This window comes from Acomys russatus, chromosome 26 (assembly GCF_903995435.1).
Source record: "Acomys russatus chromosome 26, mAcoRus1.1, whole genome shotgun sequence".
Classification (NCBI taxonomy): Eukaryota; Metazoa; Chordata; class Mammalia; order Rodentia; family Muridae; genus Acomys; species Acomys russatus.
In genome coordinates this window covers 19,663,090-19,735,178 of record NC_067162.1, presented here as the reverse complement: position 1 = coordinate 19,735,178, position 72,089 = coordinate 19,663,090, and the positions used below count along the sequence as shown (strand labels likewise).

At 44.3% G+C, this 72,089-nt stretch overlaps 1 pseudogene; it reads left to right on the top strand.

Moving 5' to 3' along the window:
* The first annotated feature begins 53,828 nt into the window (after positions 1-53,828).
* On the top strand, positions 53,829-54,509 carry LOC127209477 (40S ribosomal protein S2-like; annotated as a pseudogene).
* Positions 54,510-72,089: the final 17,580 nt, after the last annotated feature.

Here is a 72,089-nt window from a genome sequence, read left to right as displayed (position 1 = left end):
TGCTGTCGCTGTGCCGTGTGCTGACTCCACTGATGCTGTGCCGTGTGCTGACGCCACTGATGCTATGCTGTGTGCTGATGCTATGCAGTGTGCTGTTGCTACGTAATGTGCTGATGCTATGCTGTGTGCTGACACTGCGTCGTGTGCTGTCGCTGTGCCGTGTGCTGACGCTGCGCCGTGTGCTGACGCTGCGTCGTGTGCTTAATGCTATGTGGTAGGCTGATGTTATGATATGGTTGTCTTTATATTTAACCTCCTTAATGTTGACTGAACTGGGATCTGTGAACCTGTAGCATTTGAGTTTGTAATCATTTCAGCCATTATCTCTTTAAAAGTATGTCTTCCTCCCTACCTCCTTCTGAGACTATTACTTCATGTTAGACTGACATTCTCTGAGTTCCTTTAGCTTTAGACAATTAATTAGTTATTATTAACCAGCCCCACACTTTTTAAGGCTTGAGTTTTCTAGGGTCTTTGTTTTGGTTAATTTGTGAGCCCAATATTGAGTGTGCCTATGAGGATATTTCCAGATATTCTGAAATAATGAATGGATTAATTTCATGATATTTTCATAACATGTTGCCATTATTCGAGGTGGTGAAGGGGAGTATAGAATTACTAGTATTTAAGATCAATTAATATGATTATGAATACATATGCACATTAAATTAATTCTATTATTATTAATCATTGCTGGTTAATAATTTAACCGCAGTTGTTCCTTAACCCACTATTATATAAATTATAGGCACAGAAACCTGATTTTTAAGAAGCCTTAAACTCTAGGGCTGGGCAGATATTAACCCAGAAGCTTTCTTGTCTACTTCCCAGGCAGAACCCCCATCATGCCGATCCTTAGAGCAAGCTGCTCCTTTCTTCTCCTTCTTCTCTCCCTCCTGGTCCTTATTGCATATGTATATCACACTCTATCTGCATGTATAGAAGAGGGCACCAGGTCTCATTATAGATGGTTATGAACCACCATGTGTTTGCTGGGAATTGAACTTAGCACCTCTGAGGAGCAGCAGCCAGTGCTCTTAACCTCAAGCCGTCTCGCCAGCCCTCTCCTTCCTGGTCCTTTTGTGACTCCAAAGCCCAAGAACTTTGGCTCTGCCTACTCCCTCTTCTGCCCAGTCCAGGCTGTAGACTTTATTAGCCAATCAGGGAGAATTCGGGAGGCAAAGTTTACACAATGTCATTTTGGATAAGTGAGAGCTTGCTTGTACAACAGTAAGGCTCTGTTGGGGGTGAGGGGACTGCAGTTACCATATGAATACATAGTAGTTCCAGATCGACCCCCACAGAGGTGGGGACTATTTGGAGGAAGTAGGTCACTGGGGGAGTGCTTGCAGTCCATTTTGTCTCACCCTGCTTCCTGTCAAGATCAGCCTCCTGCAACATGTCTCCATGTCCCAATAGTCTGCGGAAGTGTATGGGGCTAGTCAACCATGCACGGAACATGATGAAATGGCCGGCCAAAATTGATCTTTCCTCCTTGTAGATTGCTTAGGTTAGATGTTCTGCCAGAATTTGAGAAAGTAAATTAAGACTGTTTTTAGTGGATTCCCTGAGTGTTTCGCAAGTGTTCTTTCCCTCTAGTTGACACATGTGGGATCTGCTGGCTCTTCAGCTCTTGGGCCTCTGGTAGATGTCCTTTGGTAGTTTCTCTCTAGGTAGTCATGGTGTACAAGTATAAAAAGATACAGAGTCACCCTGTCATGCTAACAGATGCTCTCTCTCTCCTTGACGCTCTTTATTTGGCATTCTTGTCCCTCAAATTCCAGCCACCTTCCTTGCCCTCCTTTAAATTTGATCCACATTTCTTCATCTCAGGAGGCTCGATCTGTTGGTATTCCTTATTCCTGTTTGTGGTGGGGGAGGGTCTGGTACAAGGTTAGAAATAGAAACTCAGGAACTTGTTTTAATTATTTTCTAGTATCTGAAAACAATTATTTTATAAAAAATTTCAAGACTCTGCATATAAAACTTTTAGTGACAAGGGTAGTTGGTTCCCTTAATTCCGTCACACTGAGAGCCTGTTTCAGGAACCATTTTAAAGAAAATTTTAATAGTTGTCATAGAGTTAACAAGGCCTGGACCAAAGCAAGATAAAAAAGCCCCAAGAGGCTGCTCACCTGTGATGCTTATAGATGTTCTAGGATAGACTATGGTATCGGGGCAGGAGGTTTTGGTTTGTTTTTTGTTTTTGTTTTGCACAAAAGTCCTAGAGATGCTGGATCACTCATATGGAAGGAGACTATTACAGCTATCAAGTTTTGGAAATTATCTCTCCTCTTCACTGTGAAGTCCAAGGCCACAGACACAGTCACCCTGTGTAATGATTACCATAACAGATTCACAAAAAGTGAAGTGTGGGGATCTAGTCATGGCAACATGCTGTTAGTCCTTGCAAGTGAGTGGTGATTGTATGAAGTCGAAAGGTATTCCATTTTTACATCATAAATGACTCAGAATCCTAAGGGAAAGGTTGGCCAAAGGAGACTCATAGAGTTCCTGAGCCAATAGTATAACAGGAGCAAAGGAGTTTGAACTAAGAAAAGATAAGAGCAAAAGAAAAAGCTGGTGACTTACACACCCAGGAAGCCTTCATAGATGAAAAGTCAAAGCAATAGGCTGGGTTGACAGTGCCATCATGATGTCTCTTAGGTGTGGGAACAACCACTTAGGTTTAGAAGGCCTGAGAGAGAGGGAGAAAAGGAGAATTGATTCATCTGTTAAATGTTTTCTATGCCTGGAGCTTACTAGGCACTGACATGGGCAATTTCCAGTATTCTCGGTGAAAGAGAGTGTTGATACATGTATACTCCCCTGTAACTAGGGAAGGGACCAAATGGCATATGCTCCCAGGTGGTTTCCATGGCTGCATCCTATTCTCTGTCTGTATCCTGATGAGCTTTATTTTCTCATCCTCAGTCTGACTTTCCTAATGGCCTCAGTGTCAGAGGCAGGGGGACCCCCTTTACCACTCCAGAAATAGAATGTGTTCATAGTTGGGGTGGGGAGACGTTGGGTTATACCAGAGAGAAGGCTCTAGAAGCCAAGTCAGATTATTTCAATTCACCTTGTAGAGACAATTTACAATCTTCAAATACCAGTAACATTGTGTGACATCACTGGGGAGGATTTTCAGACTCTGGCAGAACTGGGTGCAGTGTCCTAGAAAGTCTGTGGACTTGGGAATCACAGACATTTCCTGACTTCAGGTCCTCAGTGTGTTTACTCATTAGCTACACAAATAAGTTAGCCATCTTCCCAGAACTCAGATTGTAAAGAACTCACCTGTAAAATGGAGTTACTCTCAGAATTAAGCAGAAAGTTGAAAGAGAAATAGGAAAGGGGCTGATTGCTAGATGTGGAACAGGTAAACATCTGCTAACCTTTTCTTCTGTGGTGCTTTGCCCCTCACTAAATCACCCAGGACTGAAGATTCTTGGTGGAGATGGCTATCAATTGAAGAGACTGGCTGTGAAAACCCATTCTCTTCCTTTAGATTCTCCATCTCTCTATGTCTCTGTCTGTCTCTGTCTCTGTCTGTCTCTCTCTGTCTTTGCAGTGATATCAGTGAATGTGACATTTACTTGCAACTCAGAGTTGTCTACTAAAAGGTTTTTGAGGTAATGAAACCCAAGGACCAAGAATGCTCTGGTAGACATCTTTTTCTGTGCCTATAAATCTCTATCCTAAAGCATCATATTTTCCACTCTCTTGGGCTCTCTAGATAATTTCATCCTTTGGAACAAAGGAGAAAAAAGAACTCTGAGATAAGTTGTTCTTAAGAGCCAAATCCTTTTCCAAGTGCTGTCCCTTCATGTGATGTCACCAATGACCAATCATCTGTTAATCCTGCTTCAAGGAAGTGGCATTTTCACAGGCCTAGACTCGGAGAATCGGTTGACCTAAAAGCTGCGTGCGCTCTCTCTCTTTCTCATTCATTTTGGGGCCCTGGGTTCAAATGTGTGGTAGCCCTTTTGATGACTGACATGTAGTATCTACTGTTTGTGAACCTGAATATTGCCTGCTATGTGGTGATCATGAAGCCAAATTTACTAGCCAAAAGCATGGCTTAGGGAACGTCTAATTGATGACTGGAGGTACCAGATATTTACCCACCAATTATTAATCCTCAGTGGTTTAAAGCAGCTCTTTACTGAACTTTAATTCTTACCCATGAATTGTCTGGCCTGCTCTTGTCACTAGAGAATTGCTTTGAGCAACAACACAGTGGTGTTTGAAGTAAGATACCATCATTACACAGGAACTTGCTGAAGGTGTCCAGGGTTGCCGATCGTCTTTGTAGTAACCTCCTACATGATTATTCAGTTAACATGTAGTTGGGATGTTTGTTGAGCATGTACTATGTTCTTGGTATCATTCTTAAAGTTCTGGGGATCTTGTAGTCAACAAAATGAACCAGCTGAAGTTCTCAGAGATTTTTTTTCATACAGCCACCATGACAAACGCCAGGGCATTTCTCCCTAGGCCCAAAACAGTCTAGCCATTTGGTTTCTCACTCAGAGGTTTCAAACAGATCCACACTCATCCAGCCCTTACTCTTCACCCAGCTTCACTTCTGCTTGTCAGCCTTGCACGTCCTCTTGAGTGTTCTCAAACAGGGAATGTTCTCTGTACTTTGTTGTCACAGGAAAAGGCTTCAAATGCACCTGTTTGCTCTGAAATTCAAGTTTCATCCTTCTTTGTGCAATTCCTTTACCACACAGTGACCAACAAAGTAACCGCAAATATCAACACAGGTCCTAAGTACTTGGCATACACATCCCGACCATCCTATTTTACTAATGAGAAAACTGAGGCCAGGGGAGGGTGAGTCACAGTTACTAGCCAGTAAACGGTAGAGCCAAGACTGAATGTATTCACAAGTAGCGTGTGTCCACAGCAGGATCTCTCCCACAGTGCCTCTGATGTAGTGGGAGATAAAGGCACTGAACCAAGAATTCTACCAATAACCATCTAATTACCATGGTGACAAGGGCTTTAAAGGAGAAGTGCAAGAAGCCTTGCTTGCCTCAGTCAGTAAAGGAACTGTTTTCTTGACAATGAGGCCTGATACAGCCTACAGGACTTCTCTTGTGACATCAGCAGCAGGAAGCCTATGATGGGAATGGCAAGCATCCATCACAGACCAGAGGAGATCACCCATAGATGGCCAGCCTCCTCTTCCCATAATGCACAATGAGACCTGGTTCCTTTAAAATTAATTTTGTTCTATACTGTTAGCCAATAGGCAATTGCTCTGGTTTCTTTTCTGTGCCCCGGACCAAAGATTGACATACTTTTTCTATATGGGGCCAAATAGAAAATATTTTAGGTTATGTGGGCCAAATAGTCTCTGCTGCAATGGTTCAGTTCTGAAGTAATGTACAATCAGCCATAGAAATTAATGTAAGTCAGTCCAGCTGCGGTGGAGATCGGTATTGAGGCTCCTCAGAGAGTTACCCTGGGATTTAGCTAGACGACTGCTAGATATATAACCATAAAGCTTACAGCACACCTGCATTTATCACTACAGGACTGACAAAAGTCATAGATAAGTCAAAATGCCCATTGGTGGATGAGTGGATAAAGAATATGTGGCATATATACACATACACCTACATATGCATATGCACATGCATTCACATATACATACATACATATAATTTGGGTATTTCATATAGCCACAAATAAAACCATCGTGTCATTTTTAGGAAAACAGATAAAACCAAAACTTGCCATACTAAGTGAAATAAGCCAGGCTCAGAAAGACAAAGCAAAAGGAAAGAAGTAAAGAAAGAATAAAACAAATTAACACAACAAAAAGAAGTCATGAAAATACATAGCAGAGGGAAATAGGAGAGCCTATGATCAAAGTACATTACATATGAAAAGGAAAGCTATTATTTGTACAATTAATATAAAATCTTAAGAAAATCCCATGGATGGTATGTAAATGAGTTTTATTGATTATGTTTCAATAAAACTTTACTGATCGACACTGAAGTTTAAACTTTTTATACTTATTACACTATTCTTCTTTGGGTTTTTATTCACCTTTTTAGAAAATGTAAGATCTATTATCTCACAGGCTAGCTGTAGGAAATCAGAAGGCTGGATTTGACCTGTGGCTGTAGTTTGCCAACCTTGCCCCAGATCTGTATTTCCAGTCCTTGTATAAACATGTTTCTCTGTTTTGTTCCAAAGTTCTCTGTAAATCTTCTTTACTCAAGATAGGACTAGCGTCTTCGCCAGCGTGGTGGCGCATGCCTTTAATCCCAGCACTCGGGAGGCAGAGGCGGGCGGATCGCTGTGAGTTTGAGATCTACAAAGAGAGTACAGGACAGCCAAGGCTACACAGAGAAAACCTATCTCGAAAAACAAAACAACAAAAAATAGACTAGCATCTTTCTGATTGTTGTCTCCCACCAAGGGGTGCTGGAGAAGGAACAAAGAACAAAGAGACCAGTAAAGCTGCTGTGTCTTCTCCATGACCCACATTCCAGCTTTGCAGCTCTGGCGTCAGGCCCTTCCTTTTCTTTTCCTCTGAACTTTCCTTCACTTGTGTTCACTCTATGTCATGGTGCTGTTGCCTTACGCTGATCACCACCTCCACTCCGCCTTCCACCCCAACACTCCATAAGCAGCTCTCAAAGGTCATGGGTGACCTCAGATCTCATCTTATTTGCAGAGGACGTGACTGACTCTCTCTGTTTGAAATACTCTCATGACTCTGGAAGCTTATTTTTAACTGTCTTTGTGTATTTCTTTCCTCTTCCTGGTTTGGCCAGGTTGGTTTCTTGAGGATCAAAACTTGGGGTCTGTTCTCCTTCTAGTTTCTCTTCTTGATTCTGTACTTTCTCTTTGAATTTTGTCCAAGACATAGTCAGTATATCTGACTTTTATCTCTCCAGTGTCTTAAAGGTCTTCAAATGTTACATGTTCCAAACCACAGTCTTTCATTTACCTCACTGCCTGTTTAGTGCACATAGAGTTACTAAGGCCTTGCATCAGTGAACTAAAGGTCAAGGACACAATTTTGAGTAAAATGAGAGTCCCTGCCCCTGAGAGCATATAGTCAAATGGAAAAGACCAACTTTTAGCAGCCCCGACTCCCAACACCTCATCTCTCTCTCTCTCATATTGACCCTTTCCCATGATTCCCGTCTAGGTTTTTAGATATCCAACCAGTTTTGAAAGCCAGAAGTACCTTTAACCTTCCCATTATCAACTTCCCACAATTTTCTAGTCTGGCTGTTTTACCCCATATATTTCTTGACTTGACCTCTTAACCAGGCAGCTACATTTTCAGGCCTCTTCCTCTCTGTCTCCTGCTGGATCCCTGACCTCTTACAACCTTCATATTTCTGAAGTGTGAATCATATTCTGAAGCGCGCTCTCTCTCTCACTGTCACCCTGAGTCTTGTTTCCACTCAAGGATACCAACTGAACCACTTCCAGAACTTACCAGTCTCCTTAGAATTAGGCACGGGAGCTTTCACCTTTGCCTTCATGAACTTGCCTGCTTTGCTGCTCCTGCTGGCTTGTCAACCACACTCTTCTCCACATGGAATTTCCTTTCCTGTCTTGTGCAGCCCCTTATTCCCACCACCTTCTTTCTGACTTTGAACTTGTCTCCTCTCTCTGTCAGGCACGCTAAAGTCAACTTTTATGTTTGGACGGTTCAAACTCACCCTTGTAATTCAGCCCTATCATTATTTCCTGGGCAAAGCCTTTTTTGGTGTCTACAGGACAGGCCTTGGAACACTCCTCATGGCCTTGGCATGAAGGTTGAATATGTCAGTAGATGTTTGTCTCCTCAGTGGTTCTCCAAGATGGGGATTCTTGCTTTGTACTCAAATTCTTCTATAAACGTCGAACACAGAGACAGACAGAAAGTAAGTGTTCAATAAGTATTTGTTAGCCAGGACATAGAAGGATGTTTGATAACTACTGTGAACCAATGGATAGATAGAAGGAGGAATAGATGAAAAACAACATCGTTTCTCTGCCCAAGAATCACTTTTCTTATTTCTTTTCCTGCCCTTCCCAGGCCACTTAGGTGTTGCCTTCTCTGATCCTCATGGTGAGAATTTACTGCCTCCCGCCCCCCCCCCCCCTGTTTTTTGCATCATGACTGCCTCAGCTGCAGTCATCTTGTTCTTTTCTCTACTGTGTGCACAGCAGCTGTGTCCCTGAGCTCCAGATATTTCCTGACTTCAGGAGTGATCTTGTTCATCTTTGCGTCTTCCAAGTTCAACAGATATTTGAGAATCAATTTTTTCTTATGGTCCAGGTCTTTGTGAGCCTTCCTTCAAACACGATGTCACACTTTTGCCACTTCTACTGCTGTCATTTTACTCCTCAGCCACCAAAACCCATCCCCTTCCAGGCTTCCCTATAAACCTTAACACAACTATTCTGAGTTGGTGGTGGTTCAGTGAGTTTATTAACATATTTCTTCACTGCCTGGGGATCCATTTCATTCTACCTGCTGCCTTGCTACATTTACCTTTCTAAGAATTTCCTTGCCTGTCCTTTAAAATCAATACTCATGTTTACAAGAGCCTAGTTACTTCCAAACTGTGTAAGTCCACTCTTCTTCTTCCATTTGTCTTACTAAAGTTTGATGGCCAAGACAGGAAAATAACTCAGTCATCTCCCTTTCTTCTGTATCACCAAGAAGAGGCTGGGCATATGGCTTAGCACTAGCATATTCACCTAACATGTGCAAGGACATGGGATTGACATCAGAGAAGAGAGGAAGGGACGGGGAGGAGAGGATAGATAGATAAATAGATGATAGATAGATAGATAGATAGACAGACAGACAGATAGACACGTTGATAGATTACTTTATCCATTTTGGGTGTGATTTCATTTTAGCAAGGCTGGTGCTTTGTGATCCCAATGGCATCAGCTTATTACACACTCCGATGTCATGTTTGCTTGCTTCAGCATATTTATTCATACTGTGTGCACTGGTATCTTTGGCCTCTTAGGAAAGTAGGGAGTTCTGTTAAACTGAATATTCTGGTTAGCTGGGTTATAATTGGTAAACATTTGATTTTCATAGAATTAACTACACGGTACAGTTTCCTCCATTGTATTGCTATTATGGGTCATTTTGACTATTGACATGGTTGGGCTGAGAGACCTCTAGAAGATTCTGAGAGTGCCTGTGCAGGAACTTCTAGAGAGGGTTAACTACATGGAGAAAGTCTCCCTTTCATGTTAGCCGCACCATACTATAAGCTTAGGCCCCAGCGGGAACACAAAAAGAGAAAGGGGAGGCATCATCACTACAGAAATGGCTCCTCTTGGATTCCTAGCCATGGGCTGTGCTGCTTTCTTCTGCCATCTCCTGCTGCCTTGATAGTCTGCTTTGCTACAGGTTTGCAGTAATGGAGCCAGGTGACCTTGGACTCAACCCATTTACAGAACCCTTCCCTTCTAATATGTTATCCTGTGTAGTTGGTTACAGTGATAGCTAACACCCACAGCTACTAATTACTCAAAAACACCAGGCATGCCTTCCAAGTGCCTGGTCCCATCACAAGGATTGTCATGTGATTTCTTATTTCCTGTCAGAGACCCTGCAAGATGGTCTGGATGAAGAAATCACCACACAGCAATGTCACCTTCCTAAGACCTCAGGATTAAAAAAGGCAGGGTCAGGAGTCTTGACTCCAAAGCCTTTAACTATCACAATGCATGTCTCTTCACAGTGTTGGGGATTGAAACTCAGTGTCCCTGCATCTGGCCACACGCTCTGCCCCCACAGACTGCTTCTATCCTCACCATGTGTCAAGTCTCAATTTGTTTTCTTTTTATGATCTAGAGGGCTCTGAAGGTTTTCTCATCTCTTCTAGGTGACCATGACAAACTGTCACTGTGCCATATTTGGTGGTTGAGGGGCTTTGTCTAGATTATCATTATTTTAGTTCCTAGTCTTTGGGATCATAGAACCTTCTAAACAAAGCATTACAGATGGATTCTAAGAATCTAGGCCCACTAGACCGTAGGGATAGAGAAGTTTCAGGGCGTAAAGAGTTGGTTTTAAATCTTAGCTACAGTCCCTTGACAAAAAACTTAAGAACAGAGTCTGCATCTGATACAGAAGACCTGGATCAACACATCCATCAGCAAATCTTCATTAACTGCCACTCAATGAAGGGCACCACGCTCAGTGCTGTGGGCAGCTGTCCGAGTGGCTCTGCTTGATACAGTCGTGCAGTGATTTGCAGCTTCTGATGAAAAAGACTATTTATGGCATGCCATAGCTTATGAGGCTGATGGCTGCTAAGTCTGCTTAAGCCTTCAACTGAGATTGCAGCTTTTTTTTTTTCTTCAGGAAAGAGGAAAACAAAACCGAGCAGCCATCCCTCTGTTTGGAAGTGTGTAAGTTGAGCTCTCGTGTTATGAAACAGTGGGAACAGAACCGAAATTGGCTTCCCTGGGAAAAAACGAGAAGCAAGAGGCCACATGAGCTCACTATTTCTGCAGGGAGGGTAAGGATGGCATTACAGAAGAAAGAAGCGCGCGGAGGGGGTGCGGGAGGGTTGAAGCCAACATTTTCATGGTATGTGTCAAGTATACGTATTTTTCTTTTAAACGACACTGAACTTCTCTTGCCATTTGGAAATGTTAACTTTGGAAAGGGCAATTAGCATAGGGACATGTGGAATGGTTGAGAGCGTGAGAATTGTGGGGTGGAGAGAGAGAGAGGTAATGGATTGTCAAAACTCTTGTGGCTGCCTGGTGTCAACTATGCCAACCCAGTTTTAAAGAGCAATAGGTGGGAGTGAGGCTGTAGGGGCCACTGCACACGTGGAGACTCCTCGGGTAGCTCAGGGAAACATTTTGTTAGCTAAGTTTCTCAGCATGTGCAGAGGGCGTGGCATGGTAACATCAGAGGGCCATCAGGGAGAAGAAGAAGTCAGTGTCACCCCTGATACTCTATCCAGAGATTCTATGTTGTAGATTGGATGTGAGTGACCTCCCAAAATTCCTATGTTACATCCTAATGCCTTTCATGATGGCATTTAGAGGCAGAACCTTTGGAAGGCAGTTAAGTCACAAAAGGAAAGCTCTCATGGGTCAAATGCATGCGAGCCCAAGAGAGCTTCCTCAGCCCTTCTGCCATGTGGGATGCAATGGGAAGACACCATCAATAAAGTTGATCTTGGGCTTCCCAACCTCCAGAGTGGCGAGCAACACATTTCTCACCACTCTTAGTTAGCTACCAGTCCCTACCTTTTCTAGCAAGCAGAATGGACTAAGGCAGTCTATATCGCCAAGGAGCTATCTGTAGATAGACTTAGAAGAGCTGTGCATGAATCCTCCTGGACCTTAGCCGAATGGTGCATCTCTTGTCAAGGTCTCATAGTTGTCATAGCATGCTGGGACCACATGCTTTGGGCCTGGAATGCATAGGGTCTAAGTTCTTGCAGTATGACCTGGGCCAAGTGATTATAGCTCATGGGATTCAGTGTAAGGTAGGGATGTTAATGGTACCTGTACTTCAGATGGGGTTCAGGGAGATTAAATAAAATCATATTTGGAAGCTTCTTAGAATGGCATAGTATATGCTCAAAGAAGTTAACTTGTTATTATTATGACAAAGGTCAGATGGAGTCCAGGGCATTTAGCTGTCCAACAGAGGTAAACTGACTCTAAGTAAGACCAATTAGAATGGAGCAAAGCCTCATTTGTCATTATCATTATCATCATCACCACCACCACCATCACCATCATCATCATCATCATTGTCATCATCATCATCCTTATAATCACTTGTTTTTCAGGGGAGTATCACCATTATCTTTAATCAAGAAAGACAACTATATATAACACTATTTATACATAGAGAAATCAGGAAGAAAAACAAAGAGATTTTAGCTTCCAACAGAGCAGTCTAAATGGATATTTAGGTAATTTTGACTGCTCATTTTAAACTGCTTTTATCTCCAAAAAAATCAAAAGTGGGGGCAAGAACTCTTCACCCTACAAGTTGCATTGCTGGAGACTGATTACATCTGAGGAGAACAGGGGCTGGGTTTGGAGAAGGCTCTTTGAAGTGTGCCAAGGCACGGGTGGGATGTGCTGTACATGCAAATGTTTATTTTTCTGGTCACATCTGCATGAACCATGCTGGGTTTGTGAGAACTCTGTGTTCACAGAGCCCCTTAGTGCCCCACAGAAAGGACTGGGGAGTCTCGTGGTTGTGTGTTATCAGGTGCGGAAGGAGTGTGCTCCTGCAAAGATGGACTTCCTTTGGTTTTCCTGACAAGGTTTGTCCAAATGCTAGCTGCAGAAAGTTAGTCTGAGTCCCCATATGGAGCCAGGAATGGTGCCTGCCCTTACATACTGGAACATATCGGGGCAAAGTCAGAGATCTCAGGATCTTCTGCTTGGGTCTTTGGAGATTGGTGTGGCCTGATGGACTCATAGAAATTGCAGCACAGAGTCAGCCATGTGGGGGAAGTCAACATGACCTTGCACTTGTGGGAGAAAGCCACTTGTATGAGACAAGTTGGTGAGACCCTGCACCATCTGTAGTTCCTGCCTCCTGTTTCTGACCATGGAGTAATGGTTACTCAGAGGTCCAGAGGGCACACAGAAGTTAGCCACATCATTTGCTGTGGCCTGTTTGTTGGTTGTAGATGTTTTAGAGAGTGCTCTAAGACCAAAGCATTTGGAAATAGGCAAAACTGGGCTCCTTTTGTATCTATATCCTACAGTATGAAGGTATCTTAAAGTTAGTTTTTCATTGCACAACCTGCATATCCTTAGATAGCATCCCTGGTCCTGGGAGAGAGTCTGTTTGGTGTAGAAATTTAATAAATGAAACCTAAATATACAAAAGAAAAACATGATGCTCATCATTTTTCTACCATTTTCTGTCTTCTATCCACACTAGTGAGCAGCTACTTGTATAGTTTGAATTTGAAGTGAGTGTTGGTCATTTAGCCTAACCCTGATATTACAGACAAGAGGTTTTTCTCCCGTAAGAGATTTTAACTGTCTACTTCCCGGTCCCCAGCTCTCGCTGACCTCCAATGTGTTGGCAGAATTGTGGATTTTCTCCACTTGGACCTCTCTGTTGGAGGGTCAGGAAGTCTTAGAAGGGTCCCGAGGCAGCTGTGCTGTGTGGCTTTTTCTGCAGCAGATGTGAACAAATATTTATTCATTCCAGATAAGATGAACAATGACTAAAGAGGCGATTCTACTCCGGTCTAGTTTGGTGACCCAATGACTTTACTAGGTCACTTATGAGAACATGGGGACTCGAAAGATAGCTGTGGTACCCCCCAAGGGCCACTGCAGCATGGAGTGAAAGCTGCCGGCGTCTTCACTTCGGAGTCTTTTCCCAGCAATTGTTCAGTGCTTCTATGACCATGGGGGTGGGGCCTTGTTGACCCTACCTACCATTCTGAGTTTCTTCTAAATTCTGAGTTCCTCTGGTTTCCTGAGCCTAGTAAACCTCTGCCCTCTGGACAGGAGGAAATGCTTCATTTCAGAAGAGATAGATGGCTACATGACAGGCCACTGAGTTTCCTGAGGTGGCGTGGCCAGTTGTACAGGTTTTGCTGTCTGTGTAGAAGCAAGCCCATGGCTCAGGTTAGAGGCGGCGGCCTCTCACCGTGTCTTCAGTGGAGTGGGATGCTGTGGTCAGGGCATTTTCTTTCTCAATTTTAGATGCTAGGCCATTGTGATAGTATTTGTAAAATAGCCTCCCAATAGAATACAGTGCTATTTATAAAAAGTGCCTTCCCTCCCAGACGCAGTCCCTCCACCTATAGAAAACCTATAAGCCAGTGTCATGGTGCAGGCTGGTCTTCCTGGTTATTACAGAGGCTCAGCCCAGAGGATCACAGGGTCAAGGGCTGCCTTGGCCAGTGAGTGATCAGGGCAGCTTGGGAATGCAGCAAGACCCTGTCGAAAAATAAAATAAAAGCAAAGTAAAAATAAGGCTAGGGATCTATAGCTAAGAAGTAGGGTGTCTGTATAGGACATATAAGGGCCTAAGTCAAAGTCAGTACCAGAAAACATTTGCTTATAATAGGAACACTGTCTGGGCCCAGTGTTGTGTCTCACGTCTCTCTGCTTGGCCTATCTTTCTTTCTTAAGCCCAGTATCAGGTGGATACTGAGCAGGGCCCCAGGAGCAGATTTGGGGACCAGGAATTGGAAGCTGTTTAACAATCCAGCAGTGAGACCTGTCCATCACAGGGTTTTAGAAGGAATCCTCCATCCCTTCCTAGCTGCAGCCTTTGAAGTGTACTTAACTCTCTCCATCTGGAGCTAGATGGCTTCATGTTTTTAAATATCAGTTTGTCTGCCCTGGGCCTGCTGCTTGGGGCAAGAATGCATGTGTCTTGTGCCTTTGCTTTCTTTGTGGAAAAACATTAAAAAGGTGTCATCCTTTGGAAGAAAAGTGCTATGGAAACACAAGTTTTTCTTTCTCACTTTCAGGAAACCTATACATTACCCAAGCCTCATATTTTTTTAAAGTTATTTGCATTCTTTTTTAACAAGGGAAGCTGACAGGTTTTTCTTCTGTCTTTCTCAACCTAATTTGATGTCTTCATCAAAACCCATTTTTGTGCCTTTGGATTTTCCATCGCGCTATAGAGATGATGATGAAGCGGAGCTCACTGCAGGAGTCTGCTTGAGCACAGACAACTGGGGCAGCACCTCGGATGTGGTAGCACTCCATTGCCATCCAATAAACACCACTAACCCAATGTGCACAAAGAAGGAAGCAAGCCTTCGTGTCATGGCAAAGTGCAGGACGATGGCTTCTGGAGCAACCAGGAGCTTATGGAAGTGAATGTCTGGGAGTGTGTGTGGCTCACATCTCTTCCCACATCCCTGGCAGTCTGCTGTGGAGGTGGCAGGCATTTCTAACCTCCTCTGTGGAGCAAGCATTGACTTTGCCCTTTATCACATTGCATGTGGCTCATTTTCTATCAGATAATGTAAAATTAATGCCATATTGGATATAATGGCCCCAAAAAGCTTCACTATGTTATTTTTATTTTTATTTGGGCTAAAGTCAGAAACCTCTACTAAAACAGGACATGTGGGAAAATGTCACCAGCTGTATATGCCCTTTAATCTCTCCCTTTGACAAATACCACTAAATGACGGCAAAGAAAAGGTATAAATCCACAGGGACAAAGAAAGGGAGAGAAAATTACTTAGACAAGAGAGACAAGAATCTTTGGGACATGAGAATGGAAAGTCGAATGCCGTCCCAAGCTAAGGAGGCATGTGTCAACTGCATCCAAAACTGTGGGAAGTCCCAGGAAGTCTGCAGCTCTCAGAGTTGGGGGCTGATGGTGATTATGTCCAACAATGCTTGGCCCAACCCAAGACCTGCCCTAGGGGAGAGAGCCAACCCTTGACACTATTAACAACACTCTGCTATACTTGCAGACAAGGGCCTGGCCGAGTTGTCCTTTGAGAGGCTCCACCCAGCAGTGCTTTGAAACAGATGCTGAGACTCACAGCTAAACACTGGGCAAAGCATAGGGAGCCTTTTGGAAAAGTGGGGGAAGGAGAAAAAGACCTGGAGATGACTGGAGCTTCACAAGAAGACCAACAGAGCCAACTAACCAGGGCCCAGAGGGGCTTGCTAAGACTGAAACACCAACCAAGGACCTTGCATGGATTGGACCTAGGTCCCCTACAAAGATGTAGCCAATGGGGGGCTCAGGCTTCATGTAGATCCTCTAGTAAGGGGAGCAGGGCCTGTCCCTGATATGGATTCTGTTGCCAACCTTTTGATCACTTCTCCCCAGCAGGACTTCCTTGCCAGGCCATAGGGGAAGAGGACACGCTAAGTCTTGATGCAAGTTGATGAGCTGTGGTGGATGGGAAGGGGGTGCTCCCCTTTTCTGAGGAATAGAGGAGGGGGGAAAGGGAAGAGTGGGACTGGAAGGTGAGGAGGGATGGGGTCACAACGAGGATGTAAAGCAAGCAAGCAAGCAAGCAAACAAACAAATAGATTTTTTGAATGTGATGGATTTTTCCTAGGCCCTGTTGTGCTTGATCCAAAGACCTAGGGTGACAGACACTCATGGCTATCGAAAATGAAGCCAAGACTGTAGCTCCTGTGCTCGTTGTTTCTCATCAACGAGTGAAGATGTGGAACTCATGGGAGTAAAGCAAAGTAGAAGCATGCATCATTAAGAAACAGTAACAAAAGTGAGAAGTTAAGGGTACATGGAAACTCCCAAGAGTGGGAGGGGTTCTCCAGAGAGGAAAAAGCCATTCATCTTCCTTGTCAGAGGTTTTTATAGGGCTATGGCAGACACTGGACAAAGGCTGAAGTAACTACTAAGAGATTGGTCTCTTCTCCAAATTATAGCTCACTGAGCCATTGGGCAGGCTGGCATACTCTTGGAGTGCCCCACCCCCAAAGCTTGCCTGGAGAAGACAATGAGCTGTTTGTGCACAAATCTGCACCAGTCGAACAGAGCACCTGTGAATGGTGGAAGATCTCTTCTCAGGAGAGCTCTGCTCCAAGCCTATGCAACCCACAGCTGTTCTGCTTCTGTCCCTTTGCAACACGCATTCCATTCCTGCATAACTGGACCAGAGAGAACCCAGAATTGAGGGAATAGTGGGAACCAAGGAGAGCAGAGCTAAGCTGGGTAGTTCAGGTCTAAGAATCTCCTGCTGGGTGTTTCCTAGGACCTGATCCCCAGATCCCCACTCCCTGTTAGTCAGTCTTCCATCACTGTGACAAATAACTGAAAAAAAAAATTAAAGGTGGAAAGCTTCCCGTTGCTCTTGCCTTCAGAGCTGTTAGTCAGAGAGAGAGAGAGACTGGCCTGTTGGTTTGGGCCTGTGTTAGCCTGTGTTAGGTAGATCCTCGTGACATGGGGCCGCCTGTAGAGCGCAGCAGGTCAGCTTATGGTAGACAACATGCTACACTGTAGGCTTCCTTCTTTTGCTTTGTTCCATCCTCATCTTCCCCTAGTCTACTGAGTGGTGTGAGTCACACTGAGTTGCTGTCCCACATGCCAGTTGTCCCTTACAGGCACACCTACCAGTGTTCCTTGTCAATCTCCTAGGTGTGCTTCAATTTTGTCATCTTGACTCTTGTATTGAGCATCACAGCCTACAAGCAGGAGACTAGTAATTCCTTCCTGGAGACAAGGACATCCGAAGAGGAAAGACCCACAGAGTTCAGCATGAAATGGCTAGTCCCTGCTCAATAACCTCAGGTCACCCACCAGAAATCTCTACACCTGGACTCAGGGCCTACAGTAGCACGGGAACGCTTCTCCCTGTGAGAAAAGAGATGGCCCAAGACCAGCAGGCATAACAACTCCCTACACCTGCTAGCCTGAGAGAGATGAAAAGATAGAACAGCAATGGAAGAGACCATAGCAGAAATAAAACTGTCATCAGATGGGTCAGAAGATCAGTCCTAGGCAGTCATGCAGGAAGCTGAACAAAACAAGAATTCAAGGCAGATGTGGTGGGGCTGCAAAGTGAGACTATGTATGTATGTATGTATGTATGCATGTATGTATGTATGTATCTATAAAGTCTCTCTATATATGCATATATATATATATAGAAAGTTGAGAAAATGACTAGAAAATGAAAGGAACAGCATATGACATTCAGCTAAAATGAAGTTTTGCATCTTTTTAAGGGGTGTTTCAGACCCTTCTGATAATCTGGTAAAGCCTTTGGATCCCTCCTCAAATAATATTTTTCTGTTTACCTTTTAAAAAAGCTCTTTTCAACACCAATAGGTTTTCTTTTTAGAACAGTTTTAAGTTTATTACAAATTAGAAGGGTGCATATGAGGGTGTTAAAAACAGAGTAATGTTTTAACATAATACATTAAATGTATGGAAGCCAGCATCATTGAAATACTGGACAACATAGTGAGACGGTCATGTGAGGTCAGATTTGGCAGCAATCTTTTGTAACTGTGGAGCAGAAATGGGTACCAATAGTGTGTAAGATGCTCGCATTAGTATGTAGCCAAATGAAATAGCTCACGTCTTCTTGGTGACTAGGAGACAAGGTTTAATCACATATTTTTTTGTTCAACTATGTGGCTTTGAAAACTACATATGCATATCAGCTTTAGAAAACGCAACAATGAGTTTTGGCAAATAATCAGAAAGTTCAACTTTACTTTTAACCAGACAGAAGAGGCCAATGCAAACAAATTTAGTGAGCTCCTCAAAAGGAAGCGAGGTGAGTAACTTCAAAGAAGCAAATTCAGTTTGCCTGGCACTTTACAGTTTGCACTGTGCTACTTCACACGTTCTTATCTGTGGTTCTCACAGTGACCGCTAAGAGGGGGACAGTGGTTATTACCACAGCAGTTTATAAATTAGACACTGAGGTAAGAATCAACATCAGGTCCTCAGACTCAATCATGTGAGGCTTCATAGGCCAGGGAACGGAGAACTTCCATGCACCACAAGGAAGCTCAGGGTCCCAAGGGCCTACAGCCAGCATTCACAGGAAGTGAGGCTGCTATTTGAGGCTTGGCTCTCAGGCTGAAGCAAAGATTCAGAGGAGCTGTGGACACTAGTCATCTGAGACAGGCCAGCCCTAGGAGCCAGAAGCCCAAAGAGTCTCAGAGGGCTTCTCTTTGCTACTGTCCCCTGCTGATGTAATGCCTGTAGTTATTTTCAAGCTCCCCCCAGCAAGACCTTTCCTCATGGCCCTTGTCTTCACTGGCGTGGCAAGCTGCCAAAGGGCTCGTTTCCATCTGCATTGCCTTCACAGACTTGTCAGCAATGACGGCTGGCTTCCTTCTTCACCCAGTTGAGCCAACAGTTGTGTGACGTGCCTGGGCACAGTGATTCTCCAAAGGGAGGTGCACAGAATCCAGGCTTCATTGGGTGCTTCTTGTGGAGTATCTCAGTTGGGGGCTATAAAGCTAGTTTGTCTTAGTTCTAAAACATTAAGCATTTGTCTGGAGTTGCTAGGAGCTATTTTCTCTGATATATGGAGAAAAAGCTTCTCTGATGTAAAATAGAATGATATTAAAATAGATACAGTGAAAATGAAGTGAAAGGGGGAGAAAGAGAGAGAGAGAGAGAGAGAGAGAGAGAGAGAGAGAGAGAGAGAGAGAAGGAGAGAGAGGGAGAGAATGGACTTATCTGTGGGGAACTGGGGAGAGAAAGGAAGGGAAGGGGGATTCCTGAGTCCTTGCTGTGTTTCATTTCCCATTCTTGGGTTTGGTCTCTGGAATTTCTTTCTTTATTATGTGAGTCAACTTAGTGTCCTTTGCACCCAATAAAGCTAACCATTTCTTCTTTCTTAAACCAAGTTCTCTCTTGCTTGTGAGGGAATGCCCGAGGGCTACTAATTAGAAGCCCCCAGGCATTGCTAGATGTCAGGAGGTGCTTACAGCACCCTGGCTTATCAAGGCCTCTACTACTAAGAAGATGCTGCATCCTGAGGACCCTTCAAGCTCCCCGGAGCCTCCCCATACACTCTTTCCACACCGCTGTGCTGGGACCTTGTTCTTTGATCCAAGGTGACATTTGTTCATTGGTCCATTGTATCAATCACTTTTCTCGTTGTTGTGACCGAAGACCTGACAAAATGTGTGAATTAGGAGTAAGGGTTTATTTTGTCTCGTAGTTTGAAGGTGCAGGCCATCCTGGTTTGGGGAGGGAATGGTAGGAGGAGTGTGGAGCAGCCATATGTGTCCTCGAAGAGAGGCGAACTCTGATGCTCAGCTGGATTTCTCCTTTCCCCCTTTTAATGCGGTCTAGGACCTCAGCTCACAGGGTGGTAGCACTCACATTCACCTCTCAACGCTCACCTCCCTCTACTGTTAAAATGCTCTGGAGATTCTTTCAATGGCAGTGAGATTTCAAATCTGGTCAGTCTGACAACAAACATCAACTATCACATCCAGCAAGTGTTTGCAGAGCATAGATTTGATGTAGACAGAAGCCAGCATAGTGGACGAAGACATGGTGATGAGTCATGGAGGACCCTCCAAATTCCCCAGATCCTCTCGGTATACTCTTTTCACACAGCTATGCCTGGACCTTTGTTTTTCATTTCTTAAAACAAATGGGAAGGCACGAAGAAGGAGTGACCCTTCTGGTGAGATCTGGAAAGTCCCTGTGGCTGTTGTAGATGGGTAAAGAGGTAGACTTTACTTGCCCACAGAGTGCAAGTAAAGCATGCAGATTTGGCTGTCAGTGCGGCTTCTCTTGCATGGAGAATCCTGATACCAGGAGAAGGCTCAACCTGTACAATGTGGCGGGAGGCTCCGAGGAGTCTATTTTTCATGGCCTGCTATTCAGCCAGGTCATCTTGTCATCTACTCTCAGCTACAGTGCTGAGCGAGGAGGAAGGATATTCACAGTTGAATCTTCGTGGCACAATTTTCCCATCGTTGGTCTGAGGCACTGGGTTACACAGTAGCTTTAGACCCAGGAAGACGGGCAGACTTGGGAACCTGAGAGACTTCCCAGTGTCACCTCAGACAGAGACCATGTGCTTCTTCCACATCCAGACTGGTGGCATTTTTGTGGACATGTCTTCTCAGGGTTAGGTGAGGGTGGGGGAATCAATGGTGGCTTATTGGGGGAGGGGGGAGCTTTGGCAGCATGTTTGCCTTCTACAGGGAGCCTTGCATGGTACCTGTAGCAGGAATTTGTCCTCTGTGCCAGACGTCCTCCAATTAGAATTTGTCATAGGAAATTATAGACTTTCGCTCCATGGTGTCACTTTTTTTGTACCAATTCAGTGGGTTTAGATGTGTCACTTCCCAGGGGAAGAAAGAGTTAACTTTCAGGTTGTTTATCCACCCAGAAAGCTTTCTTCTGTAGAATAATGTGATGAAAGTAGAGAGATCACTTTACCAAGAGGCCCTAAATAAATAGATTTGTAGTTCTTTCTTATTTTTTTTTAAACAGAAAAAAAAAAAAACCCAGAAAATCTTTCTGCCATTCTTAGACTCTCAGTAGCTAAATTAGTTTTATCATAATATAAATCACCAAACTTGTTCCTTCTAATCTGAACACTGTAGTAAGTATTAAATTGTCAAATATCCTCAGCCTCACCTTGATTTCTATATCCTAAAAACTTGTAGCTATGTTACTCTTGCCAGAAAAAGAAACTAGACACAGTCATAAGTGTTTAAAGTAAAAGAAGTATCTTCCAAATCCAGCATAAAAGCCACCTTCTTCAGGAAGCTTTCTAACAATCAAGTAGTGATCAAAATGGTGAGAAGCTGACAGCCTCTTGTGTTCCAAGTTCATGAAGGTCCCAATAGCAGGAAGTTTAGATGTAAGTGCCATGCCCCCTCGCTTGCATAATCCCCACTCAAGGACCTGAAAGGGGCTCCAGCAGTCTGTTTACATGGTCTCATATTTTGTGAAGTTTGCCCAAAAAAAAAAAAAAAGTATCTGCACTAAAGTCAGAGGTCTGCTGTGTCTTTTCATGCCAACATTCCCCTTGTCAATGTTCACCTCTATTACGTGGCTTTGTAGTGGCCGTGGGCATATTCACTGTACTTTTCAGGAGAAGTTGAGTGGAAGATGCATTAGTGGGTTTAATGGGTATACTTGTGGCATCTAGGGAAACTCCCAGTGTCCTCTGGGCCAAGTCATCCTGTGTAAAGGAACAAGGACATCAAAAAGTGATTGGTGGGCACTGTTCTCTAAGAAAGAATTGATGATTAATCATATCACAAGAAAACCTGAAGTTCTCTGCGCTCTCTCAGCTCACATGGAAAAGAGACTCTATAGAGGATTTCCCATATTTGACTAGGCCCTAAGAATGGACACCACACTATAAAAGCAAGTCGTAATACTGAAGGAGTTTTTTTTTTCTAAACTATATCAAAAATAAGAAAGTGAATTTGGCCCACTAGGCTATATGAAGGAGTTGGGCTGTCTTTATATTTTTTCTAATTATTAATAGAGAAAATATTGCCATATTAAGGAATGGTTGAAAGCATAAAAACAGAGGGAAACACATTATGAAGGCATGCCAGGCAGGTCATTATCAAACATGTTACCCTCTAGGTTTTATAAAGTTTTTTGGCATTTGTCAGCTTTAAAATGTTGCACCAAGGTCTCCTTTCCCTTTCTGAGTGAATAAGAGCTTCAGTGCAAGGTTGGTACCAACAGCTTCCCATTCAGGTTGTCCTAGTTCTTCATCCCCATCAGGCTCTGCCTGGAGGAAACCCGGGGAAGGCAGAGGCTGTGGGGTTTCTCTCTTACTAGTCCTCCACCTAGTAGGACCTACAGATCCTGGTCCTTAAACGTGTTCGGTATCAATGGCGAGAGAGTGGGTCTCGAGTCTCCTTCATCCTTAAATACCCATTTCTGTTTTAGCGAAGCTATTATCAGTTTCCCTAGTTCTGGCAAACTTTGTAGGTGAAGGATTGTGTGTGTGTGTGTGTGTGTGTGTGTGTGTGTGTGTGTGTGTGTGTGTGTGTGTGTGTGTGTAGGGGGGTTGTTTGGTTGTATGCTGTCTATCTCAGTTCGCAGAAGTTGCTCTCTTTTTGAGATCAAAGTTAGGTTGCTGGTCCAAACTGCCCATATCTACAAGGAGATAAGTAAACCTCACCCCGCCCTCCCTCGCCCTGCCACGAATAGGTTTTGGGTTTCAGCGGGATAGAAACACGCCTCTTTGTGGATTATTAACTTTTTTTGGGAAAGAAGACAGAGCATCCTTTTGTAGTGGTTCGAATGAAAATGGCCCTGTAGACTCATAGGGAGTGGCATTATTAGGAGGTGTGGCCTTGTTGGAGTAGGTGTGGCCTTGCTGGAGTAGGTGTGGCCAGGTTGAGAGGAAATGCGTGGCTGTGGGCGGGTTTGAGGTTTCAAATGCTTAAGTTGGGCCAAACTTTCCCTCTCTGCCTGCTGCCTGAGGATCCTGATGTAGAACTCTCAGCCACCTCTCAATGCCTGCATGCCACCATGCTTCCCACCATGATGACAATGGACTAAACCTCTGAACCTGTAAGCCAGCCCCAATCAAATGTTTTCCCTTATAAGAGTTGTTGTGGTCATGCTGTCTCTTCATAGCAAAAGAAACCCTAACTAAGACAGAAATTGGTACCTGAGACTCAGGTGTTGCTGTCAAAGGCCTGACACTTTTGTTGAGAGGAATGTGCATTTTGGGACTTTGAATTAGGAAACCAGTTGAAAGTTTTAGGTGGGGTTTAATGGACCATACTAGTAAGAGCATGGAAGACAGTGGTACTGAGGGAGATTTGAACTGTGGAGCCTGGCTCAAGAGGTTTCAGAGAAGAATATTAGTATATTGCCTAGAGACTGTTCTAGAGATATTTTGGTGAAGAATGTGACTGCTTTCTTATTTTGTAAAAAATATATATATATATATATATATATATCTGAGGCTAAATGGAAGAGTTTGAGATTAACAGTTTTGGCAGAGGAAAATTTCAGACAGCCTAGTATTGACTGTGTTGCTTTGTGGCCACCCTTATGCAGACCTATAGGAGCCTGCCAGGAAGTTGCACTCTTCCATGACCTCTGTATCAGCTCCTGCCTCCAGGTTTCTGCCATGTTTGAGTTCCTGTCTTGGCTTCCTTCAGTGATGGACTATGATGTGGAAATGTAAGCTCTTTCCTTTCTAACTTGATTTTGGTTATGGTGTTTCATCATAGGAACAAAAGCCCTGACTATGACACTTGTGGATTCATCTTCTAACGTAGATAAGGCTGGCCTTACCAAACAGCAGTTCCTCCACATGCAGCACAAATGGAAAGGGAAAGCAGTGCTGCCCTTTATCCAAAAATGTTCCTCTCTGTTGGTGGTAACTACAATTCTTTATATTCAAATTTTTATATACTGTCTTAAAATATGCATGCCTTCAAGAGAGGTCAAGCCTAGCTATCCGATGTAACAGTTCTCTCAATGTTTAACAAGGTGTCCCCAGCACAGTGAGTTAGTTCCCTCACCCCACTTCAGGGAAAGGATGAAGTCCACAGAAATCTCAGCTTTCCCTGTATGGATGCCTCTTACTAGTTTAGCAGTAGCAGATGGTCAAGCATGAGAAGAGAAAATAGGAACTGGGCATTTTTACTTCCTCCCATCATCTCTTTGTGAAAATCTAACTCATTAGAATCACAATATAGTTCTCTAGGAGATGAGACTGGAGGTGAGGTTTCTCCTCAGCCCCATCTCTTCCAAACTCCTAAATCTAAGCTACCAGTCACCTAGTTGTCCTTTCCATACCTTTATGACTGTTCATCAGGATAGATCATTTAGAACTGTAACTACACATAAATGTCTGGGGCCCCACGGATGGGTAGCTTGCAGATTTCAGTCTCGTCCAGCTACTGTTTAACTGAGCTTACTTCTGTGTAGGGCATATGATGTAGGAAAGCCATGAAGAAGCAGTCTTCTGCAGGTATAGCATAAGTTGGCTAATGCCATGCACAATTACTTTGCTTATTTTTTTTTAAGAAAATTATCTCTGTGTGCTCAGTTTCTCATCCATGAAATGGGTGTAGCAACACTTTGCAGGTCAACTGTTGATTTGTCTCCAAGTCCATCTCCAAATTTCTCTGTTCTCCTTGGAGAGCTTATTTCCCAGCATCTCTTGTCACCTGACCCTTTATATGGGGCTAGCCAATAGGAAGCCTTGACATAGGTAGAGGGCAACAGAAAGGGAAGCACAGGTCTGTGCCACCCTGAGCATGGCCTATCTCATAAGCTTAGTAGGGTTGGGCCTGCTTAGGACTTGGATAGGAGAAAGAAGGAAGGCAGGTGTCTTTTCTTCCTGTGGTATCCTTGCTATAGTCTCCACCAGTGCTTACCAAGTAGCCCTCGCCCACAGTCTCAGCTCCTATGTGCAGTCTTCATGGCACTTGTGGCTAGTGTTGGTTGGTCCCAGTTTTGGACACTGCAGAGTTTATCTTCGCTCATGGAATTTCTAGCCTCAGGGTTGATGCTGTCTTCTTAGTATGCTACTCTCTGAGCTTCCTCACCACCTCAGGTCTCTCAGCATTCCTGTCACACACACACACACACACACACACACACACACACACACACACACACACACACACAACTGTGCCCCTGTATTCAACTCTCTATACTGGAAAGACCAAAAGGGGTTTCTGTTTTCCTGGAGGTACCCCCAAGTGATTCTTAAAGATGACAAATCCCCAAGGAAGACTGAGTTAAGCCATGTAGGTGTTTAATATTATTCCAGGACACAGCAAGTGCCTAGTAGATAGCAACTGTCAACACTGACCTTTCTCAGCAACGATTCAGAGTATTGTGTAGGGATAATTTTTTTTTTTTAATCTTAGTGGTTAAAATATGACATCACTAAGAGAAATCTGAAATGGTCACATCTGCTGGGAAAGACTACTGAGCATCTCTAGCTCATGTGCAGTCTCCAGTTTCCATAGAAACCAAGCAGAGAAAATTTGTTAAAGGAAGCCTAGAAAATAGGTAGATTCAGGCCTGTATGATTATTTCTCAAACCATTCAGCACACAAGCTGACTGCTATTACAATTATCTTATCGTTTACTTGGTTTTTTTTTTTTTTCCTTATAAGATGCAGCAGACCAGCTTCTTTTTCTATGAGGAAGATGACACAAAGTATAGGGTTTCTTTGCTACAGCATAGTCCCCATCACAGCCCCGGTAGCAGCCATTTCACAACTACTGTCATTGTGCTTTTCTGCCACATTGCTGGGCAAACCCACCTCGTTATCCTGTGGCTGTTCAAATGTTTGTTATTTTCTGATAAGATACAAAAACAAATAAACAACCGAACATATTATGTTAAGCAAAATTCCTGACTGTAGGGACTGACTGAAATCCCAATTACCATCCTGGCAGAGAGAGCTCAGCTGGGATGGAAAATATTACATTTCTCTGTGTTGGAGTGAGGAAGCAGGAAGGATTCTTGGTCCATTTGATTACAAGCCAAATCCTCAAAATCCCTCTTTAGCCATAAGAGTTGGTGGCAGTTACAGGGGAGGCAGCTCTGAGTCAGACCTGGCAGAATTTGAATCAATAACCAGGCAATCTTGCTTCAGTTTCCAAGTGATTTTAAATCTTTCTCTTTAAAATGCCATGCGGATGAAGGAATTGAGGGGATTGGGGCGGAGGGGGGGGGGGGGTGCCGGAATGCAAGCACCCAGCATACCAAGGTGAACTTCACTTTTCTGTCAAAAGATTATTTGTCTGCAGAGGTATTCTCAAGGACACTGGCAAGGCTATACTGCCCTGGGCATTGCCAGAACCCTTCGCCTCCACAAAAGCCTTCCTTGAGCAGTTTCTATGCCTAAGTACATGCTCAGCTTAGCTGGTTAGAGCAGTTTCTGCGGCTAATTGCATGCTCAGCTTAGCTGGTTAGAGCACAGAGAAAAGAAAACAAATAGGAGATAAGGACCTAAGGGTTTATGATTTCAGTATAAAGGGCAGAACAGAAGCGCAGACAAAGCTGTAGGCTTGCTGTCAGAGGCACTGGGCCGTTCGCACTGCTGCCACTTTCAAGCCGTGTGACCCTGAACAAATCATTTCATTCTCATTTGTTTATTTTTTCACGAGTGACTTGGGACAGAGTGCATGGCTCAGCACAAATAGTGGGCAGAAATCAGAAAGGCTTGCTTGGTGAGCACACGGTGCCCACACAAACGTCAGAACATTGGTGAGACAGCACTGAGACTGGCACTATGGTAATAACGTTGTGTAAACAGCCCATGGACCCCATCTGTATGGGCTACCTATGGAAAAGGGTGACAGGGAGCCACTTTAAAAAAAAAAAAATGGTATTAAGAGAGCTTGGTGTCAGAACCATAAAATCTATGCCTTGTGGGTGGCCTGTCTGCAGCCTCCACTGGGCTGAATTTCTATTGGCCATCTTTAATTGTTTTAGGGTGACCCTTTTGTCCATAGTTTCTAAAGTGACAGATAAGAATGCTGAATGCAGTTGAAGTCTCTGAAGGCATCCAGCATTTTCTCTGTGTTCCTCTTTCCTAACAGTAACCTAAAAACTAGGTGTTTCCTCTCTGGACTTTTGTTTTTAAAAGAAGACAAGTCCTTGCTTTATGATGGAGTCCAGGAGGGAAAACTCCATCAGGCTGGCCTTGGTTGCCATGGCAGCCAGACAGCCATTTAACTGATTCCAAGAAGAGTCATCCCAAAGGGGGCGAGGTGGATCTTAAATGTGATCCTTTATGTTCCTTCCTGGTGAAGACCTTTCCAGCTGCCAGGGAGCTCGTGCTCCCAACAGGCCCGAGAAGGCAGATCAATACTGTTATCCCCTTTAGTGCCCAGTGCGATTACCCACTTTCGGCCTCATTGTCTACCAGCCAGCTATTTCGTCTTTAAAGTCCCATCAGCAACATCACATTTTGTGGTTGTGAGATCGTGTTATCCATGAGATGCAAACACTGCTCTCACAAGAGCAAGCGAGCCCAGAACTCAGGTAGGTGATGTAAGAGGGAAGCTAGCTATCATCAGAATTTAAGGAGTCTATGCAAGCTGCCCCTTATAGGTTGTGTATCGTGGTACACAGCCGTGATCCTGACACTGGAGAGGCGGAAACAGAAGGATCAGTTTTTGGTCATCCTTGGCTACCCATAAAATTTAAGTCCAAATTGGTCTTTGTGAGACCCTTTATGAAAATGACAAAAAAAATTAATGCTATAACAATCGCTCTAATTTTGAAAAATTATTTAAAGTGACATCTTAAGACACATGACAACTGAAGATGTTTGAGGATTCTGTTGCTAAATATGTCACTGGTCCTGTGGTTTGTTATCTATGTCATAATAAAAAAAAAATACTGATCTGTAGTTACAAGAGAGGTTGTCAGAATTTTGGTGTAAAGATCCTGATCATAAACAGTTTGGGCTTCGTGAGCCATTTAGCCTCTATCAGCAGACAGTCAACTCTTCTGGTGCATGTGAAAGCAGCCACAGACAATATGTAAATGAATGGACATAGCTATATTTTAATAAAGTTTTATTATGAACAGTCAAATCTGAATTTCATAGAATTTTCACATGTCCTGAAATAATATTCCTCTTTTGATTGTGTTTCCCATCCATTTGCGAATGTAAAAAAAAAAAAAAAAAAAAAAAAAAAAAAAAAAAAAAATTCATGGCTCACAGGCTAGGAAAAAAAAATAGGTGCAGGAGAGCCAGATTTGGTTTGTGGGCCATAGTGTGCTGACCAGTGAGTCAACGTGAGTCAGACTAACGGTGCAGTTTTCAGATAGCATCTACGTTTGTAGAAGGTTTTGAGAGAAGCTATCCCAAAAGAAATGGAGAAACATGGTAGATCCCTGAGAGTGAAGCTTAGCAGTAGCCCGACTCAGAGAATTGCTTGGGCTGGAGGTCTAGGGCTTCCAGAGGAACTGGGACCATAGGTTCTAGTTCCCACTGCATGGTGAGCAAGGGCCCCTGAAACATTTATTGCTGCAGCCCAAACCATTTCTCACTATTTGGTAACTGCCTTTTCTTTAGTGACCAGCATTCAGTCTGGCATATGGGAGGTATCCAAGCACCATATGTTAAGTGAATGACTGAAAGCTGTCCAGTCAGCAGGAGTTGCAGCTTCAGGAGATGAGGAGAAAGCCCGGGAAGGGTTTCTGCTGCCAGGCAACACTTCTCCTTGATTGCGGCGATGCCCTGGAAATCAGAGTCCATGATTCTAAGTTCCAGTTGGATGTGCTGAGAGCCCGTCATAAAGATAGTGGTATGTTTTCCATAAGCTCTTTTCTTTCCCCAGATGCACAAAATGTTATATATCTCAGCCTCCTGCATTCAGTAAGATCACATGACTGAGCTGTGTCCATTACAATGTTGAAGGAAGTAATATACAATACTGTCAGCCTTGGCTCCTAGTAAATCTCAAAAATATTCCATTCATTTTCACGTTTCTCCGAGTTCCTCATAGAATAGGATCTTAGAGCCACAGGACGGAAGGGGCAGGAACCCCAGAATGGCCACCTGGAGGTTGAGAAGTCACCCAGCATTCCGGGGACTGTGAGAATGTTCTTAAGTTGCTTAAGTTCCCTTTTGTTGCAGTAACATAACTTAGCTTGCCTGAGAGGGCAAGGTCAGAGGGAAATTCGCATTTCATAAGAGAAGCATTCTCTGAGCTTTCTAGAAATAGGTCGTGAGGCGTGAATTCAAGCGCAAGTAGTTATGTGGGAAGTGTAGCAAATGCCGTCCGGAGGGTAGCGAGGGCCCTCTCGGAATGGGAAGGAGCCAGCTGCTTTCCATGGGCAGATGGAGCTCACCTCCTGTGGGGAAACTGAGCCAGAAGGAAAGCATACCTCAGGGTTCTCCCACCCAAGGGGAGGAGGCTGCTGAGTGCACGAATATGTCACTCTGCCAGTCATTGATCCAGGGCTATTGAGATTCAGGGGGTTAATATCCCAGCCGAGAAAGGTTGGTGATACTTAGGCCAAGGCACTTCGATGGAAAAGAGGCACACAGGGGCAGGGGGAGCTGGGCTGGAGCATGTTGAAGTCATGACACCTCAAGAACATGGGTGTAGACCAGTAGCATCTTTATATTCTTTTTTTTTTTTTTTTTAAATAGTGGATTTCTGTGGCAGTTGAGGCCACCATGGCTCTGATTTCACTTGGTTGAGTCCTCTGCTTCCAATAGAAACAGCTTGATTGCAGTTATGGTAAGGACAGCGAACGGCATCAGAACACAGCCTTGCTGTGCTTACAGCCTCCCCACCCCCTTTGGACCTCTTAAGTGTTCATGTGCCTCAGTTTCCCCATCTGAAAAATTCAAGGGGCTTGCATGATGACCTAGCTTCAAGTCCTTTTTAAACTCTAAAATTGTAACTCTATCATTTTCCCACGTGAACACTGGCCCGTGTGCCTATTAGTGAGCGCTTCCCTTGTTACTGGGGTGGGGAGGAAGCACACATAGGACCAGAGCAGAGAGGGGAGGCTCATGTGTGAGAACTTTTCTGGGGACTAGAACATAGAAGCTTTTAACCACGGTGACTAGGAGTTAGCTGGAGCATTGGCTGAATGTTTAAAACACGCTTGACTGTGGTCTTCACCTTGATAGACTCACTAAGTATATCATGGACCAGATGACATAATTTTGAGGGAGCATACAGATTATAATATAATTTTAATTTCTGCTCACGAGTCTGTGTATTTTGTGTGCTAGGGTAAAGGAGACTCTTGGCTAGTCCTAAGGTAGCATCCTGGGAAGCCCCCGAATTGGGAGTCTGGGATCTGAATGCATTCTCAATTGATGGTGTGCTTGGCTTCCGGATATCTTGGGTTTTAGCCCCATAGAGTCCCAGTAACAAAGCAAATGATGCATAAAACAAAGGATGAAGAATGGAGACTAGATCCTTTCTCAGTTCCAGCTGAGCTTTACCATTCTACATTTCTAAAAGTCAGACCTCCAAGATACACAGTAGCAGGAAAGATGCCCGAGTCTTAAGTGATATCAGTTCAGTTTACTTCCTCTTTCTGTTAAAATACCAGGTCCTTAGTTATGTGACAAGGGTCATCGGTGTAGTACATCAATTGCCTACGAGCTGTCTTTTCTTAGCTCAGAGCCTTTTTTTTTTTTTTTTTTTTCCTCTCCTGAGTAATTTCCTCTGTCCTACAGGAATGAACACTAAGCAGCCTTGTGAGACCTAAAGCTCTTGACCACAGAAGGTTAGACTAATCTAGAACAACCAGACATTTTCTTCTTTAGATACTGGTTTAGGATTGAGAAATTGAAATGGTGCCTGCCTTGTCTCTGGTAGTGGATGCTGTGTTTAAGGATTAGGCGCTGATCCTACCTTCAGTAGGGGATGCATGGATTTTTTTTTTTTTCTTTACTAACTCAGAAGTTAAGTATAGAGTTAACTGTATGCTCCAGCTTGTGCAGAAGAGCCCAAGTCCCCCCATCCCTCTCTTTATACCCTCCACGCCTTTACGTCTCATGTTCACTCTGTAGTTGCTAGGATTTCTCACTGGCTCATGATATTTTCCTGTTTTCTGGCTTTCTTTTCAGAGTTCTCCATCCTGTTCTACTAATCACTTACTCTGTTTCTGTGTGGTTTTAAATTAAAGATTTATTTTATTTTTTTTAATAGTTTGTAAGTACAGGCATGTACAGATGAGTGTAAGAGGCCACAGAGGCCAGAAGAGTTGGATCCCTTGGAATTGGTCTTACAGGAAGTTGTGAGCCATCATCTCACAAGGGTGCTAGAAATTGAACTCAGGGCCTCTGCAAGAGCAGACAGCACTCTTAACTGCTGAGCCATCTCCCCAGCCCCTGTTTCCATATCTTTACAAAAATATTTTGACTTACAGTACATCTTACTATCACGTAGTACAGGTATTTCCTCTTTGTCTCAAAATTGGTTTTGTTATTCATGCATATTCTTGTTCAACGTAGATCTTACAATCAAGTTGTCAAATCACTTCAAACTATTATGGAACTTCTATTGGCAATACGTTGAATTTATGGAATAATTTAGTAAAAATTGATATTTTATACTAAGTTCTTTTGTCTAACAATGTGCATACTTATTAACTTAATTATTATTATTTGAATTATTTTTTTAGACAAGTTATCGTTATATAGCCAGGCCGGCCTCCAACCCGTGAACTTTCTGCTTTAGCCTCCCTAGTGCTACAGATGTAGATGTGACCGACCGCACCAGGCTGGAGGAGCTGTGCCGCTGGGAATGGATTGTGGGGTTTCAAAAGCCCACGCCAGGCCGTTCTCCCCGACTACCACTCACTCTCTGCTGCCTGAACATCAGGACGTAAAGCCCTCGGCTACTTCCCTAGCACCATGACTTCCTGTCTGCTGCCACACTCTGACAGGATGATGATAGACTAACCGTCTGGAACTGTAAGCAATCCCTCAACTAAATTCTTCCCTTTGTAAGAGTTGTCTTGGTCATGGACTCTTCTCACAGAAATAGAAAAGTAACTAAGACGGAAGTTGGTACTAGGAGTCAGGTGTACATGCATGTAAGGTCAAGGGTGGGCATTAGACATCTTCCTCTATTGCTTTCCACTATATTTTTTTGAGGCAGAGTCTCTCACTGAACCTGGAGATCACTGCTTTGGTGAAATGGGCTGACTATTGGGCCCTGGGGGTCTTTTTGTCTCTACCTCCCAGTGCTGGAGTTACATGTGTTCACTGCTGTGCTGGCTTTTAACATGGATGCTGAAATTTTAATCTCGTGTCTTTATTCTTATACAGTAAGAACTTTACTGACTGAGCCATTTCTCCAGCATGAACTTCTTTAAATACCTAAAAATTCTATGCATTTTCATGTGGTTTTTTTTTTAAAGGTTAGTTTAGAGATCTTTACAATTTTGTTGCTCTATTGTCTGACATTTTATTTTTCCCTTTTGTTTATTTATTTTTGTTAGTCTTTTCTGGTACAAACTATTTCTCCCAAAGCAGAAGGAATAGGGTAGTCAGTAACCCTTTGCATTCTGTCACTTTGATGACAAATGCATATACTCATGACATAGGTAGGCAATGTGTAAGATATGGTCTTTGAAAAACTGAAATAAAGCCGTCAGCTTATATGGAACCCTCAAAGTACACATGTGATGAAAGTTTCTTACCAACTGGGTCCTGTGTCTCTGGAAATGAACTGTCAACACATCATAAGAATTGAGAGCTCCAGAACTAGGATGACCTTAAGAGACATCTAGTTTACCTTCTGCTTTTATCTTTTCTGTGGCATATTAGTTTTGTGTCTGGTCAACAGTTGTGTGGCTTCCTCAGAGATGTGACAGTGACCACTTTGTTAAGGAGACCAGCCCTCGTCAGTGGGCTCCTTTGCCTACCTACAGGAGCAGTAACACATTCTCCATAGTATCTCTTTATCGCCATATATATCTGAATAGTGGTTCATCACTTTATACTGCAACAATTGCTCTTGTATCTGGATGTCTTTGGGGAAGCAGCCACGACTTAATGTATTTATTTATTTATTTATTTTAATTCTCAGTGTCTAGTAGGTTCTTGGTATCTAATAGGTTCCAAAAGACAATACATTAAAAAGTGTATATAGAATGCTTTATATATATATATATATATATATATATATATATATAATAATATTATATAATATTTTTTTTTTTTTTTTTTCTTGTTCTTCTGGTGCCCTCATCTCTTGAACCTCCAGCTGATTGTCTACTGTGCCTACCCTTCTGAGAGAGTAATCACGGGCATCACTCTGAGAGGTACGACAACCCCGCCTCAGCTTGGGTTGCATGGCTTTCTTTCCTGAGTCCCACCATTCCCTGTCCAGCATCTGGCCCCTCTGCCTCGGCTGTTGCTATGTGATCTGGCTAAGTATTTGTATACCTAAAGATTTTACTACTCCTGCCACTGCTATGGGGCGCATGGCCTGACATTCCGTGTAACTGCCAAGGGGACAGACAATTCGACCTGGAAATGGAGGGAAGATAATTTCTCAGGTTGTCAAATTTTTACCAATGGGAAACACATGATAAGAAGTCAAAAGTCTTACTTCTCTCACTTCCTCTTCCAGACTGTTCCAAGACAGGTTTGCCAGCATGTGGTTTTTAAGATCATCCTTTGTAAATAAACAAATGTACTGAACAAGTGAACAGCCGTGTCTCTTCATAGCTCATGATGCAAACTCACACGTGACTTCACACGAGTGTATAATACTCAGTATAAGACTTCACGAACCTCTGGTCTAGCCAATGGACAGGACATTCTCCACAGGTATGTGGAGAGCGGGGACTGACTCTGACATGGACTCTGATGCCCCATATTTGACCACTTCCTCTTGGTGGGGAGGCCTGGTGGCACTCAAAGAAAGAATAAGCAGACTACCAAGATGAGACTTGATGGCCTATGACCATATAGTGGGGGAGGAGGTCCCCCTCGGTCATAGACCTAGGGGAGGGAACTAGGGTGAAAGCGGGAGGGACGGAGGGAGGAATGGGAAGATATAAGTGATGGGATAACAATTGAGAAGTAATCTGAATAAATTAATTTAAAAAATCAAAAAAGAAAAAGAGAGACGTCATGCAGCTTCCACTTCTTTTTCCTTCTGTCTCAGTGTCGGAAAAATCACACCCCTCAAAGAAGACTCTCAGCCCTTAATTCTTTTTTTGGTTTTGTTTTGTTTTTTCAAGACAGGGTTTCTCTGTGTAGCCTTGGCTGTCCTGGACTCGCTTTGTAGACCAGGCTGGCCTCGAACTCACAGAGATCCGCCTGCCTCTGCCTCCCAGAGTGCTGGGATTAAAGGTGTGTGCCGCCATGCCCGGCTCAGGCTCAGCCCTTAATTCTTGTCTCATGATTTTTGTTCAACAGGAAACTTGATGTAAGCCAGATACCATAGGGAAAAACAGTGACAGCAATGACAATAACACTACCACCCCCCCACCCCTGCTCGCCCAGGACCTGACCCTTCGAGCCAGAACGGTCCTTTGAGTGTCTGACCTTAGCTCCCATTGAGTGCTTCCCTACAAGGTGGTGCTACTCAGGTGCATGTGGAGGGCAGAAGTTGATGTCTGCGCGCTGAACCCTGAGCTTACCATTTCAGCTAGACAGTCCTGCTTGCCTCCCCTCTCTTCCTCTGGGGTTACAGGCAAGCTCTGCCACACCCAGCTCTTATGTGCGTGCTAGAGATCTGAATTCGGATGCTTCCGCCTGTGTATTTAAGCATGTTATGCATTGAATCATCTCCCAGCCCTTTCTTCTTATTGCTGAATGTTCATTTCTCCTATTCCATCTTGAATTCTCTTCTCTAGCCTGGCTGCTTGTTAACATCCTCTCAACTACACTGATGAGAATTGAATGCCACATACAATAAAAAGTAGTGCTTTTTTTTTTAAGTGTTGCTTTTTAAAAGAATCATAACCTGAAGCCATCTCTTTCTTTGCTTTAGAAGGAAAGAAAATCTGGACACCGTAGAAACTACTGTGTCTAAACCATTCTGTTCTGTGCTATCTTACGTGCCCCTAACAACCACTGGACCATGCAAATGATGACCTTTCTTATGTCACACATACAGCAGTTCGATAATTTTCAGTGTCTTCAATATTTCATTAAGCTGCTAAGTGGGCTGATTAGGATTTGAACCCATTTCCAAAGTTCCTGAGATGTCAAACCCCCAACACATTTAGCAGTTTTGGTGGTTTGTACAGGAACGGCCCCCATAGACTCAGAGATTTCCCTGGTTGATCATTAGTGAGTGGTGCTTCTTGACAGGAATTGGGAGGTGTGGCTTTCTTGGAGTAGGTGTGGCCTTGTTGGAGGAAGTGTGCCACCTGTGGTGGACATTGGAGTTTCAAATGCTCAAGCCAGGTCCAGTGTCTTTAGCTTTTCCTGGTGCCTGCAGATCTGGATGTAGAGCTCTCAGCTACCTCTCCAGCACCATGCCTGCCTGCTATGACCACCATACTTCCTGCTGTGATGCTAATGGACTAAATCTCTGAGACTGTAAACCAGCCCCAGTGAAACGTTTTCCTTTCTAGAAGTTGCCCTGGTTGTTATGTCTCTTCACAGCAATAGCACACTGGCTAAGACAATTTAATAATATGGGAACAAGCTTCTGTCATGGCTCATGCTAACTGTTCCAAATGTCAGGCTTCTGCATAGAGGCCCAGAAAAGCCTTTGTATACAGCTGTGAAGGCAAAGCCTGGATTTCCCTGGAGACCCAAAGATGCTGGGGATGCCAAACTCACGGGATACCTGCTAAGGAGAGCAACTTACAGGGTGTGTAGCCAGCTCGAGACAGAGAAGTGTGTTTCAGTCAACAAAGCTGAAAGAAGTTGAGATCTGAGGAGTGCTTTGACATCAGACATGGAGATGCAGAGTTTGGAGTTTGCCCAGCATGTCTGACATAGTACCACTACCTGAAAGAATGGCAAACTAGCCTAGCATCATCTACCAAAGACACTGCACTATGGCTACTGAATCAAACAGGTGCCTCATATCTGGGAAATAGTAAATAATATTTGACATTGATATAGTCGGGGGTACCTGAACAAAGACAAGAAGATCTTCTCGCTAAACATTGGCCATGTGACCAATCGTACCCAACCAAAGAATCAGGGATCTTTGTAACTAAGAAACCTAAGGTATCCAATGAGAAAAGGTTCAGCCACAGAATAGTGGAGACATAAAGAGGTGTGACTGAGCAGTGCATCAGCCTGGGGTAGATGTGGGAAAGCTATCAAGGGAGAAGTAAAAGAACTGCACTAAGCCTTCTAACCTCGACGATAACTCTATTATGATTCTTGCTGTGTGGCCATCCATGGGCTTACATCTATCTTTCAGACTTTTCTAGCAAAGAATTATACTGCCTAGGATGGGAGGCTGGAGATAAACAGTCATGTCACTTGTAACCCGAGGAAGAAATGTTAGCAGCTGAGAGCCCCGTGCAGCTCAATCGATGTCACTGGGCAGTATCCATTGATGAGTTTTCATCTAGTCATTACTCAGAGCCAAAGCACTTGCCATGGAGAGGCAGTTAAGACATCTTGTTTCGTTCTGTCCTCCATTGCTGATACCATGTTTTTCTCACCTCCCTAATTTCCACTGGTCTGTCTCATAATGTTTTGACTTTATAAAGCTGCGAAAGCAATACGTGCTCAATGGAAGGTGAACTTTGAATTTTGATCTTTTCCTGGCCTGATGATAGGTGATATGATGCTCTCATGAGATGCCGGGCAGCTGTACTGAGCTGTGGCTCCCAGGTAGCCATGAGATCCCGAAAGTAAACAACTAATACTCTGCAGTGTTATGTGTTGCTAAGCTATGCTGTTTGCTAGGTTAGTTGCATTAATACAGTGCCCACTTAGGATTTTTTTCAACGTGCAGTGGAGTAAGTGGGACATCTGTGGTGTCATAATCCGAGCTCATTTCTCTACCCATCCTTCTTCCTCTGTCCCTTCTCCCTTCCCTCCCACTCTTTACATTGCTAATAGAGCTGCTTTCAATGATACATCTTAGTGTGGAAAGGCTACTTTAACGTCCACCATGTTTATACCCCACATGCTTAGAAAGCTTGGAATTTGTAATTTCTACTAAAAGGGTGGAAGAAAACAGTCTCTTCCCATTGGTTTTGGGTTTGATGATATGACCGGTGTACCAGTTGCAAGCCCTGGGGTTCAAGAAGCTTGTGGCATTTTTTCTTGTTTGCTTGTTCTTACCTATCCTTGCTTTGAGAGGGTCAATTAGTTCAACTGCCGTTCCCACCAAGAAGAAACTCGGCTTGCTGTATCAGTTGCCCCATTCCCACCTCCACAACAATCAATTTCTGCTTCCTTTCTGATTCCATAACACTTTGTGTTCACTGTTGGTGTGGCCCCAGATGTTGTTTCAGACTCAGCGTTGCAGCACTGACTAGTTAGATACCCAAATCTGTATTCACCCCATCTTCCTTCACGTGACAAATCCTGATTTTGTTCAGCCTGGCCGTGTTCCTTGGGAGCCTGATGCACCCGCCCCCCCAGAGGATGCAGTTCCAGTGGATTGTACTTGTTCTCCTTTTTGTACAACCTCCATATAAGGACCGGGAACTAAATCTTACCCACGTTTGTATCGTTAGTACTCAGCAGAATGGCAGGCATACAGTAGATCTTGGTACGGGCTTGCTGAATTGAATTGACACTCTTGTGGTGTGGAGGCTGAAGGTTTGGAAGTCTAAGCTGGTGGTCCAACCGTCACCAGAGATCCTAGGACATCTACTAATCTGTATGTCCCCCAAATGACCTCCTAATTTCTTCTGTGTGTGACCTTATACTTTACTGTATTCTATAGGGAACTGGAAAAAAATGCTGCCGATATTGAGAACTTGAAGAACCACCTTGTTCTATCTGGCTACTCAGTGTATCATCACACTGAGCGCCTCTTGCCACTGAAAGCCCCAGGTCAGGGAGCACCACCTTGTATACACACCTGTGTCCTTTTCTGCTGCATCAGAGGCATGTTGAGACATAGTATAGAGCATTGAATATGACTCATTAATTAATATATTTTACTCTTAGTATTGATAAATATAACATTTCCCCCTTCCTTCCTGATGAAATTTGATCAATACTTAAGTTTCTCCCAAGCCTGCTCTCATGCCATCTTACCTGGCCAAAGGCAAGCCCTTTTCAGTGAGCTGCCTCTGTGTAATAGGGTGCATCAGTGCCCCTGGCGTTTTATATACTCCCCACTCCCTGGAAGGCTTAGACTTTGTAGTTCCTACCAAAATAAGGGAGGTAAGTATTTCTGACCCTTTGATTTGGGCTTTGCCCACGTGGCTGATTTCAGTTCTGCAAACTGATGCTGCCGCTGCCGCCACGAGGTGGGCTGAATAACAACCTCTCCAAATGGCCGCATTCTAATCTCTCAAACCTGTGACTTGTTAATTATATAGTAAAAGGGGCTCTTCCAAGGAGATTAAACTAAACTGAGGCTCTTGTGTGATTATTCTGGTTTCAGAGTGGGTCCTAAATGAAATCACAAATGCCCTTAGAAGAAATAGATGGAGAGAGTTTTGACTGTAGAAGAGCAGTAAACACGGCCAAGGAGGCAGATTGGAGTGAGGCCACCATACACCAAAGAAGGCCCTGCCAGTTTCTGAGCTCAGCCTAGCAAATACATCTTGGACCTCTGGCCTTCAGGACAGTTAGAGAATAAACACATACCGATTCAAGCCACTAGTCTCTGTTGTAATTGGCTATCGCAGGCAGTAATGTTTCTGAGCCACAGCACGATGTTTCAAAACACATACACAGCACAGAATGGTAGGATCAAGGTAACTGGAATACCTACCACCTTAGACATATACCATTTGTTCCTGTTAGCAACATTCAAAATCCTACTTACTAGCTACTCTGAACTGTTCCTAGTTCTTTTTGAGGAGCCCTTGCTGAAGGATATCTGCTGTTTAAGGAGCAGCATCCTAATGATCTTGCCTATAGTTCAAATCATATTTCAATCATCTATAATGCTTAGCACAGCATAGCTATTGTACTGTATTATTTGGGCCATAATGACAAGAATAAAAGTCTGAGCGTACTCAACAAGGACTCAAGTTGTTCCTGGTGATTTTGGGTGCTTAGCTGAATCTTTAGTTAAGGGGCCAGCAGATACAGAGCGTGGCTATACTTTCCTACTAAGAAGTTTGTTTCCACTGAAGCCAAGCAGTCGTCTCGAGGTCACCCAGCCAACACCATCAGCCAAGGTTCTGTAACACCTAATGGCACCAAATAGCCTCTGTTTCTTGAGAGCCATTCTACCAAGGACATGGAATTCATAGTGAGGGCAGTGCCCGACCGTTCTGTGTCCTGAATTCATCTCAGTAGCCCTGGGAAACAAGTTGAACATTTTGTCCCTGCCTCTGGGAAGTGTGGCTAGAGAAGATCCTAGAAGTCAAGGGACACTCATATTGCCTCTTGGAAAGGGGGTATGGAACAATGAAAGATAGATGTGTGCCCTTTATGGACAGTTCTTATAAATGGATCTAATGTTCCCTGGGTTTGCCAATGTTAGAGCATTTATTATAACTTCATTCTTTTTAATTGTCGGAATAGTTGTGTGGATTGACCACCTTTCGATTTTCACTTGCCACCAACATTGGGGGTTTTTACCCTTTGTGACTATGATAATAGGCTGGGGCTAATATAAGCATATATATCAAGTTTCTGTGTGGGCATAGGCTTTCAACTTTCTGGGTTTTAACATTAAATTTTATTTACTTGTGTTTTTTTTGGGGGGGGCATGCATACCATGATGTTGGGGGTTGGTCTGGTGCTATTCATTCAAATGCTAAATTACTGGCCCCCAAGATCTGGTCTTTGTTGTGTAAACTTTGAAGGTTTATTTGGTTGAAAGTTAATTGGTTAATAAAGTTGCTGAAGCCTGTTTTTGGGGCAGAAGAGAAGTAGGCAGAGCTTAGGTTCCAGGGCTTGGGGTCAGGTGGGGACCACAAGGCAGGGAGGAGGAGGGGGAAGGAGAAGAATCTGGAGAGAAGGAAGTCGCCGCGGGGCAGTAAGGACCATGAGCACATGAGGGCTGGTTTGATGGAGCAGAAGCAGCTCAGCCAGGAACAATTATGGCAGGTAACTTGGGGTGTTCAGCTGGGAAATAGCAAAATAGCTTAGAGGGTTGGTATCTGTCCAGTTACTGCACTTTAAGGCTTTTATACATCCAAGAAGGCTCTGTCTCGATCATTTGTGAACTAGCTGGAGTAAAGATGCCCTCTAAATCTATTATCAATCCCACAACACCAAGGTATACATGGGGAGGTCAGAAGAAAGCTCTTAGGAATCAGCTTTTTCTTTCTATCATGTGGGTCCTGGGGAATCAAACTCATGTTGTCAAGCCTGGTGACCCACTGAGCCATCTTGCTGGCCTTCAGGTTTCTTAAATGCGTGCATGTGGGAATACAACAGATTGGACTGCATGCAACACTGAGCTTACATTTTTGAGAAACTTTCAGACTATTTTTAATACATTCATCTAAAAGAAATCCATGATAGGCAGAAGTGGGGTACCTGGAGAGAGAAAGAGGGTGAGAGGTTCAGGGTGGTGAGGCCCCAGGAACTGCAATGAATGCTCAGCCAAAGCAGCCAGTCCCAGACCGACTGCTGTCATGGGAACAGATCCAGGTTAATCTATGGAAGTGCAATAAAGCACAAAGCATGTTGGTTATGTTTTGCCAGGTTCAAGAAATGACCCAGAGTCAGATGTTTTGATTAGGATGAAGATGGTACAGGAAGCTCATTTTTGACCTTGGGACTACATTAAGAGGCCAGCACACTGTTTGCTAGCCTAGGCAATTGCTGTGAACGGTGGGGCGGAGGTGGGGGTGGCAGAGGGGGGAGCTCATCACCAAGGCTATCCTTGTACCAGCCCACCCCACAGAGCAGGAAGCCTGGCTGGGTCATGGTTTCTGACCACTTTTGCCCTTTCATCTGCTTAAGCTAGTTACACTGTCACTTTGAGCTCTGGCTTTGATTCCTCTGGAAAGGCTCTGTCCAGATGTTCATGTATTTAGCAAATGCACTTCTCTGATGCTTTGGCACGGTTGCTTTCAGATGGGGATGGATATTTGATGCTGTTGGCTGCTGAGAGCATGTACACTCAAATGAACAGCAAAGTCTGTGACTCAGATTCCTGTGTCTCTAATTCTTTTTGTAATACAGCGGATATATCGTTCTAAGACGAGCTGAGCACAGGGGAAGCAGTGCTGTTTTCCCTGTGGCCCCCTCTTGTGGGTCATGCAGAAGCTCTTCACGTAGAGAAGGGTGTCTTGTGTCCCTTTCCACATGATAGGATAACAACTTCCATCTTGATTTAGGGATTTGCTTCTCATGTTAAAACCACTCTTTCCATACATAGGCAGAAAAACCTCAACCCACTGAGTTTTAGGGCATTGCCCAATACTGTGTGTTTTTTTGATCCTCTTTGAGCTAAGCATATCTCAGAGACTATTTTACATTTTTACAGAGTGCACTGGGGCTAGAGAACGGAAAAGACTTTCTTAAAGGCCACCAGATCAGTGGAGGATGTGCCTCCCACACCTCTCTCGACCTGACTCTCTGGTCTCAGACTTCACCATGCTGGGACTGTGAGTGTGAGTTTGTCCACCATTCTATTTCCATATGTCTGGCTCAGTGCCTGGCACATAATACTGGAGCCAGTCTGGGTTTTTTTTTGAATACTGATTCCAACAAGTACTGCTTATGGAGAGGCTTAGCCACCTCTTTCTTTCTTTGTGAAGTGTAGCCATGATGGCAACCACCTCAAATGCAGGCAAACTGTAAGAAGTAAATAAATTAGTGCATTTGGAGTGATTAGAATAGTGTCTTTTGTAGACTAAGGGCTCCATGAATGTTGATTGAGTGGACGGATGAATTCCTAGGTTATAGGATGGTCCTCAGAAGTGGCACAGTGTCCTTCAGTCTATTAGGCTCTATCCTACATGACTGTGAGATATAATCAGGTCTTAAGGCTGGAAGGCTGACCTAAGAAGGGCAGTCCTGTGAAGGTGGATGCTTTAAGCAGAGGGCTTTGGGGCATAATCATTTCTACCTGGCTATGCCATCATCCCCAGCTGCTCTCCTGAGGATTCTATGGGGATTCGGAAGAACAAGCACAATTTCCTTTGCGGTTCTCTGCTATCGGCGATCGCCAGCCTATGTTCTAGTAGGACCTTGTCTCAACTGTTTAGTTCATGCCAAAGCCTTTGGGTGCCTAATCCCACTTTGTGAAGGTTTCCAAGTCTGTTAGACTTTGCTCAAGAAGACAGCAGAGTTCTCAGCATCTCAAGGGGAGGCCTGGGCAGACACTGATATGGATCGAGGACACAGGCAGCTTTGCTGATTGTACTTTTAAATGTTGTCATTAGAAGGTCTCCTCTATCTGTAATGGCCTGTGGCCTGGCTGTGTTGTGTGGGAATCCTGAGGGTCATCTGAGAGTGTGTGAGGATGGCATGACCAGCACTCCTGAAAGCTGTCCAAGTGTGACACATGTCCAAATCCTGGCAGGGCAGGGGGTAGGTAAATGGCCACGTTTCTGGCATTGCCTTTCTGCCTCACTTACCCATCCCTCTTCGATTCCAGGATTCAGAGATACTGGGTCAAAAGAGATTCCGTGAAGTCACTGAGCTCTTAGGCAGGATAGTCCAATGAAGGGTGCTATGAAGAAATGAATGACTCCTTAATGTTGACTCTGGTGCCAGCATAACACACAGTGTAGTGAACCTTCACGACACCCTTGTGTGTTTAATACATACTAGGACCAGTGAGATAGCTGTGTTGGTAAAAGAACCTGTTGTACATTCCTCAAGACCTGAGTTCAATACCTGAAAACTTGACAGTAAGATGGAAAAGGGGAAAAACTGACTGAAGAGTTGCCCCTGATAGCTTCTCTCTATCTCTCTTCTCTCTCTTCCTCCTCCCTCTCTCTCTCTCTCTCTCTCTCTCTCTCTCTCACACACACACACACCACTCCACACTATCAATAATAATAAATAAACTATAATAAAATATTGTCAGAATTCTAAATATCAGACTGAACCATGACAGCGGTAGCCTTATTTAAGAAACTTGAAAATAGAGATTTCCTGGATCTAGGGTTTCTGACTCACAAGGTCTGGTGTATGTATAGCTAAGGAATCAGAATTTTTATTCATGTTCTCCAAGGTAATTCTACCAGAGTGCTAGGCAGTAAACGCACTCAAAGTCTCAGTCAGGGATCCTTGCTGGCTGCACCTCAGCATTGCCTGCGGCACTGCTGTGCTTCCAGAAACTAATTCTATTTATTTAGGTAGAAGGTGCTAAAGAGTCGGGTTTTTCCCCCTAAGAGAGTTTCTCTGTGTACCTCTGGCTGTCCTAGAACTCACTCTGTAGACCAGGCTGGCCTCTAACTCTAAGGAATCACCTGCCTCTGCCTCCTGAGTGCTGGGATTAAAGGCATACACCACCAACAGCAGCAAGAGTTAGAAATTTTAATACTTTTTGTTTTTAAGTTTTTCTACAAATATATATTGTATATTGAGCATATTTCCTGTCATACTCCTTCCTCTTTCTCACTCCCTTGTCCTCCTAAACAATTTGCTTCTACATTCATGTAGATGCACAAGGGGTTTTGTGTATCTTTATAAAATCTAGGAACCACAAAGGAGAGAAAACATAAGAAACTGATCTTTCTGAGACTAGTTTAATTCACTTAATATGTCAGTCTCAAGTTGCATGTATATTTTCTGCAAATGACGGGAGTTCATTTTCATGGACTGAGAATGATTTCACTGTGTATACGAACCACATCTCTTTATCCATTTCTTAGTATCTGCTTTGTGTTATTTGTTTGTTTGTTTTGAGATACAGTCACATGTAGCCCAGGCTGGCCTCAAGCTGACTACATACCAGAGGCTTGACTTGAATTCCTGACCCTTCTGATTGCTGAGATTACAGGTCTGTACCACCACACCCAGCGTCTTCAGCATTACAGGTTGGCAAGGGGAACTAGGTGTAACCATAATAGAGAACCAGAAAAAAGCTAAAAAACCTGGCACTCAGCCACCCCTTTCCTCAGTAAAGGCAGTGAGATGCAGTGAACACCTGCAGTGCAACAGCCCCGACACTAAGCATGCTGACTATTACCTGGTCCCAGAGACCATTCAACCCACAAGGTCCCTATCACTTAGTCACTTCAGAGCAGAATATTGTAAAACGCCCCCCCCCCAACCCAACTTTTTATTTTGGTAAGTTAAGGCGCTGAAAACAAAACCCAACCCAATCACCACTTGTCTGTACCATTCTGTCACTTGTTTTAAATGATAGGGCTGGAGGGATGGCTCAGAGAAGAGCACTTGTCCTGCTCACAAGGATCTAGGCTCAGTTTCCAGCACCCACATGGCCTCACAACCATCTGTGACTCAAATTCCAGGGGATCCAATACCCTCTTTCTGGACTTTGAGGACACCAGGCACATATGTGGTACACATACGTATGTGCAAGTAAAACACTCATGCACATGAAATAAAAATAAATCTTTAAATGAAATGAAGTTTTTACATTTTTATATGTAGAACAGATCTGAAGTGAAGCCAACGGTAGTTCTTACAGTAGTTTTGGATGAAGAGGAATTTGCTTCAGGGTCATAATTGTCTTTCATTGTGGACAATTGGGGTTAGCCAGCAGCCAGCTTCCATGCCAAGGCCAGACTTTCACTGGTGGGGTGACTGAGCCCTGAAGAAGGGAATGTGGTTGGCTCTGGCCCCCAGTCAGCAGGGCTGGGAAGAGTACCTATTCTAAGGGTGTCTGCCTGGCACTCCTGTTCTTCCCACCTAACATGTATGGATTAGAGCCACTGGGAACAGCTTCCCAGTCCCCTAGCTACAGTCAAGCTTGTTTAGAATGGTCACCATGGTAACCAGCCAGCCAATGGGTCTGTTAGGTGGTCTCATCTCAAGGCAGGCATTGCTGTGCCTACCTATAGACTCTTCATCTCTTGAGAGCTGAGGCAGGAGGATGGTGACTTCAGGGCCAGCCTGGTCCACATAGCAAGGCCTTGCCTACCAGTAAATAAATACATACATAAAATCTAAAATCTCTAGTAACCATGGAATATGGAGTCCCATTGTGCGGGTCTTTGGATGATGGCAAAGGAGAACTTGAGTTGTAAGCTGTAGGAGCATATTACTACTCTGTCCTGCTAGGGCATTCTACTATGAATGTTAAAAATCTGTGAAGAATTAACTTTCTGATTATCTCCTGCAGAGTCCAAGTATCTTCTCTTACCCTGTTGTTAATTTTAATAAGTCAACAAATTGGCTAAATCTCTTGGAAAGGTTTTCATTGAGGAAATGGGCATTTTACATTATTCCCTTGGACAGGGAAGAAAACAGACCTCCAAATGTATTATCAATAAGTAGGGCATTTGAACCGGGATACAGGAAGTGGACAAGATGTGCTGAGCTCTTGGGTGCAGATGCTGAAGTCAGTATGTGAAGGTGAGGCAGCAATGGCTTTGGCAGAATGCTTGTTTCCTCAGGACCAGTGCAAGACTTTTGAAGGGCAGGCGGAAATCCAACTTGGATCTCCATTCTACCTAAAGTAGTCAAGTTCACTGCTGAGCTGAAGAACAGTCAGGAAACAAACACAGGAAGGGACACATTCCTGAAGGGCGGGGCCATGACCTAGAGTCTCCTAGCACAGGACTGGCCCTTATAGATAGTAACACCTAATTTGTTGAAACCAAAGTGTCTCTTAGGGACCCAAAAGGCATTTCCCTACATTGCAATCAAGTGGAGATCTGGACTAAACCAGGGCAGTTTTGTGGGGGTGGGGTGTAGAGCCTGGAGTAGTCAGGAGGGACTTGTGTCTGCCACAAAGCCATTGGATAGCTGCCCTGAAAATGGGTCGTGAAGGTGCCCTGGATGGGAAGAAGAAACAGAACAGAAATGTCATCAACCTCATAATTTGGCTGCTTCCCTAGCCGACCCCTCTTAAACCTATTTCCCGAAGCCAAACTGCAGGTTCCATATCCCAGCTGCAAATCCCTCTGGACACGTGGGCTCCTTTGGGATCCTGCCTACCAGAGGTAAAAAAGACAGAGTGAATCAGTTTCCTTTAAAGTCATCATCCGACTTCATTTTTGACCTGCTTCCTCATTCTAATTTAGTCAGATAAACCCACATACCTTAAGACTGTGCCCTGCACCTCAGAGGTGCTGTGACTCATTTAAGCCCCATTGGAAGGAGAGGAGCTCCTAGCTCGGCCAAAGTCCTGCCCTGTAGCACCTCTGTCTCACTAGACTAGAAATGGGGCGGGACACCTCCCCCTGCCTGTCACTGAATGACGAAGGAGGGCGAGAAATCCATGGTCACAGAGGCTGAAGTATGAACAGAATGTGGAGACCAAAGTCCTTAATTTCGGGTTGAGGCACTGGAACAAATGGAAATAAGTGACAGGCTCCAAGTGTCATCAGCCTGTGTCAGAGTTGGGCCTAGAACAGGTACTGACTCCCAAGGGCCTTGTGGAATGGACTCATTTCTCCCTAACTTTGGGCAATGGCCTTATTTTGGAGAAGGGGGAGGGAAAGTGGTCAATTTAGATGCTAAATGGTACAAGCAATTCATAGGGATTAAGTCGGAAAACCCTTGCTATATGTTGCACGTGTGTGAGAAAGCATACAGTGACTCTATTAACAGTAATATACGGCAGCGTGTGCCTCTGTGTGTCTCTATGCCTGTGTGGGTAAATATTTAAAATGGGATGAAGGACTTGCCAGGGGTGGGGAGCAGGGGGGGCTCAACTCCTGGCTTCCAAGCTCCGAACACACCGAGAAGAACCCGCCCTCCACACAAGGTGTGGGCTGAGACGGGAGCACTGCTGCCCTCTGCTGCACTCTGCTGCACTGAGAGGTGAATCTTCTCCGTGCCAGCTTCCCCTTGGCCAGGGTGGGGGTGGGAACTGAGTAAAAAGCTGCACACCAGCTGATAGGCGCTTTTCCAGAGATCCTTCCCCCACCTTTGCTGTCCTCAGCTGCAGGTGGTAGAGCAGGAACACCTGGTGCTTGAGGATTCACTCATGAGGAAGGTCGGCCATTGCCCTTGGGCCTCCCCAGGCCAGGCTGAAAGTTCTGGCAATTCTGGCTGTTATCTTCCTGGCCTTACTGGGGGTTAAAGCTCAGAATATCAGGATGTTTCTTAAAGGCAAAGCCCCCTAATGCCTCCGGCTTAGTTCTCTCCTTTGCAGGCATAGGGTCTCAGGAGAATAAGCCAGGGACTGCCTCCCTGAAAGCGCTCCCTGCCCTGCGTTTGCAGCGTTTGTTGGCTGCATTCCCACGAGTTGCCTTACGGGATCTGTATAAACCTGCGTGCTACATAGAATGGCAAGTATTCTTTTTGTTTAATAGAAGGGGAAACCAAGGCCTGGAAGGTTTGCTGCCTTTTGATCGATTTGGGGGTGATTAGCTAAGACAGAGAATGTACCTCCAGCTGGAATGAAATTCATCAGGCTTTAGAAGAAAACAAATTAAACTTCAAAGCAGCGACAAACAGGGCATTCAGTAAGGAACCGGGTGATGTGAGGGCAAGGCTTGTAGCAGTGCCATCCGGCCTCATTTCTAACATCTTGGAGGCCTCGGCGGCGGCGTAGGGCTGACTCCCCAGTTCTACGATACATCTGTTTTTAATGGGGTCACCAGGGAGTTCCATGGTAGAGAATTATTTAAGTAACATTTTCCCTTATATGATAGAAATGTTTATGGATTTTTGGTCTCAAGTTTAAAAGGAGCTATCTTAATATATTAATGTAAAATGTGCCCATGGAGCTTATAGCCAAACAAGGGGGGAGACACACAGACAAGCACGCTCGGTTGAGTACATAAAGAATGAATACTGTGGTGAGGGCCATGGATTGGAACAGGCACTATGGACTGTAATGGCAGGGCTCTCTCCTGGTCGAGGCTTCAGAGAAACTTCCCTGGAATCTACAGGCTTTGCTGAGTTGGCCTACCATGATACCGAGTAGTCAAGGCTGAGGCAGTGTGAAGGTTCTAGAGAAAGAATGTGTTTTGGGACAGTCAATGAATCCAGACAACCAAGAGAGCTGAAGCACAGAGGTCAAAATAGGGAGTGGCCCAGGGTGTGGTTAGCGAGGCTACTTGACAGAGGTTAATCTTTTAGATTGAAGATACAGCTGGTTATAGGCAAAGTGGAGATTAAAACACTGTCTATGTTTCCAGAATCTTTAATCTCCGATTACTTTTCTTCTCCCACTCTTTTTTTTTAATATTAAATTTATTTGTTTTTAATTTATTCACTTTACATCTTGATTGTAGCCCCCTCCTCATCTTCTTCTAGTCCCACCCCCTTCCTTCTCCCTTCCCTCCTCCCCTAATCCTCAGAAAGGGGGAGCCCTGCCCCCCACCACCATCTGACCCCGGGCTATCATGTCTCAACTGGACTGCCTTGCATTCTTTCCTTCTGTGGCCTGGCAAAGCCCCCTTCCAGGGGGAAGTGACCAATGAGTGGGCACAGAGTTCATGTCAGAGGTAGCCCTGCTCTCCATAGTGTGGGGCCCACATGGAGACTGCTGCCTATTGACTATGTCTGAGCAGTGAGTCTAGGTCCTAGGTTCATGCATCAGTCTCTGCAGTCCCCCCTGGGCCCAGATTTATGGGCTCTGTTGGTCTCCTTGTGGAGCTCCTGTCCCTTCCAGGTGCTTCTATCCCCCAACTCTTCCATAAGATTCTCTGCACTTTGCTCCAGAGTTTGGCTGTGAGTCTCAACATCTGCTTCCATCCCATGCTGGGTGGATTCTTTCAGAGGACCTCTATGGTGGGCTCCCTCCTATGCTCCCACTCTGTATTCAAACCCTGGTGGTTCAGGACCACAGCTCCTCCCACCCCAGGCTCTGCTCCTGCTGTGCTCCCCACAGGATTCTTCCAGTCTGTAACTCCAGTTAAAATTTCAGGAACTCTTTAAGTGAGGCTTTGTAGACACACACTCTTTAGCAGATGGGGTCAATGAATGAGACAGCTGATGACACTAGCAAGTGGTGGCTTCTTGACTCACTGAAACATGACTGACCCCCCTCAGGCTCAAGCCCAGCGCTGGGTGACAGAATGTCCTACCCTGGGACAGTTCTCTGACTTCACTGTCTAATATAGTAGTCTCTAGTCCTACCTAACTTCTGTGACTTGGAAGTGGGAATGTTCCAGCTAATTTTAAGTTTAACTTACATAGTGTTGTGGCTTGAATGTCGTTTGTCCTCTGTGGGCCCATATGTCTGAACACTTGGTCTCTAGCTGGTGGTTCTGTTTTGGAAAGGTGTGAACCCTTTAAGAGGCGGGGCCTCTGGAGGAAGTATGTCACTAGGGGTAGGCCTGGAGGTTTGACAGATAAGACTCACTTACTTTCCATTCTCTGCTACCGTGTCTTCCCCTCTGTGATGGACTGTGTCCCTTCTTTAAACCCAAATAGCCTTAGCCTCCTTTAAGATGTTTCTAGTTGGTCAGTGATGAGAAAAACAATTAGTAGACACAGCCATTTGTGGCTAATAGGCAACCATGGTGGGTAGTACAGGCCTAGCCATTTCTTTCCATTGTGGAGTACGGGCCCAAGGTTGCCAGGTATTTGCAAGAGAAGCAAAGTCGCTGAATTCTATTTGAAATTCTCTAAAAGTACTGGCGACAACTCAAAATTTAAAGATACACGGTGGGTACTTATGCTGTTGGGAAGACGGAATAGATGATGCGTTCTTTCCTATTTCTTCTGCGAAGCATCACACCCCCATATATGCATACATATGTATAGGTATGCACAGGTTTATATATGTAATAGAAGATGATTCTGAGCAGTGGAGAGAAGAAAGCAAGATCTTGAGACCTATTATGGTCTGGATCTTAAATGCCACCTCTGGCTCCTATGCCTACAGCCTGGTCTATAGCCTGTAGCACTGTTGGGAGTGGAGGAACCTTTGGGTGGTGGGGTCTAGCACAAGGAAGTTGGCATGCTTTTAAGAGGGATTTAAGGGACTTTGGCTCTTCTCTGTTTGCTTTCTTTTTAGCTACCAAGTTCATACCAAGGATGAATAGTTTTGTTTTAACCCAGGCTTTTCCACATGATGAGCCTCTCCATGTGCTTAAAAAGACAAAAACAAAAACAACAAACAACAAACGAAAAACTTGCTTCTTTTTAACCTGGTCATCTCAGATGCTTTGTCAAAGCAATAGAAACCTACATAACACAGGACCCCAGATGAGACCCAATGGTGAGTTCCCTAGGTTATTTTCTTTTTGTTTTTGTTGTTGTTTGTTTTGTTGTTGTTTTTTCAAGACAGGGTTTCTCTGTGTAGCCTTGGCTGTCCTGCACTCGCTTTGTAGACCAGGCTGGCCTCGAACTCACAGCAATCCACCTGCCTCTGCCTCCTGAGTGCTGGGATTAAAGGTGTGCACCACCACGCCCGGCCACATATTCCAGGTGTGAAACCAAAGAACATTCCAGAAACCCCTGATAGGCTCAGAAAAGCTAAATCTCAACAAAAGCTTGCTTTCCCTGACCAAACACTAGGGAGGGAAAGAGCCTCTCAGAACAAATGGCTTTCAGACAGAATAACTTGACTCTAGTAAAATACTTTGAAAAACCGTGTAGTTCCTCTACCACCCTTGCCAATGAAGGCCGGGTTTTAGCCACTGAGGCAGCACCTCAGCTTGAGCCAAGAGGAGAGCTGCAACTTCCTTTCCTGAACTTGTGAGCAATCACCATACCTTTTCTTCCTCCCAGATGTGACTCTGCCAGCAGTGGAGACACCTTGGGGAAGCCGTGAGCTTGGGCTTTCTTTTCTGCTCACAGTAGTGAGGCTACCCTCTCCTTCCTGCTCGGCTGGTGCTGGAGGGATAGTGGAAAGTAAGGACTCTCCAATGGCATCCCCATTGGCAAGATATGTACAAATAATGTTGGTGACAAAGTGATTACTAATAAGTAAACTCAGACGAAGTATAGACAAATGAAATGGTTTTCCAAACAACAGCAATTCCAGGAAAGCAGTGAGACAGGGAGGATACTGGGAAACAAGAAAAATTGCAGGAAGAAGAAAACAGAGAAACAACAATAACTACAAAATAGAACGAGAAACAAAAAGCGAAGATCTATTGAATTTTTTTCAAGACTAAGAATGAAACAAGATGGCTACTGCCATTGTCCACATCCAGTATAGTGTTGGAACTACACAAGAGTGTCTTAAGACACAAAAAGAAAATAAATGAAGATACCAGAAAAGAAGAAACCATTGTTCTTGGTAGGTAACATGAGTGACTATTTGGAATCTTAAGGAATCTACCAAACTAGACCAAATACATGCTGTAGCTCAATAAATTAATTAAGCAAGGTCTCAAGAAATCAGATAAATATTAAAGGCTTCTAGCAGTGGATACATAGACACTGCAGTGAAAGATGTAAGATACAGTCATTCAAAAGTAGAATACTTGGGTATGAACCTAATAAAACATAGATAGGACTAAATTCTGAGTGCTGAGGACCACAAAGACCCAATAAACAGAAACAACCATGTCTCTGGATTAGAAAACCCAATGTAGTAAAACTTCACTCCATCCCAAACTGATATATAGGTTTAACATTGCTTTTTTCTTTCCATTTGTGTGCATTCGTACCCCACCCTCTCTCTTTCTCTCACTCTCTGTCTCTCTGTATGTGTGTGTGTACATGTATATGGGTCCATGTACATGTGGAGGCCAGAGGTTGAAGTCAGGATTATTCTTGATGGCTCTTTCATCTTACTCAATGAGACGGGGACCTAAAACTTACCGTGTTCCTGGTGTTGCTGCCTACTTTTCTCTAAGGAATCTCCTACGTCTGGTTTCTGAGAATGGGCCACCATGCCCATTTGGCATTTACATGGGTTGTTGTAGGGATCCGAACTTCTGTCTTTATATTTGTGTGGTGAGCACTTTAACCTCTGAGCTACCTTACCAGCCCTGCAATGTCTTTTGTGGGCATACATAAGAATATTCTCAAAATGTACATGGAAAGGCAAAAGAATTCAATTAGCTAAGATAATTTTGGAAAAGAAGAATATCCTATTTCAGTCCATGCAGTGCTGAAATTTACCATAGCAGTGGTATGAGGATTGCATCTTAGTTATTTTGGCAGAGGAAGAAACATAGGTCAATGGGGCAGAATAAAAAAACCCTAGAACTAGACCTGCATAAAACGGACCCCACTGATTTCTGGCAAAGGTTCAAGAATAACTCAGCTGGGAACAGAGCCTTTCCAAGAACCACACCCAAGCACCTGGGTAGCGAACGATGACAAAACAACGAAATAAAACCTCACTCTGTCATACATTTCACACAAAAAATTAACCCCAAATCAATCAGGAACTTTACGTGTGAAATATAAAATTGTGAAACTTTTAGAACAAAATACGAGACCTTTAAGACCTAGGTTTAGGCAGGGTTCTTAGGCAATGTGTAACAGCACATAAATAGAAACATTGATAAATTGGGCTTCATTAAAATTAAAGGCTTCTGTGAAAGGCTGTTAGCAAGGTGAACAGACAAACTCTATCTGGGAGAAAATGACTGTAACTGCACATCCAGCAGCGTCAGAACCTAGCATGCACCACCCAAACAAGCCCAGAAACACAACACAAAAAGTCCAGGTGGAAAGCATTGGAAAAATATGAGCAGATATCTCACTGAAGAGGGTCCATAGGTGGATCCTTGGGCAAAGATTTCAGTGTCATACCCCTGGGAACATTCCAGTGAGGACCATAACAAGATGCTATGACAACCATCAGAGTAGCTAATGATAGCGTGTTAAGAATCTCAAATGCTGTTGCTGTAGAGAAAGTAGATTACTTACACCCTGGAAGTGGGATTGTAAAATGGTACAACATTTTGAGAAACACTTGGGTAGTTAAAAAAAAAAAAAAAAACAAACCCAACTCCAAAACTACTGAATGTGGGGCTGAGGAAATGGCTCAGTAGACAAAAAAGTGCTTTATGAGTAAGCATTTGGACCTGAGTTCATATCCCCAGAACCCACATAAAAAGTCAGGGGTAGTAGCACTTGCCTGTAAACCCTGTGGTGGGGGACAGAGACTGGAGGAGTGCAGGAGCTTGCTGGCCAGCCAGTCTGCGCAACTGCTGAGCTCTGGGTTCATTGAGAGAATGCTGCGAAAGTAAGGTGAAGAAGAACGGAGGAAGGCAGCCAGCTTCTGCGTGTTAACACATGAGCACAGGTGCCCATGTATGTATGTATGCACACACATTGCATACATGTTCTAAACATGCAGTTATATCCCAGCCCAACAGTTGTACTGTGGGTCATACATATTATAATGTACTGTATATATGGCAGTGTGGATGGATTCCCAGATGGGCATACTGAGGGGTGAATTGCATTATCTCATAAGTGCCTATACAGTGTTGAACTGTCAAGGATGGAGAGCAGGTTAGCAGTAACTGGGGGTGAGAGACAGAATGAAGGCAGGAAGCCAGTCTAACCATAGATGTAGATGTGAATGTTCCCGTATTGTGATGATGTAAGTGCTTGATATTTTGACTGTGTAATGCATGATGTTATTGTCAGGTACCACTGTGTGAAGAACACATGAAAACATTCTTTACATTATTTTTTTTTACAACTCCATGTGAGTAACAATTATCTGAAAATTAAAAGTTTAAAGAAATATGTCATGAGTACCACATAAAAATATATTTCTTGCTTCTTCTTCCTCGGGAAAACACCAAATGGTAGATTCAGCGGGAGGGCCCGGAGGATCCGGGAGCCCAAGATTACGGGGCCACAGCAGGAGACAAGGAGTGGATCCCATCACCAAGCTGGGCTACCTGGTTAAGGACATGAAGATCAAGTCCTTGGAGGAGACCTACCTGTTCTCCCTGCCCATTAAGGAATCTGAGATTATTGACTTTTTTCCTGGGCATATCCCTAAAGGATGCAGTTCTAAAGATCATGCCAGTGCAGACGCAGACACGGGCTGGCCAGCCCACCAGGTTCAAAGATTTTGTCGCTATTGGGGACTACAATGGTCATGTTGGTCTTGGTGTTAAGTGCTCCAAGGAGGTAGCCACTGCTATCTGAGGGGCTGTCATCTTGGCCAAGCTTTCCATTGTCCCTGTGCAGAGAGGCTACTTGAGGGAACAAGATTTGCAAGCCACACACTGTTCCATGCAAGGTGACAGGCCGCTGTGGCTCTGTTTTGGTGCATCTCATCCCTGCCCCCAGAGGCACTGGCATTGTCTTTGCTCCTGTGCCCAAGAAGCTACTGAGGATGGCTGGTATTGATGACTGCTGCACATCAGCCAGGGCCTATACTGCCACCCTGGGTAAGTGTGCCAAGGCCATTTTTGATCATCTTCAAGACCTATAGCTAGCTGACACCCAACCTCTGGAAAAAGACTGTATTCACCAAGTCTCCTTATCAGGAATTCACTAATCATCACACCAGAGTCTCTGTTCAGAGGACCCAGGCTCCAGCTGTAGCTACCACATAGGGGTTATAATACAAGAAATATAAAGTGAGTTAACTCTGTTTAATATATATATATATATATATATATATATATATATATATATATATTACATATGTGCATATATATGTATGTACACACGTATTTATTTACTTATTTATTTGTTTGTTTCTTTATTTGGGCCAGAGAGATGGCTCAGTGATTAAAGGTGCTTACCACACGTTTAATGCCACCAGACCTGATGATCTGGGTTTGATCTCTGGAATCCACATTGTGAGAGGAGAGAATCAACTCCTATAAGTTGTTCTCTCATCTCCACATGTGCAACATGGCACACAGATATGCACACACAAACACACGCAAAAAATAAAGGTTCCATAAAAATATGTATGCATTTCCTAAGCCAGACATTAGGACTTATGTCTGTCGTCCCAGAACTTGGAGGACTGAGACAGGATTTCATGTTCAAGGCCAGCCTGGGGTATATATAGTAAGTGTGAGGCCAACCGGACTGTGTAGTGAGAATCTCTCAAAATACCAAACTACACATGGTAAAATTACCACCATCTTCTGACTTATGCCTTCCAAGTCCTCTTCCTTTGAGTCTTTGCAGTCCTTCCCTTGGCAGCTTGGAGTCTGCTGCGCCTCTTCACACTCCCCCCGGTTGTAGGGCTTCACATTTATGAGTCATATCACCCTACTTACTGTGTGCTTGTGATATATTTTCCATTTGTCAAAATTCCACTTCGGTGGATTATCATATCTGCTTTGCTCCCATTTCCCTCACATCATTTTCCTTCTGCTTCTTTGATAATTTAAAATACGTACACTTTTTTAATCTACTGTAGCTTAATTAATTTATTTCTGCTGTGACAGCAGGAATGCCAGCTCACTCTCAGTGTCTTCCGACATAAATGAAAACACTGTGCACTTGTGTGATGCTAGAATGCACGGAGATGGCTCTTTACCAACAAGCAAGCCAGCAAGCAGGTCTGCAGAGGGAGGATCCACCTGGCTGGCCTCCAGGTCATTGCCGACCTGCTGCTCTACACCTGGAGATGGTGTCAGCTCTCACAGGTTGAGGACTCAGTCCCTCAGACCAGGTCCCATGTTGGACATCAGCCACAAGTCCAAGCCTTCTGACCCATGGCTACAAAATGTGGCTTCCATAACCCAACCCCACCCCCACTCAGTTCACAGAACTCAGAGAAACCCTATGCTTTTACTGATGGGGCTATTATAAAGGACACTTAAAAATACTAACAACCATCAGGTGAAAGTGGAAGTTTGAAGGGTTCTGGGGTCAAGAGCTTCTGCAGTCTGAGCCTAATCCCCTCTCAGCATGCATGTGAGCTTATCCCCTGCCTCCAAGCTCCCACATGCTCAGCTGTCCAGATGCTCTCCGCATCTAACCTTCCTTTGGGTTTCTACAGAGACTTTTTGCACAACCAGGATTTAAGCAAGGACACCTATGTTGAAATGGGATTGGACAAAAAGATGTGCCCTAATGCTAGCAGGCTGAGTGGGAAATCCTGCAGAGACCATCTGTCTAGCGTTCCCTCCTTCACAATGTAGAACAGGACTTCCGTCCAGAATGAGAGTCTTTAGAGTCCACTCTACAGTAAGGTAGACCAGAGAGTTTCTTTCTGGCCTGCTCACACCAGGAAGACAGGGAGTGGATGGTTAGAGTACACTCTGAGTTGCTATGACCCACTGTGGGGAAAAGGAATTCCAGTTTCTGTGGGGGCACCTTTGAGAAACAAAAGGGGCAGCCAGGCACAGTGGCACCGCCTGTTATCCCAGCACTTGGGAAGGCAGACGTGAGTTTGAGGCCACCTTGGTCTACAAAGCGAGTCCAGGCCAGCCAAGGCTACACAGAAAAACCCTGTCTTGAAAATAAAAACAAAAACAAAAACAAAACCAGAACAGAACAAAAGAAAGAGAGAGAGAGAAATGGAAGGGACAAATGAAAGGAACACAGGAGAACACAGGAGGGAGGGAAACAGTGAGCTAGTGAGAGGGCTTCACTGCTCCAAATTTATGGTGAAGAATGCTTGGAGGTACTGTTCTGGGGAGCGGACTAGTGAGGAGTAAAGACTTTGGGGGGCGGTCAATGGGGCAAGGGGAAAATAGGAATGAAAAAATATTGGTATTTATGTTATAACTAAATCCATTACTTTGTATGTTAACTTAAAAAGCGAATTACTTTGGGCCTATGAGACCGTTCCATGAGAAAAGGTATTGGTGCAAAGGCCAATGAACAGAGTTTGATCCCCAGTGCCCCACATGTAGGAACGGAGAACCAGCATCTACACACATGCACTGCCTGGTGCACACATGTTCATTCATGTGCATGCACATGACACCACTAAGCGTTATTATAAATATAATTAAAAAATGATCACTCTGAGTCAGGCGGTGGTGGTGCATGTCTTTAATCCCAGCACAAGGGAGGCAGAGGCAGGTGGATCTCTGAGTTCAAGACCAGCCTGGTTTACAGAGCTAGTTCCAGGACATCCAAGGCTACACAGAGAAACCCTGTTCCCCCCCCCCCCCCGCCAAAAACCCAAAAACAAACAGACAAGCAAATGACTGCTCTGAAGCATTCCAAAGCTGATCCAAGAAACAAGATCAAAAGACCAAATACTATTCTATCATATATTATTATTATTGTTCTAGCCATCCAGGAAATATCAAGGGGTCTGGGGTTTATGAGCCAAGAATCATGATGAACATCAAAGTACACAAACCAGAACATCAGAATTTAGCTTGTAGGCTATCATAACCTTTTCTCATGTGGTAGTTGTTTCATCCAATGTTGTAAAATTTTGTTTCTCGGTGACACTTCATAGGATCTCATGAAGTCTGTGTTGACAGTGCTTTCTGTACCAGTGATTTTATAATGATCAATCAGGGGATATGGGGAATTACCAGCTCAAGACAGTTTGCAATTTTCTTGGCCTGAAGCTTAGCCTGGTACAAGAACCCTTGCCTAGCATCTGAGAGACCATGCTTGAGCATCCTTGTCTAGCTTCTGAGAGACCATGCATGAGCATCCTTGCCTAGCATCTGAGAGACCATGCATGAGCATCCTTGCCTAGCATCTGAGAGACCATGCATGAGCATCCTTGCCTAGCATCCGAGAGACATGCATGAGCATCCTTGTCTAGCATCCGAGAGACCATGCATGAGCATCCTGTCTAGCATCCGAGGAGACCATGCATGAGCATCCTTGCCTAGCATCCGAGAGACCATGCATGAGCATCCTTGTCTAGCATCTGAGAGAGACCATGCATGAGCATCCTTGCCTAGCATCCGAGAGACCATGCATGAGCATCCTTGTCTAGCATCTGAGAGACCATGCATGAGCATCCTTGCCTAGCATCTGAGAGACCATGCATGAGCATCCTTGCCTAGCATCTGAGAGACCATGCATGAGCATCCTTGCCTAGCATCCGAGAGACCATGCATGAGCATCCTTGCCTAGCATCCGAGAGACCATGCATGAGCATCCTTGTCTAGCATCCGAGAGACCATGCATGAGCATCCTTGTCTAGCATCCGAGAGACCATGCATGAGCATCCTTGTCTAGCATCCGAGAGACCATGCATGAGCATCCTTGCCTAGCATCTGAGAGACCATGCATGAGCATCCTTGTCTAGCATCTGAGAGACCATGCATGAGCATCCTTGTCTAGCATCTGAGAGACCATGCATGAGCATCCTTGTCTAGCATCTGAGAGACCATGCATGAGCATCCTTGTCTAGCATCTGAGAGACCATGCATGAGCATCCTTGTCTAGCATCTGAGAGACCATGCATGAGCATCCTTGTCTAGCATCTGAGAGACCATGCATGAGCATCCTTGTCTAGCATCTGAGAGACCATGCATGAGCATCCTTGCCTAGCATCTGAGAGACCATGCATGAGTATCCTTGTCTAGCATCTGAGAGACCATGCATGAGCATCCTTGTCTAGCATCTGAGAGACCATGCATGAGCATCCTTGTCTAGCATCTGAGAGACCATGCATGAGCATCCTTGCCTAGCATCTGAGAGACCATGCATGAGCATCCTTGCCTAGCATCTGAGAGACCATGCATGAGCATCCTTGTCTAGCATCTGAGAGACCATGCATGAGCATCCTTGTCTAGCATCTGAGAGACCATGCATGAGCATCCTTGCCTAGCATCTGAGAGACCATGCATGAGCATCCTTGTCTAGCATCTGAGAGACCATGCATGAGCATCCTTGCCTAGCATCCAAGAGACCATGCATGAGTATCCTTGCCTAGCATCCCAGAAACTCAACTCTCAGCAATGGGGAAAACAAACAACCCAAGTATACAGGCAAATAAATAAAAGCACTGATTTTTTTCTTTTCCATGGAAGGCTGTAGAGATTAGCATTTCTGTTCCCCAAGGTAGGCAGCCTGGGGATTCCTCCACCTTACAGGCAATCCAAATACAATCACAGTTGCTGTAGCCCTTCGTCACTGAGGGAGGATTGTCATCTTCTGTTACATCGGAGGCCCAAGTTGATTGTTAAGTTTCTTCTTTGTTTTTCCTCTTTCTCTTTTCACTTGCTTGCAAATTGCTTATGATTACCTTGTAGATTTTATTAGCATGTTTTGATATGCTTGACACAGCTTCCTTTGCTATTTGAACATACATATTTCAGTTATTAACATATACTAGTTTCAATATTTTACTGTTTCCAGTGACCTGTGAAAACCTGCTTTCTATTTAGTTCCCTTTACCAGTTTTCAACCCTACTATTGCAGGGGTTGTAATTTTATAAAACAAGTTTGGAAACTAAAACTCACCAAGAGGTATAAGCCATTGCATGTAAGCTCCAGTTTATTCTTTCATCTTTCCGGAAGCCTCGGATTTCTATCTTTTGTCATTTCTTCTGTGTTTGAAGAACCTCCCTTGCATTATTAAAAGTCATTCTTCTAGTGACAAGCTTCTACTTTCCTTACTCAGGGACCTTGGTTTCCTCCTTTTATTCCTGAAGGATCATTTTGCCAGATATTGCATTTATATCAATTCTTTCCTTCCAGAATTAAAAAAGAACGTTATACTGCTTCCTCTGTCCTCCATGATGAGAAATATGTTGCCATTCAGCTTGTCTTCTCCTTTAGTTAGATTCACATTTTTCTCTGCTTTGTTCTGAAGTAGTTTTTTTTTCTGTAGTTACCTTCAGGAACTTTAAATATGTTGTGTCTTGGCATGGACTCTTCAGTGTGAAGACTGAGTGTTAGTAGGTGGGGAAATCTCAGATGCGTGTGAGTGAAAAAGGCTTTCCTGGGCCGAGCCTCTTGTCTTGACAGAATTCTTGCTGGTGCCCCCTGAATACCTGTATTTCCCATGGAGGAAAAGAGTCATAATATCAGTGGAGAAGACCACCTCTCTTGGCCATCTGTTATGACCAGCAAGAGTTCTTTGATTGTTTTGTGATGGTATTGAGCATGCCTGGTGTTTGACTCTCGTTTGATCCAGGGAAGGGATAAGGCAGCCAGGCTACTTTCTGTTGGTAGATAAGAGGCTGGGGATGCATTTTCCCCCCATTGGATGAGAGGTCAAGAGAAGCAACCTTCTCTCTCTCCCACAGTTCTGAGGCCCCTAGCTAGTCTCTCTTTCCAGCATTCCAAATTATTCAACTACGCCTTCATTCTGAGTTTACAGCAGGTCCACACAGCCTTTCCCAAGACAGTGCACCCTCTACTCATCTTCAATTTGGGGAAATTAAAATTGTCATCTTATTACATAGTGAAACCAGCAGTTTTTATTCATATTACTTTTTCCACAATCTTCCTTAAATGAGAATTATACACAGATTTTAAAATATTTTTCATCTTCAGTTGGCATACAGCAGTTATACATAGTTATGGCTACAGTATGGAATTTTTACACCTGCATATTATTGTACAATGATCAGCTAATGATAATTGGCATATCTATGTCCCCAGGCAAATGCATTTGCTTTGTGTTGGGAATGCTGAGCTACTTCAAGACATTCAACTCATTGTGGCGAGCCATTTTATCCTAATGTGTTCCAGATTACTGGGAAGCTATTCCCTCCCACCAGCCGTACCTTCATCCGTCCTGTCTCTGTGCCCTTCACAGCCCATACCCTTCTCAGAGCTTGGTCATGACATTCCATTTCCCACCTCTTCGGACCAGCTTTGTAGACTTGCCGTGTCTGTGAACACGTGCAACAGATGCCCTTTGGTCCCCGACTTTGTACTCAATGCAACGCTGCCCAGGCCCATCTGTGCTGCTGCAGATGGCAGGCTTTCATCCTTTATGGCTGCATCATATCCTAGTGTGCATATATCCCACGTTTTATTTATCAGTTTGATAGTTGATTCTACTAGACATTCAAGTTGAGTCTGCTATGTAAATTTTCACATGATACGTTATTACTTGATATTTTATCATGCATGAGTTTTTATGTTGCTTGCATCCCTGCCCCCAACATTGATTCATTTAGTAAGTTTTTTTTTCTTCTTCTTCCCAAGGCGGGGACAGAACATGGGTCTCACACATCTTAGGTGAACACCCTACTACTAAGCCATGTTCTCAGCCTTGATTAAAAAAAACATTTTTAAATGACTTGAGGAATTAGTGAATAGTTATGGTTGGGGAAATTGTTCCACAGAGAGGGCTTTTCTGAATGTTTCTCAGTGTACTCCCTTCATATATAAAACAACGTGGCCCAGTCAGGTGGGGGGAGCCAGATGGGCTTCGAAAATATACATGGCTGCAAAGAGAGGATAACTTTGCCCAGTCCAAAAAAAGATCGATAGTTTGGAGAGTGTAAACAATGGGAGATAAACTCCTGCTAGCGTTTTTTATGCCCAGGTCAGAGAGAGGTCATGGCTGGCTGGGCTGGCTGGGCTGGGTGGGCTGGCTGAAGGGCACCCTGTTGCAACGGCATCAGTGAGTAGAGAAGGGACATAAAGGGGCGACAGTGCTCTGCTGGGTCTCCACAGCAACGCTACCCGTGCTCTAAGCAGATAAGAGTGGTTTCCTTAGAAATGATACCAAAAAAAGGAAAGGCATTCACAAGGAGTAGGTTTGCCTTGGTGAGGAGCAAAGAAAATTCTAGAAGGCTGAAAAATAGAGCTTTATTTGGCAAAATTGAGGAAAGCAGTGTTAGGACATATTAAATAAGTGGTTTGGAGGGAGAAATTATTCACAATTATTTTCAAGGCTACCTGGAGGAATTTTGTTTTAGGATACAACCATGCCCGCCTCCAAAATGCTTTTTCTGGTGTAAGTGGTTTTCCCATTACATCCATCAGGTGGCCATTTTCTTCTGGCAAAATACCTGAAGGCTAAGAGAACAAGGATGAGAAGCTTTGCCTGGCACCACTGGCTGTGGTGTGGTAAAGAGAGTTCACCTCCGACCCCTGCTCTTTGGATTGCCAGTGGGACCACCATGTTTCAGCTTCTCAGAGTGCAGATTCAGTAAGTACTCTTACCCTGCACCAAAGAGGGCTTAAACCGGAAGGGTTTTCATTGTGAGTGTCACTTGTGAGGCAGTGAACATGGCCAGACAATTAGGAAGAGAATTTCAGACTTCGGGAACTGAGAAGGAAGTTTCACATAGAGGAGATGGCCTTTGAGAGAAAGCATCTCTGACTTTGGGTAGGCATTCAAGAGCAGTTTTGGAAATGTACAGTGCTGAAAGAAACTGTGTGGGACCGATTTCCATTTGCCTCTCCAGGAGGCGTACATAGCATTCTGTCACTCAGGAGAACCATCTGAACTAAATCTGAGAACTTTCTCATCCTCGGTCCAGTGGGGAGCTCTGAGAGAAACGGTGAGGAAGTAGATAGATGAGGCCAAGGTGTGTTTCATCCTGCACCTCTATTTCTGTGGGTTTCCCATGGACCGCACTCCATAGTCTCTCTACACATAGCACTGGATCGTCACTGGTCCCTTTCCCACCGCTGAAGCCTGGAGCTGGGTTGTAGCTGCCCAGCTATTGCTGCTGACCTTGGACCTCTGGCTGCTTAGCATCTTGTTGTTCCCCTCTGTTGGCCACAGTGTTGTAAGTAATCTTTTTGTTAAACTATAACCAACCAGCCATTGTGTGTGTGTGTGTGTGTGTGTGTGTGTGTGTGTGTGTGTGTGTGTCAGTATCCCCAATACACAGACAGATCCACCTGTCTAAGTAGGTGAAGTAAAGCAAACAGGATATGCTCCTCTTTCTGGATTCTGAGAACTTGTAAAGATAATTTTTCAGGAAGGTAAGGTACCATGTTCTAAAAGAAAAACTGGCCAGTGCCTCTGGGCAAAAAAAAAAACCCAAAAAACAAAAAACAAAAAAACAAAAAAAACAAAAAAACCCTCCTCTTAAATAAATGTTTCTCACAACAAATCTCAGTCATTGTAGTTTCATTATCAAGAGTGCAGAATTAGACCATAAACCAGCAATCAATTCTTATTTTTATCATCTCCTAAAAACCTAACATTAGGCACCAGTGAGGTGAACCACAGGAATCTCCTTCACACTGAGGAGTATGGAAAAATCCAAGAGAAATGCTCTAGGATCAGGATCCTTGAGCTTTGTTTTGACATATGTGGCCCATTTGGTGTTTTTTTTTTTTTCCATGATACTATTTTTTTATTGAAAAATAAAATCATTCATATTACACCTCAATTGCTATCCCATCCCGTGCATCCTCCCTCCCTCCCTCCCTCCCACTTTCACCCCATTCCCCTTCCCTATGACTGTGACTGAAGGGGACCTCCTCCCCTTGAATATGATGCTAGGGTATCCAGTTTCTTCTTGGTAGTCTGCTATCCTTCCTCCAAGTAACAAGGGGACAGGCCATTTGGTTCTTAAACGTTCTTTTAGTCTAATAGACTATGGGATTCACAGAAGGCAGAAGGAAGCTGTAGTGCAGTTCATGAATACGGAAGGAATTGCATACATAGTGAAGGCTGAGGGGTGGGCTGTGTACATGGAGAGTACTGGCTTGGGGTGCAGGTGAGGAAAGGCACAGAAAGTCGATTTTGAGGAAATAGAGACTTGGGGTATCACTTGGTGGTGCAGAAGCGGAAAGGAATGGCATCTCTTCATGGTGACAAAAATACCAGCTCTAACTTCAGGTCATACTGGCCCTGGGGTCAAACAATACTTATTTAACGAGCTGTGTGAGATTCTATAAGGAAAAGTATAGAGGCTCAAAGTTTGGGGATGTGGCTTCTCCCAGCTAGTTGTATAAACTTGGCCGCTCTCTTTCTTATTTAAGTTTTTGAGTGAGGCTAAATGATGCTTTATGACCTCTAAAGTCACTTCTACCCTAGATGCCCATAATTTGGGCTATGTTCTCGGGTAGTTTAGGATTTCTCGGGAGGTAGGATGCTGACTCCTGTAAAGCAAGATGCGGTGATACAGGCTGAGACCAAGGGAAGGAAGTGGGGGAGGGAGAGGCAGTACATGTCCGTACCCTCTTCTCAAATCTTCTGTTACGGTCAAATGACAGTTTTCTCCTCTTCTGCATTAGCTCGGAAGAACAGCACCACATACCCTTTACTATTCACTGCAGCTATTGGCAAATATTCATGGATTTTTTTATATGTCCAGGACAGATGCACATATGAAGATATAAAATACAAAAATGTATCAGTTTGCAAAGTTCACAAGGCATGTGGTCATGTGAATGTATCATTCTGGCCTGTCCTAGAGCTGGTAAGGAGCTCCATCCACATATAGAGACTGAAGGAGCTCCAACCTTACGGGTTCCCTGGAGCACTTTCATCCCCGGCTACTGGTAGAAGACCATGCCTTCATCTCTTCCAAAGCTATATGTGGCTGTCTAACTTGAGTTAGTACCTGACTATATTCAGATTTGATACTGTGGTGAAAGATTTCTAAGCCCGAGTATGATGTGACACATCCATTTCTACCTTACGTGGGAACCGTGGAAGCAGCTGTCAGCATGGGGCTCCCACCACCTGGGCTCCTTGGACTACCAGAACCCTACTGTCATGGAGAATGCACTGGCTGATTTCAATACAGGAGAATGTGTTTAAGAGTCTGAGGGTGTGCTTCTGTTGTTTCAGAAGGTCCATTGTGGGTTCGTGGGCTCATTAACTTGTTATGTTCCAAGTGACTCTCATTATTTAGGACACCAACTGGGTGAATATAGGAGGCTGAGCTGGGCCATTTCTGACACGTGGGCCCCCTGGGGGAAACTTATATATATAATCTGTCTGATGTAAGCTTGATTTCTTTGACATTTCTCTTTTTCATAAGAATAAAAGGCTGAGAAAAGTGTCTGTTTATTTTAGCTTTGCTTTTGTTTGGGTTCCGAGAAGCAGGAGGCTTGTAATCCTCTGGCTTCTTACCGTCTTCCCAACGATTTCTCAGCTATGATGTCATCCATCACCCTAGCATCCTAGGTAGCTGGAAAGAGACAATTAGCATCAGCCTCATTCCTGCAAGCAGAACTCTTGTCCTAAGTGAAGTGCATTCTGTGCTGTCTCCCAAGCTGGAACTCCCCTGTGTCTACATCCTCTGCCTTGCATCAAGAGCTCAGGAAATTGCAGAACCATCTTTTCTTCTTTCTAGTACGTGTCCCAGCTCTTTAGCGCTTGCGCCAATGGTTGCACCCTTGAGGGCTCTTTTCTAAAGGGGCAACGCGGTATAAGAGAAAACATTTATTCAGAAGTTGGAAAATTGAATCTCACCTCTTAGCTTCACCTAAAATGCCTTAGCCTTTTGCCAAAAGCAATATATTCAGATTCCCCTGAGCCCAGTTTCCCTTCTGTAAAAATGCCTTAGTCATCTTGCACTGCCATCTGTATGAACACCCAGAGTGAGGAATGGCTGCAGCCGTTGGCAGGGAAGACTTGCAGGGCTGTCTGGGTGGGAAAGCCATTCCTTTCCTTGTCTTTTGGTCCCGCTGGTGAGGTTTGCAGGAGTATCAGGAACCGGCTGGAGGATTTTTTTTTTTTGGAGATTCATCTGAAGTTTAGATGTTTGGAAGCACCCAGCTTTTCAAGAGCGAAGCACCTGTGAACTTGAACCAATGGGAGTTTGAGCTCTGTCTAGGTAGTCAGGATTGGGTACACTCATTAGAAGCCTCTGCCCTCACTCCTCTGGCCCACTCTCCCTCTGCAGGCAGCCTAAGAGGTGTAATTTGCAAGCCCTTGAGAGGTGCCTCGGTTCACACTCATCTCCTTGTCCTTCCTGACGCCATCATCAGCCTGGCCCTGAAGAGCTTTTGGCAGTGTGCTGCCCATCACAGCAACTGCTAGTCACAGGTAGGTATGGAATGCTTGAAATGGGGCTAGTATGACTGAGGCAGCAAACTGTTAATTTAATCTGCATTAATTTAAATAGCCACCTGTGGGCACATGGAGCATAATCCTTCTTTTCATTAAGTTTCACTGTGCATAACACCGTTCAATTGCTTCTGTGTTATGATTGTTTTGAAGCAAGGCCATATGGCTAAAGATGGGATTTGGCATGTGTGTGGGGACAAGGGAGAGGAGACAGAAGGAAGTTTGCCAGCAAGGCCAGCTTGGTGGCTCTCAGGGGACCTCTAAGAGAACATCTGGCTCTGTCTTCAGGTTCAGAAACAGGACTTTTCAGGACATGGGGAATCAAATTGATCTTTTGAGGTGGGAGCTCTTTAATCAAGCTTTCCAAACAGAGGCAGTCAGCCAGAAAGCTAACACATCAATGTGCAAGAAGGCTGGGAAGCCTCCACCTGCTAGGTACTGGGTGAGGGAAGAAAATCTGAGGTCTAATGTAGAGCTAGTTTGGTGCATATGCACCCGGAGCAAGTAACATGAAGTCATTCAAATGGTCGACAGCCCCTAAATAATGGAGCCAACCAAACATCGGTTGGAACTTTGATACCATATCTTTTAAGTTGATTTTCTCAAGTATGTTATCACAATAATGGAAAGCTAACACATCTACCGATTTTTTCAAAGATAGAAACCAGTTTAGTTAAAATGTGGTCCTGAGGCTGGAGATGCTCTTCAGTGGTAGAGTGTTCGTCTAGCTTGAGAAAGGTCTTCAGTTCAATCCTTTGCATTGGCAAGAAAAAATAATAGGACATAATAAATATTATACAAATCTACTAAAATACATCAGTAAGTTGTATTTAACTCATGACTTAAGGTTTATAGTTTCTGGATTGATGAATGTAATCATAAATTATGAGTTGATTTAATACTATACTCAGTTAACAAAATAATAGTAATAGGTTGCCCCAGTGTTCATGATCTGTCTATCCATAGGTTCATGGCCTAATAACAGTGCTAGGTATGAGTTCATTCATGGACTAGGACTTAAATACAATCAGATAGTGGTTGGTTACTCCCATTATACTTGTGCTGCTACTGGCAAGCTAGTCATCATTGTAGCTTGCAGATATACTTAGGCATGATTGATGGTTACGTTTCTCCTCTGTTAGCATGCATAGCACCTTGCAGTGCTATAAAAGTTAGCCAGTAGGATGAATCTTCTAGGTCAGTACCAGCTTGATTTCTTTATGTCTTATGACTGAAGTATAATCAAAAGCAATGGTAATCACTGATAACATCATGGCACTGAGCTTTTTATTTGTTAGCCTTGGGTATCTATTAAAGGCATGGTTGCTCCTTTATAGGGCAACTCCATTTTCTTATTTGGTGTGTGTGTGTGTGTGTGTGTGTGTGTGTGTATGTGTGTACACATGCATGGCACATGAGTATATGATACATGTATGTGGAAGCCAGAGGTAGACATAGGGTATCTTCCTTGCTCACTCTCCCATCTTATCTTTTGAGTTAGGGTGTTCTCTAATTGGCTGGATTGGCTGGTCAGTCTAGCCAATTAGATCTGGCTGAATTTACTCCAGCACTATGGTCTGTAGAGAGCTACCTTCTTTCTATGCCTGCATGTGACCCTTCTTGGACAGGTATCTCATATCTCTTCCTATTCTCCTTCTCTTCTTCCTCCCCCCTCTTTACGTTGAAAGAAGTCTATTTATACATTTTCATTTTAAAATTACAGGTGTACACAAGCAAGCCCAACCTCTCTATGTGGGCTCTGCAAATCTGAACTCAGAACCTCATGTTTGCACAGTGAGCACTTTATCCAGTGAGCCATCTCCCCAGTCTTTTCTTAAGAACACTGTCTATATGGATTAAACCCCACACTTAGGAGCTCATTTGATCTTACTTAGCTCCCTAAGGCAGTTATTTTGGGGGTTAGGATTCCAGCATTCATATTTGCCAGACATGGAGATAAAATTCAGCTTGTAAAATGCTCTCACAATCTACACCTGTTAACAGGTCACTTCAGGAAGACCCTTACCCCAACCTGGCTGCCCTCCTTTTCTGCTCTGGGTTCTTTGCCTACCCTATTCTGCCCTACCCTGTGCCTGGTCTCTGGTGTCTATGGACAGGACCAGTGAATTTCCATGTCTTTTGCTTTTGGTTAGGCTTGGTTCATAAGGCGTCGAAGAATAGATGAGGGGGGAGAGAGTGAGAGAGAGAGAAAGAAAAAGAGAGAGGGGAGAGAAAGGAGAGAGAAGAGAAAGGAGAAAGAGGGAGGGAGAGAGGAAGAGAGAGAGGGAAGAGGAGAGAGAGAGAGAGAAGAGGAGAGAGAGAGAAAGAGAGGAAGAGTGAGAGAGAGAAAGAGAGAGAGGAGACAGAGAGAGAGAGAGAGAGAGAGAGAGAGAGAGAGAAAGAGAGAGAGAGAGAGAGAGAACGAGCTTGGGAGAGGTTGCCATGGGCTGGCCATATCCCTTCAGGGTCTCATCTCTTGTCCTCCAACCTCTCTCTGTCTTCAGGTTCCTCCTCAGGTCTGTGGTGGTAATGCTTCCACGATTACTGACCACAGGACCCTCGGACTTCCACACCCCCAACCCACTCTTGAGAAGAGTATCTTTAGAACACTAGTCTCCAATCACTGAACCTGAAGGTGCTGGGCCTTCACTGGCATGGCCACAGGAAGGGGTTCTTGGGTCATCCCCCTCATCCTCTCATCTTGCAGCCTCACTCTCCTCACTCCAGTTTCTAGATAGCCCTGCCTCAGCCTGAGGCTTGGCTGGCTTCCCTCAGGCCACACACTTTCTTCCTGAGGTCAACCACATCATGACTCCTGCCTTCTCAGTGTGCTCACTACCAGCCATTGCAGCCTCTTTCTTAGAAGAAAGAGCTGGTTGGAAATGGCCATCCTTTCAGCTGGTATTGCAGTTTGGTGAGATGTTCCCCATATGCTTGTAGATTTAGATACCTGGTCCCTAGCTAGTGTCACTGTGAGATTGTGAAACTTTTTAGGAGATTGCTTGCTGAAGGAAGTGAAGGGATGCTGCATATGAGCCTTAGGTTGTTATAGCCCAGCCTCACTTCCTATTTGATCTCTGCTTCTGTTCTACCAGGATGTGACAGGTCCCAGCTGCATACTCCTGCTGCTCTGGAGCCTCTTGCCTTCATGCCTCCCTCCTCCACAATGGCTCTATCCTTTTAAACTATGAATGAAGAACAGACCCTTCCCCCCTTAAGTCACTTGTAGTTGATTACAGCTGGAGTCTGGACTCTGCTTGGAGGAAGAGATGATAATGTTTAAAAGTACCTGTACCAGCAGGCTTTTTCTTCCAATGACGAAATTAGAATGGCTTTTGGACAGTTTCTTCTCTTGTTCACAGACCTCTGTGGGCACAGCAGGTTCCTTTCTGTATCCACAGTGTCTCCACTGACATCACTACCCCCTTACAGTGCTGGCCCAGTGAAGATTCAGACATACCCTGGCTACTGATACAGATGGAAATGGACACGTTGGCCAAAGTCAGTAATGCATTCAACACCTGGAGAGAGGGAGAGAGGCAGATATGAGGATGAAGATGGTAGTGTCATATGAGATGGGGACATAGTGAAGAGGGCACTGCATGAGCCTGTCCATAGCAAAGACTCCATAGCAGCCTGGGAAGGTATTTAAGGGTGAGAGCATGCTCATGTTTGGAGGTCTGAGATTAATATGGCTGTCCTTAGTAACTGTCCACCTTGTCTTGAGAGAGAGAAGAGGGAAGAGAGGAGAGAGGAGAGAGGAGAGAAGGGGGGCTATGGGAGCTATGGCCTACAGATTACGGCAGGCCCATCAGCAAGCCCCAAGGATCTGCTTTGCTCCCTCTCCCCATATTGAACTCAGGTCCTCATGCTTGTGCACTGAGCATTTTACTGAATAAGCTGTCTCCCCAGCCCCTGACATTTCATCTACATTGTCACTTTCGCAGGATCTAGAATCACATAGGAGACAAACTTTTGGTCATGTCTGTGAGGAAGTGTCTAGATTGGCTAACGGAGATAGGAAGCCTCACCCTACCTATGGGTGGCAGCATCTGTGGGATGAAATTCAGAACTGAAGGGGGGAGAGGGGGGGAGGGAAGGAGAGAAGAAAAAGGAGGAGGAGGAGAAGAAGAAGAGGAGCAGGAGGAGGAGGGCGGGGAGGTACCAGCAGTCATCTTTCTTCACTTCTTCAAGAATATTTATTTTATTTATGAGCATTTGTCTTCATATATGCCTGCAGACCACAGTGCATGCCTGGTACTGGATGAGGCCAGAAGAACATGTCAGGCTGACTCACAGCGATCCCCTTGCCTCTGCCTCTGCCTCCTGAGTGCTGGGATTACAGGCTTGTGCTACCACGCCCTGCTGGAACTGTTAGAGACTATTGTGAGCTCCCATGTGGGTGCTGGAAGGTAAGCCCAGGTCCTCTGGAAGAGCACCCAGTGCTCTTATCTTCTGAGCCATCTCTCCAGGTCCTTTCTCTGCTTCTTGACTGGGGACTCAGTGTAGCCAGCCATCTCATACTCCAGCCTTGATGCCAATGCCATCATTATGAACAACTTCAAGTTCAACTGGGAGCTGGAGGAAACCTTTCCCTCCTTAAATTGATTTTGTCATTTTGTTTTCCAGCAACAAGAAAAGTACTTAATACATTTCTACTAAGTTTCCCAGGCTGGCCTTGAACTTAGTACCATCAAGGATAGCTTTCAACTTGTAAACTTTCTGTTTCAGCCACCTCAGTAGATGAGACTACAGGCCTTCGTCACCAGGCCCTTGCAATTTAGCAAAGAATGGGATTTGTGGAAACCTTGAATAATGGGGACAATTTATAGGAAGAGGTAGAGCACTCTAGAATACACATAAACCTAGATAAAGATTCAAAATAAGCTCATTAGAAACCATTAATCCTGCATTTACAAGGAGACTATTTGTTAGGAAAACAGCAGGGAAAGTAGGCTGAAGTCATACCAAGAGTCATGCTGCCTAATAGCAAGTGAAGTGCCTGTAGATATTTTCTATACATCGAAGAGCCATGAAGGTCAGGTGTGTGTGTGTGTGTGTGTGTGTGTGTGTGTGTGTGTGTGTGTGTGTGTGTGTGTGTGTAGAGGTGACTCTCTCATTAAGAACACTGCCTATTCTTCCAGGCGACTCAGGTTCTATTCCCAGCATCCTTGTTTTTACCTTTCTTTCCTTTTCTTTTTTTAAAATTTGAGTAATTTATTCAGATTACATCTCAGTTGTTATCCCCTCACTTGTATCTTCTCATTCCCCCCTCCCTCCCTCTTTCATCCTATTCCCCTCCCCTAGGTCTGTGACAGAAGAGGACCTCCTCCTTTATCATATGATCACAGACTATTAGTCTGTTTACTCTTCCTCTGAGTGCCACCAGGTCTCCCCGCCAATGGGAAGTGATCAAATAGGGGGCACCAGAGTTCATGTCAGAGTCAGTCCCTGCTCTCTTCACAACTGTGGAGAGTATGCTGTCCATTGGCTAGATCTGGATAGGGGTTCTAGGCTTACTGCATGCATTGCCCTTGGTTGGTACAGTAGTTTGAGCAGACACCCCTGGGACCAGATCTGCCAGCCTTAATGATCTTCTTGTAGGTTTCTAGGACCCTCTGGATCCTTCTATTTCCCCATTCTCCCTTACTTCTCTCACCTGGAGTCCCAGTAGGAAGACCCAGTATCTATCCCAATCTCTGGCTAAGTGAAGACTTTCAGAGGACATCTTTCTTGGGCTAATGTCCAATTATAAGTGATTATATACCATGTATGTCTTTCTGGGTCTGGCTTATCTCACTCAGAATGATCATTTATAGTTCTATCCATTTGCCCGCAAATTTCAGGATTTCTTGTTTTTAATAGCTGAGTAATAGTTCATAGTGTAAATGTACCACAGTTTCTTTATCCATTCTTCAACTGAGGGACATCTAGGTTGTTTCCAGGTTCTGGCTATTATGAATAAGGCTGCTATGAATATGGTTGAGCATATGTCCTTGTGTGGTGGAGCATCTTCTGGGTATATTCCAAGGAGTGGAATAGCTGGGTCTTGAGGTAGTCCTAGTCCCAGTTTTCTGAGAAAGTGCCAGATTGATTTCCAAAGTAGTTGTACAAGTTTTCACTCCCACTAGCAATAAAGGAGTGTTCCCCTTTCTCCACATCCTTGCCAGCATGTGCTGTCACTTTTTTATCTTAGCCATTCTGATGGGTGTAAAGTGGAATCTCAGAGTCATTTTGATTTGCATTTCTCTGATGACTAAGGACATTGAGCATTTCTTTAAGTGTTTCTCAGCCATTCAGT